General features: G+C 41.1%; 1 protein-coding gene and 1 long non-coding RNA gene across 2 annotated transcripts; one reads left to right on the plus strand and one right to left on the minus strand.

Moving 5' to 3' along the window:
- Nucleotides 1-19,001: 19,001 nt before the first annotated feature.
- Nucleotides 19,002-29,812, plus strand: LOC138741168 (uncharacterized). The gene is made up of 4 exons (XR_011343368.1): nucleotides 19,002-19,202; nucleotides 22,392-22,503; nucleotides 24,169-24,280; nucleotides 29,487-29,812. It is a non-coding gene; the product is annotated as an uncharacterized lncRNA (long non-coding RNA).
- Nucleotides 24,016-53,328, minus strand: LOC138741165 (5-hydroxytryptamine receptor 3A-like). The gene is given in 9 exon segments (XM_069894828.1): nucleotides 24,016-24,266; nucleotides 26,303-26,578; nucleotides 27,665-27,875; nucleotides 29,643-29,809; nucleotides 37,802-37,971; nucleotides 41,780-41,889; nucleotides 44,543-44,587; nucleotides 49,723-49,883; nucleotides 53,184-53,328. Coding segments are annotated over 9 exon segments (1,455 nt in total). The 5' UTR covers nucleotides 53,248-53,328.
- Nucleotides 53,329-64,232: the final 10,904 nt, after the last annotated feature.

Here is a 64,232-nt window from a genome sequence, read left to right on the forward strand (position 1 = left end):
CATGGCTTGTTTCAGCATCATGCTGAAGAAGATTAAAAAGAGGGTTGGTGTGAGAACGCAGCCTTGCTTCACTCCATTGTTAATGGAGAAGGGTTCAGAGAGCTCATTGCTGTATCTGACCCGACCTTGTTGGTTTTTGTGCAGTTGGATAACCATGTTGAGAAACTTTGGGGGGCATCCAAGGTGCTCTAGTATTTGCCAAAGCCCTTTCCTACTCACGGTGTCGAAGGAAAATCAGCTTGCCACTGTCAGCTGCGCCAATACTGTCCCCCTGGCTCAATGGGCACATGAACGGAGTGGCCATTTTGGGGAGAAGGGATCAGCTATGTGGGCCCGTGCACATGCCTTACCCGTCCATCAGGATGATGTTCGCATAGCCTTGCGTACATGCCCAGCATGCCAGCTTGTGAAGTCCCGCACCATTCCTCCTGGTCCGCATGGCTGAATAAGACGGGGAGCTCGCTCGGCTGCATTCTGGCAAATTGATTACATGGACCCATGGCAGACTATATGGGTAAACGTTACGTCCTAGTAATGGTTGACACCTTTTTGGGCCTGGTTTTTGCTTTTCCCACCAAACGGCTGACCAAGCTAGCACTATCCAAGGACTAAACCATTTAATTTCTCGTTATGATGTACCAGAGGAAATTCAGTCTCTGGGAAGGCAATCTGTGATTGGGCAATTGACAACAGTATCCTATGGGTCCACCATATTCCTTATTACCCGCAGGCTGCCGGGTTAGTTGAACGAATGAACAGCTTACTGAAGGAACAAATTCGTTTATTAACACCACTGGGGATCCTGAAGGGGTGGTGGCATGTGCTGCAGCAGGCAGTCAACAATTTGAATCATCGCCCTTTAAAGGGAGGTACACCTTTCCACCGACTTCTTCACGCTTCTGAACTACAGCCTATTCCAGAGGAAAAACAGTCCATTGCCCCCCATTCCTGAGCTAGAGAATGCCGGACAAAAGGTATGGGTGGCACCACCAGGTAGTGGTCCTCCTGTAAAAGTCTGCAGCACACTACTTGTCACAGTCCTCCAATCAGATGGACAATCCTCCGCTACCGCCCTCTAACTCCTTCAGCCAAGCCAATTTTAAATCCAATTGGCTAGCTCACCCTAAATCCAATGTGATCTAGATTAACTAACCACGCTGGACCTTACCAAGGGTTTTGCTGAAGTTCATGTCAATCACCTTGAACAACACAGTTTGGGATGTGAGATTTCCCATGCATAAATCCATGCTGGCTATTCCTAAAAAGTCCTTGACTTTCCAAATGCAAATAGATTCTGTTCCCCTTCTGGTAACTTTCCCACAGATGACCACTTTACAAGGCTGTCCCTGGCTTCTTCTTGTAGCTCATCTCAAATAAGGGGACAGCATGAGCCACCCTCCAATATTCCATGGCCAAAGAGATAAAAGGCTGAGGATCCAGGGATGGGGAGGGTAAAGGAGAGCATATGTCTTTTTCAAGGTACTTTGACCATTTCAAAATTTAGCAGCTATTTTTATTTTTTCCCAATCAGACTGCATTAAACTTGGCCATATTCTGACCCCTAGAGTGCAAGTGGTCACACATAATTAGGCTTTTAACTTGATCTGGCTCATTACTCAATACTAAATCTGAACCTGTTCCCTTCATGGTATTTCTAGTATGTAAACGTGCGATGATCATGTTAGACCAACGTACACAAGAGCAGAGCAGTTGGAAGGAGGTGAATAAGCAAAGTACATACATTTCATCCATTCAACTTGTACCATTGGAATAGGAATCCAACACAATTACAGTTTTAGAATATGTTTCAGCTGAGAACTATCCCGGTCAGTGTGTTATTAAAATCTCTCATTACAAAACAATTGCTTGTTCATGGCACACTCTACCTTGAGGCATGTACACAGTCCCAACTACAATCCTAAATTGTTTTTAAAAGCAAAAATCCAGCAGAAGTAGAGTCAGTTTTCATCTTGGCGACCTCTGTTTCTCAGACTGCAGGTGCCAGGTGGCCTGTTGAATATTTTCAGCACTTTCTGTTTATATTTTGAATTGTTTTCAATTCCTTAAATCTACCCATAAAGTTTCTACTGCTTATTTTAATCATGACTTATCATGGAAATTATTTATTTGATAATCTCCCTCTGGAAGCACCTTCCTCCTCCTGGTCCAAAGAACTGTATTTCTCACAATGTGAAAGGAGGCAACCTGACCTGTTTTCTCTCTGCTAAGGTTCATTCCCATTAACTCTATTTCCCTATGTGTTTCCTTGTTACTATTCTCTTTCACGTGTCTAGTGACTGATTCTCCTGCCACATTACTTACACTAAGAGCAATTTACAACAGCCATTTAACTTGCCAGTTTGCTTTGAGATGTGAAAGGGGTTTGGAGCACCCAGAAGAAATACAAATGGCCATGGGAGGATGTGCGAACCTGATGCAAGAAGCAACCCAGGTCGGGATCAAATCTGGGTTGCTGCTGCAGTGGCACTAACTGCTGCACCATTCTACTGCTCAGTTGTATTTTGGTTCCCAGACCCAACAAACTTGCAGCCATTTGCAGCTGCCTTATTACATTTTGTTCGCAAGTCTAACACCAGATTCCTAAACTGGCACTCTGATCTCAACTGATCAGACCAAGAGTTGCCTGAAACAATGAAAAGCTTCAAAGATGTTCTGTAGTCTTCATATCTTTGCTTGAGTGGGAATGGATTATGATAGGTTAGATTAGTTAGGGGTGAAATAGGGTACATGATTGGCTGAATGGAATGTCACCTTACAACCCTCTCCCCTGCTCCCAAAGGCCACAGCCAATTTAGTAAAAGCCTTGTTTTCTTTTCACCTCACATGTCATAAATATTTTTTGTTGTTTTTTAATGTAGTCAGTAGGAGATAAGTACAGAAAAAGCCAAAACCTGACTACTTCACAGGGAAAGGGGCCCATAAACTTTGAGCGGAGTCCTAGGCGGCCTAGCCGTACAAGGACAGATTACGTGTCTATTGGCTCTACCCTAACCATAACAGTACTCCAAGATAACCAAAAATATCTCTGCACTACTCACACAGCACATTACTTTGGATTAACAGCCAAACGTGAGTTTTTTTTTCACATCCTTTCATATAATGAACAGAAAATTATAAAATACAGTAAAACCTCGTTAGAACATGATTCGTTAATCCGTGGAATTGTTTATAGTGTTGTTTACCCCAAATATTGATTTTAGGATGCCAGGCTAACAGCCACAAACTCAAAAATGGACTCTAATGACTCATTTACAAGATGTGTATGTTAATATGTGGAGCTTAAAGGTCTTATTATAGGGTTTGAGTCACAGTATTCTGTTTTCCTGCTTCTTGAATCATGACATGTATGCATCTATTCTGCAACTCCGCTGTAATGCGGTATGAAATCTTGGACCCCATCTTTCACGTTCTAACGAGGTTTTACTGAATATATCTTATTTGTGTTTGTGTACCTAGGAAGCTTTCATTGGAAATGTACATTACATATGATGATAAATTCTTAATTCATTGGTTACTGAGGGAATGGCATTATACAAAGTTCCCATTCAAGGATTACTTAGTTACTTACTTTCCTGGGTTCTTACCTTACTCTCCATAATCTTTGGGGTAAAGACACTTTTTTTTTCCTTTATTTGCCCCTGTGCTCCACAGTATTAAATTTGTGATTAAACAATTCTTGTGTGATTAAAGAGCACATTCCAGACTTTATGCAAAGTTATTTGCTAAGTTCAAGCCCTTGGAAAACATTAAATGGGGCTATTCTCTTCCTGAACCAGTTAAACAAATTAGGGAAAGATCAAGTCTATTGAGATTATATGTGGTTGTTTGGCAGGAAGTGTCTTGAACGACAAGTGGCTTTTTTTTTCCATTCCCTTACATTTATTTTATTTTTTAAAATTCTGATGCAATGTAGGAAAAACCAACATCTCCTGTTGAAGTAATAAACTAACTGATTTCTCCAGAAAAATAATTAACATAGTGGTGTCTTTAAAAGGAAGTAGTTTTCATTGACACTCACTTATGTGACTTGCATTACACTTACATGACAATAAAGGAACCTTGAGATGCAAGAACCGTACTTAATATGAAGTCCTCTTTGGCAGGAGATACAACTGAACTTTCACCATAAGCTGTTTTATCTGGATGAATTTTAATATAGCACCTAAAATCAGAGCATTTCAATTATATTGCAGAAACAGGCCAATTGGTCAACACTGATGCTCCACACAACTTCTTGGAGCATTGTTTCATCTCATCTGATACATTTCTGATTGAATCGATAACAGAGTTACTGAGAAAAACAAACTAATGGAGGAATACAGCGGGTCAAGCAGCCTCTCTGAGGGATCTGCAGAATTACTGATTTCAGTGAACTGGGATTCACTGGTGTGTTATGCTGATGGCCGGCTCTGCTCCCATCTGCTCATGTATAACCCTGGTTTCCTGCCTAAACGCAGAACCCTTCCGAAGACTGCTGTGAAACCCTACCCATAGTTATAAGCTAATAAAAGCGTTTATTCTTCCTCCAGTCATGAGAGGTTTCAGTTGTGCTACAATTTTATTAGCTTATTCCTTAAATGATGGAATTGCTACTCAAGCCAAGTGTGCTGCTGATAGACCCGCTGTTCCCGTCGCGGCTGAGGAGTTCATGTACTGGCTAGACTGCTTCCAGGCCTACCTGAACATGACCAGAGACGTCTTCCACCCTGATGAACTCAGGAGGTCCGCACTCAGTTTGAGGATAGGAACAAAAAGGTACGCAGACATCAGGGACAGCTCTATGTATGACGCTGTCATCGAGGCATTGAAGGCACGGTACCTGACGAAGCAAAATGAGGTCCTAGCGAGGCATAGACTTGCTCTATGTCACCAATGGCCAAGAGAGACCATCGATGACTACCTGCTGGTCTGTGCACGCTTGCCAAGAAGTGCAGGCATGAAGTGGCTACAGGCCACGTTCACAAGGAAGAACAGATCCGGGACACTCTAGTTGTGGGAGTCCACTTGAAGAACATGAGGCAGCAACTGCTTGAGTTGAGAAAGAAGGACCTTGCTAGCCACGTTGAAATGGCAAAATCATTTGAACAGGCCAAGCTCGAGAACGACTACCCCAAAGCCAGCGAGCTTGCTCACCCAGGTGACCCCTTCCAAGGACCAGTTGCTCCTGCTACTCCAGCCTTAATGGCTGCTGCCTCCCGTGCTGGGGAGTGTTTTTTTCTGTGGCAAGAGTCAGCACCCCTAATCTTGTTGCCTGGCTAAAGACTCAGTGTGTTCCAGGTGTGACAAGAAAGGGCATTGGGTGAGGGAAGCCCAGAGAAGTCCACAGCCTTCACCGCTCCCAGATCTGATTCCATCCCCAAGCCATCTGCCCCGAATTCACCTGAACCCACTTGCTGTGTTACACACCGACAGGGGGTGGCAGGTGGCAGTGAGGAAATACCACAAACAGGCTCAGCAGCCATCTTGCTCTGACCCAAATTCAAACTTGGAGCCATCATTGTCAGAGGAGGAAGGAGGGTGGCCATCTTGCTGCACCACGAGGTCGACACCATCTTAGCCATGCAAGGCAACCCAGGACAGTGGGGCCCACTCAAGTGAGGGGTATAGAGTCTCTGTGGACCTAGCATCGATGGTCCAAGATCAGGACACACCTCAACAGCTCAGCAACTCCATAGTGACGATCATTCCACTAAATGCCTTATCGACACAGGCTCTACTGAAAGCTTCATAGACTCCGAGACTTTGCAAAAATACAACCTAAAGATGTGTCCTTCCAATTATCGCATATTCCTTGCATCTCATTCACATTCCATGCATGTTCAACAACATTGTATAGTACATCTGTTGTTTGAAAGGGGGGAATTCTGTAAACTTTGCCTGTATATCCTTGATGAATTGTGTGCTCCAGTGTTGTTGGGTCTGGACGTCCTGCATCACCTTAAAAATGTGATTTTGGAGTATTCTGGTCCCTTTCCTCCTGTAATGGTTCAGAATGAAGGGCCCTTAAAATCAGAACCGACATCCAGCCTCTCCACACTGAATATCGACCCCTCCACTCCCCACCTCGGTTCCAAAATCTGTCCTCGGACTGCAAACCTATCACTACCAAGAGCAGGAGGTACAGTGTAGCAGACCGAGATTTCATAAAGTCTGAGACCCAACATCTGCTCGATGAAGGTATAATGAAACCAAGCACCAGCCTGTGGAGAGTGCAAGTGGCAGTGGTAAAATGGAAAAACAAGTCTAGGCTAGTAATTGACTATAGCAAAACTATTAATCAGTTCTGGATGCATACCCTCTCCCTCAAATTTCAGACATAGTGATTGATATTGTGCAGAATTGGGTCTATTTGACCATCAACCTGAAAACTGCTTATCACCAGCTACCAATCCATTCCGAGGACCGTCCATATATGGCATTTGAGGCTAACGGTCATCTCTATCAATTCTGGAGGGTCCCTTTCAGTATTACTAATGGGGTTTCTATCTTCCAGAAGCATGTGGACAGAATGGTGGATGAATGTGGGTTGAAGGTTACCTTTCCCTACCTCAATAATGTCACCATCTGTGGCCACACCTTGGAAGAACATGACGCCAACCTCTGGAGTTTTCTCCGTGTGGCGAAAGCCCTGAACCTCACATAACTCTGACAAGTGCAGGTTCAGGAGTAAACATTTGGCTATCCTTGGCTACATGGTAGAGAATGGCATCATTAGCCCGGATCCTGATAGGATGCACCCCCTGTTAGAGTTCCCAGGACCACAAAGCTTTTCAGGAGATACCTGGGGTTTTTCTCGTATTACGCCCAGTGGATCCCTCAATACGCTGATAAAGTTCGACCTCTCTTAAAAGCCACTAATTTCCCCCTTGCGGCTGAAGCCCAAATGGCTTTTAACTACCTCCGGAATCACATTGCGAAAACCACCATGCATGCGGTGGACAAGAATGTACCTTTCCAAGTGGAAAACGACACTTCGGACCTAGCCCTGGCCGCTATCCTCAACCAGGTGAACAGGCCAGTTGCATTTTTTTCTCAGACATAGCAAGACCACGAACTCAGGAACCCTTCGGTAGAAAAGGAGGCTCAAGCCATTGGAGAAGCCATGAGGCAATGGAGACACTACCTGGCTGGTAGGAAATTTACACTCCTCACTGACCAGTGCTCGGTCGCATTCATGTTTAATAATATCAAGAGGGGAAAAATCAAGAATGACAAGATTGCTACGTGGAGGATCGAGCTCTCCACCTACAATTATGACATTGCCTATCAGCCAGGAGCACTTAATGACCCTCCAGATGCCTTATCCAGAGGAAGCTAGACCTCGGCACACACTGGCCAACTACGGTCTCTGCATAATGTGCTCTGCTATCCAGGGGTTACCCGCATAGCTCATTTTGTCGAGGTGTGCAATCTTCCCTACTCTATGGAAGATGTCAGGAAAATGGCTAGGTTTTGCCAGGTTTGCGCAGAGTGCAAGCTGCATTTCTATCACCCCGCAAAGGCGCACCTGATCAAGTCGTCCAGGCCCTTCGAATGACTCAGTGGTGATTTTAAGGGATCTCTCCCCTCCATGAATCGGAACAGTTACTTCCTCTCTATCATTGATGAGTACTCCCACTTCCCTTTCTCCATTCCATGTCCAGACACATCCACTTTGACAGTCATAAATGCCCTAGATTCCATTTTCACCCTGTTTGAATATCCCAGCTATATACATAGTGACCGGGGCTCCTCCTTTGTGAGTGACGAGCCACGTCAGTACCTGCTGGCGAGGGGCATCACATCCAACAGGACTACTAGCTATAACCCCCAGGGAATGGGGAGGTTGAAAAGGAGAACACAAAGGTCTGGAAGGCTGTCAAACTGGCCCTGAAGTCAAAAGGCCTTCCAGACTCACGCTGGCAGGAAATCCTCCCTTTGGCACTCCATTCCATCTGGTTAATTAATGTATTTGGGGGACACAGGCTTATAGGCCAGAAGGACCTGCTACTATACACCGTGACCAACACCACTCCTCATGAGCTCCTATTCAATTTCGAAAGAAGGTCGGCATCAGGAACTACACTCCCAACCTGGCTTACCATTCCTGGTTTGGTCCTTCTCAGGAAGCATGTGAGAAGAAGCAAGACTGACTCCCTGGTGGAAAGGGTGAAACTGGATGGCAGGGAGGACACTGTCTCCATCAGGGACCTGGCACCCGCCGGACATGGAGTCCATTGCCTCAAGTGCCCTGTGAGCCATGGAGCTCATTCTCCCCACTTCAGTCAGGGCTTCAGGGGATCCGGTTCAGGAAGAAAGTGCATCCCCCTTCACCTTTGAGCCAGAGACCCAGCCTGCCTCTCCTCCTTCACAAGGAGACCTGAAGACCCAAGGAGTCCAAGGCCCCCCAATGCTCCACCAGAATCTCCAGACTCCTGGACTGCTTAAATCTGTAAATTTGTAAATAACTGTTTATTTTTCAACTTTTTTCTGTCCTCATTCATGGAGCCTAATTTCTACAGGAAGGGGTAAATGCAATGAACTGGAATTCACTGGTAGGGTATTGTGCTGATGGCTGGCCGCACCTCCCAGCTCCACGCCCCATCTGCTCACATAAAACCCTGGTTTCCCGCCTACCATTCTGAAGATGGCTGTGAAACCCTACCCATAGTTATTAGGTAATAAAAGTGTTTGTTCTCCCTCCAGTCACGAGAGCTTTTATTCACGCTACACTGATATTTTTTTATAGTAGCAGGTCCTTCTGGCCTATAAGCCTGTGTCCCCCGAATACATTAATTAACCAACAAAGCCCATATGTCTTTTTGGAGGGTGGGAGGAAACCACAGCACCTGGAGGATACTCATGGCGACACAGGGAGAACGTACAAACTCCTTACAGCAGTAGGTTCAAATTCGGGTTACGGGTGCTGTAATAGTATGGCGCTAACTGCTACACTAACCATGCTGCCATTTCATACGTGGCAGTTGCTTAGGAACCTCTCCACCCCACAAACCATCCGCCACAGCAATATTACTGTTTCAACTCTTGCTTTCGTTGAACTATTTTTTAACCTGGAATTTTACAGCATAAAAATTGGTCTTTGCTTCCCTCCTTGCCACGTGGCAGTCTTTCAACGTACCAGCTGAGATCAGAGCGAGCCTCATCTTGTAGCTCCCGAGGCAGGCGAATTCTGAGGTGAGATGGGGGGGGGGGGGATTGCGAGGAGGGAGAGAGAGAGACTTGTAAGAACATCCTAGAGCTATCAGGCTCTTGAATCTCCTTGAACTCCAGGGGTTAGTGTTGGGGCTGCTTCTTTTTATGTTATATATTAATTATTTGGATCATAGAATGAATGGCTTTGTGGCCACATTTGCAGATTACATGAAGGTAGGTGGAGGAGCACGAGGTGTTGAGGAAACATGGAGGCTATGCAAGGTCTTACACAGATTAGGAGAATGGGCAGAGAAGTGACAAATGGAATATAATGTTGGAAAGTGTGTGATCATGCATTTTTATAGAAAAATTAAATGGGAAGACTTTTAAATGGGGAGAAAATTGAAAATACCCAGATGCAAAGGGGCCTGGGAGCCCTCGAGCAGGATAGCCTAAAGCAGGGGTTCCCAACCTGGGGTATATGCACCCTCAGTGGTATATTTGCACTTTTTAGGGGGTACATTGGGTCTGAGAGAATAACCACTACTGTACAATACATGGTGTTGTCATCTGCAGTCAGATTGCACAATGTCATGTTTTTTTTATCCTTAATTTTTAGGGGTACATGGGAACTTATAAAACTGCCCAAGGGGTACAGAGGAACAAAAAGGTTGGGACCCCCTGGCCTAAAGGTAAAATTGCATGTGGTAAAAGCAAATGCAATGCTGGCATTCGTTTCAAGAGGAATAGAATACAAGAGTAGGATGTGAGGTTGATGCTTTGCAACACCCTAATGAGACTTCACTTAAAGTGTTGAGAGCAGTTTTAGGCCCCACATTTAAGAAAGGATGTGTTGACATTAGAGAGGGTTCAGAGGAGGTTCACTAGGATGATTCCAGGAATGAAAGGGATATGAAGAGCATTTGACAGCTCTTGGCCTGTACTCGTTGGAAATTTGGAGAATAGGGGGTGGGGGGGGGGGGATCTCATTGAAACACTTTAAATGTGGACAAATTGATGTAGAACAGTTGTTTTCCATGGTGGGAGAGTCTAGGACAAGAGGACACAACTTCAGAATTCAAGGCCTTAGAACAGAGATGCGAAGGAATTTCTTCAGCCAGAGGGTGGTAAATCTATGGAATTTGTTGCCACAGGCCGTTGTGGATACCAGGTCATTGGGTGTATCTAAGTCAGAGATGGATAGTTTCTTGATTAGCCATGGCATCAAAGGTTATGGAGAGAAGAGCATGCAGTAGGGCTGAGTAGAAAAATGCGTCAGCTCATGATTAAATAGTGGGGGAGACTCAGTGGGCTGAATAGTCATGGTCTACCCTAACCATACATTTTGTGAGGACCACCAAAATATCTGTCTGAAATATCACTTTATCCTTGCACTAATTGTAACTGTGAATTCGTATTTACCTATCCTTTTACATTTATTCTCTCTATTTTTCTCTTTTTCTGTGATATCTTTTTCATATACTGTTAGGTCTGCTTTGTTCATGAATGAGTGAGACAAACACCAGACTGAGTCGAAATCAGGGTTCTTTGTTCTTTATTACCGGATTGTAACACTTGCGACTAACAATGTTAGTCGGAGAATGCATTCTGCCGTTATCAGCAAAATGGTGATTTTTTATACCCTTGGATACATGCTTAGAACATCATCATATCATTACTTGTCCAATGACTAAAACTGTTGCTATCCTTTCCCTGCTAGCTTCCTGCCTCTCAATCCATCAATGTCTCTCTTATCTTGTAAGTACAAGGATGCATTCACATCTTGTTACAGCCCTGTACAGGGTAACTCCTTACACATTCCCATCTCATGATGTTTTACCTTACAATACAATACCTGACTTCAGCAAGTAAGAATGTCAGTACATCTGTACATTGTATGTGAAAGTGTAAACTCTCATATGCACACACAAAACAAGATGGGTAAAAAGCAGTTACCGCTTTAATTTTCAATATTTGGGAGAATATTTTTGGTTTGAAAATAAGTCCAATTGTTGTGGCTCCTATCTTAATGCCATTCCCTGAATGGCTTGGACTGGCTAGACTCTTTACAATAGCTGTGCATTCTGACTCAGATGTGAAGGCAATTAAGTTATGCAAATACATAGTGCCATTCTGAATTCTGTAAGACTTGTTTTAATTTGTACATCCATTGCTTGTCCGTCATCATTGGGAATCTTCCTCACTGTTGAGTCGGGTGGAGACTGTTGGTAAATCGAATGAATTATTTTTTTCTTGAATTGTACCGGGGATTTATAAAAGAATGGATCCCAAAGGTCCTGGGAATGCCAGAAATGCAGGAAGGAATGGAAATAGAAAGGGCACACAGAACACTAGCCCCGAAACCACAGTCACAACAAAAAACAAGATCCGTTTTAGTAAAATTCCTGAGATATGACAAGAGAAAATATGAATGAAGATCTACCGGGACCAACACCTGAAGAGGGCGCACACAATCAGCGAACCGGTGCGGACTCGAAAGGCCAACATGGCCTGTTTTCGCTCCGTAAATGATTATATGGTTATATGGAACTACCCAATTTCCTATTGATGGTCTCCTGAGCTATTTTACAGCACAAGGTTATCAGGGGAAGTCCCTAGCAGCAGTTTAACATTTTAGAAGCAGCTGACAATCACATTGCTATGAGCATGGAGTCATGTGTGGGCTCAGCTTTGCATGAACAGCAGGTTCCCTTCCTTACTGAATAGATGGGATTTTACAACAACCCTGCAGTTTTTTGGTCACCATTACTGATAGTAGCTTTTAACTCAAGATAGATTCATGATCTGAATTTCAAAATTTCAGTGAAATTTGAACTCATGTTTCTGCATTGTTAGGGCACTGTCAAGATTTCCATGCAGTAATATACCCTGTTAACCCTCTCCTAATGATTCCAATTCTCGATACACATTTGAAACTGGACATGGAATGAACATCTCACCTAATCGTTACTGTTGAAATCTGGTATGAGAACCATAGAGTCATAGAATAATACAGCACAGAAACAGACCCTTTGGCCCTTCCAGTCCATGCTGAACTATTATTCTCTCATAGACCTGCGCTCCAACCATTACCCTCCATACCCCTCCAATCCATGTACCTGTCCAACCTACCAATGATGTACATTTTTGGAAGGCTGGAGGAAATTGATGGATTTAATCCAGCCACCCTGTCGTTCTGGGTCAGAAGTCACAAAACGAGCCAGATGTAAAACTTACATATGTTATATGTGTAATGTGGTCATGTATTAGAGCTTTTTTCAGTCGGTTCATGTTATTTTGGTGTGCAAGGAGACATCGGACCACCTTCTTGAGTCCCATCTGACACAGTGAAGGGCTAATCGGACCGCTCTTTGTGAGGCTTAAATAGCACTTATACTAAATAACCCAAAGTTTCTTGTTGTTTCCCCCCCCCCCCACTTTAAAATTCCAAACTTCAAAGAAGATTTTGGGCATTCAATGTGAATCAAGTTGCACAGTGGATACGGGTGAGAAGAGCCAGTTGAATGGGACTGCTGTGTAGTTCAATGAACACTCTTTGTGTTGCAGGCAAAGGATTTTGTCTTTACATGATCTCTGACCCAGATATGATCTAATGGATAAAAAGCTTCACAATGCCAGCATGAATTTTGACCCCTTTTCAAATCCCCTCCCCAGCTCCACTCTGAATTTTATCCACTCGACCTCACTCAGGGAAAGATTGCTCCTTCATGATGTGACCCTGGAAATCCAGCAGGCATTTTACAGTATGAAAGAGGTGAGCAGCATGGGGTCACATAACAAACCCTGAGTCTTGGCAGGAGGGTTCATTCACCTTCCTTCTCTTATTGTACACAAAGTACGTCTCATGGAATGGTGGCCATCTTGGTGTGAGAAAGGGAGCAATTAATCAGTTGCACTGCAGTGGTGAATGATTGGCTTGTACGTTTTGCATTTAAGTTCCTGACCCCCATCACCACTCTTTCCCCAAACTCACTCATGCTCTCACTGCTTGCTAAGACTCAGACCTTTTGGTTTCAGGTACAATTCACACCACCTCTTTACTTAGGTTATGTCAGCAATCTGAGCACAGGGATTCAAGTTCCATTTATTGGCAGGAACATAACAGACACAATATTTTTTCCTTTGTTTTCCCTGCAAAGACACAGAGAGAGGTACTGGTAGTCCAACACCACTATCAAGATATAAAGAGAAGCAAGACGGAAGTCCCTTCAGGGACAAATAAACTCCTTGGGCCCCATTGTCTCCTCCTGTGCTCCTGTAGCTGTCCATCCCAGCAGTGAACCCAAGCTTGAGGCATCCAAATCACCTTGCTCTGCCCCTGGTTTCGAACTCCAGAAGTGATCAGGAAGCTGTCAACACCAGAGGCCCTTTGGGACCCCTGCTTGCTATTGGCACCCTTAGGAACCTAGGTCCCGGCACCAGGATCCTGGCTCCTAGAAGACGATTAGCAACAGCTCATGGCCTGGGGTGAAGCCTTTGGCTGCCAAGCCTTGTGCTAGATCCAGGCCTGCTGATGCTGGGGCCTCCTAACCTGTAGGGTCCTCTCCAACACTTCTCCCTCTCAGAGGCAGGGTGTTCTCCCTCACTATGTTCTTTGTGCCAGTCCCAGAGCCCACAACATTGAAGTCTAGGCTGCTGAGAGCTGGCACTGCCATCTTGGTTCTGACTAAGTGGTCTATACAGGCCTCTTCTACCTCAATTTAAAATTGCTCAGGGCTGTCGGGTGGGATGGCCAGACAGTAGGACCCTGCAGAGGAATGTTGAAAGACAGAGTCTACAGAGCCCCACTCTTCCTGGGACTCAACCAGGGGCAGCCGTTGGGTCAGCGCTGTCATTGAAGTGCCAGCGATGTGTAGCAATGAGTGCTTGGCAAGATCCCTGTGGTGGAACACTGTATTTCAGTCATTGTACTGGTTGGATTGCCATGATACTGTAACTCCTCCTCCTCTAAGATTCCTAATAAAGACAGTAATGCCCAATCCCCTCCCTCAGTACTGCCTTGGAATTGGGCCAACAGCATGTAAGATATAACTGTTTATATTGATTAAAGCCTATTAATCTTGACTTCTGGTCTGATGGGTCTAATTAATAGCACTACAATTCCAAAGATCATTCAATTAACTTCAGAATTTGTGTAAACTCATGTAAAGATTTGCTGCTTCCTACATGTAGCTATAACTTCCCTTTTGCCCCTTTTGCCTCTATCACGTTGATTGCTGTGGTTTTGGGAATTGCATTGGATTAGGATTTTGTAGATGTGTACTGTTTCAAGGATGATTCACAAAATCTTGGCTTAACAGGTCTCCCAACTGGGAGGAAGCTCGTCTGATGCAGACCCTGTATTAGAAATTCTACATCTATGCGAGTGTTTAATTTAACCAATGTTCACTAATAACATTACATCAATGATCTTGTGATTTTTGGTAAAATTCCTGGTTACCATACTGCTTGTCGACCTGATGTGGAAGTTGTCGCCATCTTGTGGTCTTAATCTTATATATAAAGGCATGTGCAGGGACTTGAATATCTCTGCATTAAACTGGCCAGTCACTGAATGAGAGTCAACCTCTTGGTGGGGTTCACAGCTTTTGCTAAGTAGATTAATGATGGTTGTAGATTGGACTATAAATAGATACCAAGTCTGGATGTCAATGTGAGATGAGCTGGTGGTCACATGGGTATCAGGTGAGAGATTATCTGTTTGAAGTATCAGGGCCCAATGTCAGCTTTAAGGAGGAAATCAGGTGCTGGTGCTGTTGTCCAGGTTGTGGTACCGATGCCTGCCCCAGGTGTGCTCAAGTGACTGATGACCAGGCTTGTGACAGTTCCTGGTGTCATCCCCATTGCTGATGCCTTCCCTATCACTGCATTAAGCATTGCTGCTAATTACTGCCATTGCCAAAAGCACTAGTTACAGAGAGCTCTTGAATGATATCAGGCAGTTCTATTCTTCATGCAGCAGTTTAGGACAACCATTCTCAACCTTTTATTTAGCTATTGCCTCCCTTGGACTCTGCTCAAAGTTTATTGGCCTCCTTCCCTGTGAAGCGGTTGTTTCTTCTGTACTTCTCTCCTATCAACTACTTTTAAAATATTTGTGTTATGTGAGGTGAAAAGGAAATGAGGCTTTTGCTTAAACATGCTGTACCCCCTGGGGGGGGGGGATGGAGTGTGTAACACTCCCCATCTTCTTTCCCTGTCTTCTTTTCTCTGTCTCTCTCTTCCCTCTGACTCCTTTCAAGAGACAAAATCAATTCCCACTTTTCTGCTTATCATATCTAATTAACATTTTTTGTCTGTTGGACTGGACTCCTTCCCTTTCCATTCTTCCCCCTTTCTCTCCCAGCCTTTTTTCACTCATACCTTGAGGAAGTGCTCAGGCCCGAAATTTATCTTACACTGAGAAACTGGCTGAGTTCCTCCAGCATTTCTGTGTTTTGACTACAAACTTTTATGTTTCATTCTCCACTCCACCCCCCCCCCCCCCAAAAAACATTGAGAATGGCTGGTATATAAATTTTGCTGATCTCTGGCAAAGTCAATTCTGATTTGAACAATTCAGTAAATTGAGATACTGAAGGGATTTTATAGTTGTTGTTCAAAAGTACCAGTTGTTTATGCTGGGAGATGGCTCTGCCATCCACTTATCTGGGGCCAAGTAAGATGTGGTCACCTTCAGGCACTCCCCATGTTACAAAAACTATTCAGATGCATAGGAGAAAGAAGAAAAGGAAATTGATATTAATGGTACCAGACTGAGAAGATGAAACCAACAAGAAACAGGAACAGGTTGTTAAAAAAGAATATCTGCAGATCTGGGAGTGAGTGCATTACACAAGCATGCTGGAGAGGAGAACTTCTTCAGGGTAGGCATATTTGGGTATTGCACATTGAACAGGCCGTCTCTCTGGATATCCCAATAGCAGTCTTTAAATTTTTGAACTGATGCAGGACAGTGGACACAGAAGTGATGTTTCCTTTTTCACAAAAATGTTTAAAAAAAAGTGGACCATTAATGTAAGACAGTCGTAAATCAAGTTTAATATTCCCTTTCACTTAGTTATTGGGAGAATGTAGATTTATTATCTCATACATTTATTATCTCATTTACACATTATCTCAATGTGTAAAGTGTAAGTTGGCGATAGAAGTACTAAGATGGAGCAACTGGGCTGAATGTCTCTCCTTTGCTGGAAATTCTATGTACTGTAAGATTAAGGGTATAAATCAGCCACTTGTGAAAAGCTTCTGTATGACATGGGCACCACCATGCTTCACTGACACTGATCTTCAATTTCATGGATTGCACAATGTTGTGGAATTATTCCAGATTCTTTTCAAGAGTGCAAGCCACAATTGATCTAATTTTCCCAAATTAAATCTAAACTGGTCACTATGAACACTGGAGGAAACTATAACCCCCTTCCCCACCTGCCCCGAATCCTGCCAATATCAAAAAGAGGAGAGGAATGCAATTCTACATTTTGAAACAGATCTTTCCCTTTCTGAGCTGCAGCAAGATCCCCTGCTGTTGTTCATTTAAGAATCTCAAGATTGACAAGAAGTCATCCCTTCCCAGGAAGTATTTTGAATTTTTTTATTTACTTGACATTAAATTTCAAGTCCTTACCATTGGCGGCATCTTAACCAGGTGCGTGGGACTAAGAAACAAAAATACAATTCAACTTTCATTGAAACAAGGGTCTATTCATTAAGGTAAAGAATGACCTAGGTCTCACTGACCCACAGTATTCTATATAATGGTGAGCTGTACGGAGACTGGTACCTAGGATCATTTTACACTGCCTCTTTTCTTACATTTCCTGATGTATACCAAATCCTGTTAGCAATTTGTCCCATTTACCAAGATCAAACATGTCAAGCATTACCCTCACGAAAAACATTCCTTTTCATTCTTCATAATTAATTGTCAATCTGAGCAACAAGGGGAGGCTGTATCTTCACCATATGAATGGAGGATTATCTAAAATCGGCTACCGTGCCTTTATAACAGGTACTATACAATCTATTTCTATTTGTGGGCTAATATGTTTGGACACTGTCTTGATACTGGATTAATAAATAATATAGATAGAATACATTTTCCAATTCAACCAAAGATGTAGTGTCGATTAGAGAATTTGGTCTCTGTGATAATTTATAAGCCTCAATACACCAGCCTTTTTTCTCTAACTATTTGATTTCCCCAGATTTCCATCCCTGACCATCTAGTCTCAACATTCATTGTAAACCTATGATATTTTATTTACACTTTACAACTGGACTTTATTCTGAGATACTCTTCTTACATGTTCTTAAGGTAGTATTAATCGCTTGTGATGATGGATTAGATTGCTAATTTTATTGACACCATCCCACAATCAATGTTCTGATTTACTCTGCTTCTTGATTTATTGCCTACCTGATCTATAAATAAATAATGAATAAATAATTTAGTGACGAGTTTGATGATCAAATGGCAACAATTGACCTGAATCAGAAGAACGATGGAGGGATGGGGATGGGAGTCAGTGACTAGAGGCAACGGAGAAGTTACTAGTTGATTGCTATTTCTGATTCAATGGTAAAAATTAACGGTCTTCACATTTGCACAGGATTAAAGTTAGCTGTGCTGTATCTCCACCTCAGATTGATTTTCCCTTTTATAAAGCCGGCATTTCCTGTACAGTCACACTTATACACCAACTAAATTATTGGGAGGTTGGTTCATTTGTGTTTGATATGGGATTTAATAAGATATTTTATCCTAATTAATGTTCTTCCCCTCAGTATTTTATCTCTCCTTTAATTCCCCAGCACTACTCCTAATCTTCCATAAAAAGAAAATCCTGTCAATATATCCTGCATGAAATACACCAAATTTGAATCTGGAAATTTTGAAGTGGCTTGAAACACTGGCTTAGAGTGGTATACTTACCAGAGAAATAGTGTGGGTGGGTCACGTCTCCAGAATTGAGGACCATCACCTTCCCAAGATCGTGTTATATGGCGAGTGCTCCACTGGCCACCGAGACAGAGGTGCACCAAAGAAGAGGTACAAGGACTGCTTAAAGAAATCTCTTGGTGCCTGCCACATTGACCACCGCCAGTGGGCTGATCTTGCCTCCAACCGTGCATCTTGGCGCCTCACAGTTCGGCGGGCTGCAACCTCCTTTGAAGAAGACCGCAGAGCCCACCTCACTGACAAAAGACAAAGGAGGAAAAACCCAACACCCAACCCCAACCAACCAATTTTCCCTTGCAACCGCTGCAACCATGTCTGCCTGTCCCGCATCGGACTTGTCAGTCACCAACGAACCTGCAGCAGACGTGGACATACCCCTCCATAAATCTTCGTCCGCGAAGCCAAGCCAAAGAAGAAAAGAAGTGTGGTATGCAGTTAGAGGAGTGAAACACCATCATCTGTGCTTCAGATTTTGAACACATTTTTATTTAGAAAAAGGGTACAGGAATTCTCTCTGGTACCAGTGAAATTATCCAACATTACTGAAGGAGAATTCTTGGTCATTACCTCATCACAGTTCATTGGCCTTGACATTGCAAGAGAGATAAAAATTCAAAATTGTACTGTGACAGAGTAGAGGTGGTTTGGGAGGAATTGCTAGAGCAGCTCGCACACACACACATTTTAAAACACAGAATATTTGCAGGACTTTTGCAGAATGCTTTTTGCAGGAGGCAACAAAGTATCGACAGCAGCTTGCCTGGGAGAGCATGTGATCTTTGCAGGGAGAGGAGAAGAGTTTTGCTCTCAGAGAGGGAGGGTGTGAAACAGAGAGAGGAGTCACAGAAGCTATTTCCAGAAGGACAAAGCTGGTAAACTTTGGAAGGCTGTCTGGTCAAAGGAGAAGACTGGCGATCTGAAAGCTGACCTGAAAGAAAGAGGATCCTCTGGAGAACCCTGAAGGGGGCAAGTTTTGTCAACAAGACTGATTGAGAAGGAATCAGTTGTGGATGTCCTGGAAAAGGAATCTTGCTCTGAAAACCAGCAGGAACCCTCCTGAGTGGTAACCATTTGCCTGTTAAGCACCAAAGACTGGTGAACTTTGTTAATGCTAACTTCTGTGCACAGTACAAGAATTGCCTGCAACCAGTGAGATTGGAAAGTGTGTGATACAAAGAACTTTCCTAATTTTAAATTCTGTAAATATTTGAGTATAATGTGAAAATTGTTCCTCCTAAAAAATCGGGGGTGTCATATTATACACGAGAGTAAATTAAAAAAAAAAAATCTGCAACTTGCAGCATGACTCAGGTGGCCGGGCGGGGGAGCGGTAGTCGGCAATGTTACTCAAGTGGCCGGGAGGGTGGGTGAGCAGTAGTCGGCAGTGCGACTCAGACTGGCGAGTGGTAGATGCCAGTGCAACTCGGGCAGGTGAGGGGAGGGGGGCATGAGAGACAGCAGCATAACTCAGGCGGATGAGGGGAGGGGGTTGTCGTATTATATATGGGGTAAATATTTTTCCACTTTTTTCCCTCAAAAATGGGGGAGGGGGGGATTTCATTATACACGGAATGCATTATACACAAATATTTACGGTGTACATTACAGTATGAAATTATACTGCGCTTAGTATTAGAGGATTATTAAGTAAGTAAGTAGGTTAAGTAATAAGTTAAAGTTCAATTCTATTTTCTTGTTCAAATATAGTTAAAAACTACTTTTGTTTAAGTAACCGTGTTGCGGTGAATATCTATTATTGCCTCTGGACTCTGTAACAGTACCATGGTTCAAGTCCTTTCAGATAAATTGAAGTGGGAAAAGTTGTACTTACCAGAACTATAAGAATGCAAATTATTCCTTTGTATCAATCTACAAATGTTGGAAATTAAAAAGCAAAATGCTCAGTGAATTTGTCAGCGAAGATAAAGAGAAAAGGAGGGGCGCTATTTCAGTTCCTTAGTCATTGCTAATAATCTAAAGATAGATGAAAAAGGAAGGAATAAAAAAGAGATTCTAATGAGTTAACTGAAATGCACTTTGCACAAACACAGTTCTGTTGAACCAAATGTAACTATTTTTTAAAATTCCACACAATCAATGTTTTCATGTCTATCTGTATTAATGGAGTTGTTGCTCGATCTTTTGTAGGAGTTATCTTATTTGCTGGTGTTTGAAATGAGTTAGCAAAAGGTATACCGCAGATCCACCATCTCTTATTTTACAGTTTATTGAGCACAAGGTTTAGAATATTGAGAGGGAGAATGACAATCACAAAACACAACAGATCTTGATAGAGAACATGCAATTTTCAAAGGGAGTTAAAATTCTTACAGACATTATCTTGAAAGAAAGCTCATGTTTCATGTTAACAAATGGAATTCTGTTCCAACTGAGAGTTAACATCAATAGCAGCCTCTTGCCAAAACAAATAATTAATTATTTTTCAGGTCTCGAGGGAAGTTTATTTTTTTCACCTACAGTGATCAAAGTATAAATATCAAGCATTTCTGATGAAACTGAGTAATCATATGAGAGGGAAATGAATGGATAGTTGATGAAGTTGGATGCCTTGGTGGTGTGGGAAGAGGTTCATGCACTGGCATAGCCCATTTTGGCTGAACACCCTGTTTCTGTGGGTACAATATAATCTATGGCAGAACATTCAGCAAGGGCGTATTGGGTTAGTTATCAAGGACAATGATAAAAGGAACCAGGTCTCACCAAAACTTACTGCTCCATGGGACACGATCTTTGTTCCAGAGAGTATTTTATTTGCAGGATTAGACAGTTTGACTTGCAGAGTCATACTTCATAGATTGAGTTAACAAAGACAGTTGGAGGGACTCGCCCGGGCAGGTAGCATCCATGGATAGAAACGTTCAATCAGCATTTTGGATGAAGGGTATTGATCTGAGATGTTAACTGACTGACCATCACTATCCACGGGAAAACCATAAACACGCCGGAGGAAGTCAGCAGGTTTTGCAGCATCCATAGGAGATAAAATTACATATCTAACATTTTGGACCTGAGCCCCTTTTCATTACTATCCATGTAGCTGCCTGACCTGCTCTATCCTTCCAGATTCTCTTTGTAATGAGCAATGAGGGATCATTGTCGTATTCATAAGTTCCATGCAAAGATGCATCACAAATCTTACTTGCTGCAGCCAAGTAGATATCTTGGATATCTACAAAAATAAACATTCAATTACACTGTTCACACGAGATTAAAGCTTCTGTAGTTCATTGTTTCTCTTTGTTTCAACTTGTCAACAGGTTTACCATAAAAGCAAAGTAGGCTATGCTGAACATTTTCATTGCACATTTACATTAAGGGATACATTCCCAAGTAGAATTGTTGTGGAATGGAGTGTGTACCACCTTCATTTTCCTAATCTGCAATTTCCTTTAGTTCAACGTGATTGTGAAAATCCATGCAAACACAAATGTAGTTTGCTCACCCAGGTCGACAACACTTTGATCAGGCTACAAGGACCCTAATGTGTATTTCTCTCTGATCCTGTAACCTCCTTCGCCCCAACAACATTCCCAGATTCCATTGACCCAGAACATTCCCAGATTCTTTTAGCCCAACTCATAACGAACTCTGAAGTTCCCTCACTACAACTCCTGTTAAAGCAATTCTTAAAATGTACCTTTTGGCCACCATTCCTAATAATTCTTTTGGTGAAGTATGCTAAGGCAAGCTTTCATCGTCAGACCACACTACATTTTGTGAAATTGCTCAAATTATGCCCACACCAATATGATCAAAATCCTTTATGAGTTGGTATCTGAATCTGTAGTCTTACATTGAAAAAAAATCTTATGAATGTTAGTTCTGGATTCAAAATGTCTGACTACATGAAAAGTCAATCCTACTCCTAATAACTTGGTCATACACAGTTGAACTTTTTGATTTGGAATATCAAGATACATTTTCTGTTTTGTTCTCCTGGTGTACCCTGGAAATATAAATAAGGAACTTCAATTCCATGCCTCCCTTTCCATCCATGTATTTTTGATGGAAAATCCTACAAAATATTGCCCAGGGATTAAAACTATTCGTCTACACAATTCTTACACAAGACATTTATTGCAGGAAGCTTGTGAAAAAGTGTTTTAATACAATTTATTATTTTATGTATGATTAATTCAAAATGAATATAATGACTATAATTGTTTGCTTGTAAATTGATTATTTATGCAGGCAGCTATTAACTAATTCCACAATTGTATTTCTACACCAGGCCAATACTCTGGGAGAATATAGTTCCAGAGATTCCAGGACTGAAACCCATTGGACATGATGATGAGAACCAAAGTTCATAATTCCAATTTGACATCCTGAGCTGCGATTGGGTAAGAGCATGCAAACTTGAAATATGCAGTAATACTTCCCAAATACTAATTTTATGGTTGTGATAACTAGTGATATAAGAAAATACTTGAATAGTGAATGCAACCAACATTTTGACATGCATTATGTTTACATGTTTCACATTTCTACACATCTATGTTCAGAGAAGGATAGCTTGTAATAAGATAGGTGAGATCATAACTAAATATTTTTTCTTTACCAATATTTGTTGAACAATTCAACACTCAGATCACCAGAGAAAGTGCCCCTGTATTTATTATCAGCCTATGCATGTGGAAATCTTTGACTCAAGTGCATTGAATCTGACGAGATTTCACGAAAAAATTGGCAAAAGTCCTCTTAACAAATCACTGCTACTAACAAGAGTCTTTTCTTTTTAATTGAGAATCTTTTGATTCAAGACCCAAAGTGCAAAACATCAAAAAGTTTGGAGAATAATTCAACAAACTTTATCCTTTGGTGTCTTAGCACAAGGAGAGACACAAATGTTTTGAAGTGTTGATTTACATGGTCTTCAATGTCTTTTGGTTTCAACATAGCAAGGGAGAAGAGAATGTCATATGGGATGGAATACTGAGATGTCAAGGAGGATAAAGAAAGAAAAAGTCAAATGAACAATGTCCAGGTTTTGATGACGATGAAACTTGCTCCATGTGTTTTGACAAGAACAAAATCAGAGCAGGGGAGACTCTTGGTTGTATTTCCAGCGCATCCAACAGCTGGACTTTAAGCTCACCCACCCATCATGAATCTCATCGATGACAGTTTCATACCCATTGTTTACCATTGGTACTTAAAAGGAAGTAAAGTCAGCTAAGGTAGAGCACCAATATTGCAGCCAATCTGATTAATTTCCCAGTGGGCTGGTACAATAATCAGAAAAACTGATCACTCTTGAGTAAAATAACTATTTAAACTTCACCCTAAATCTGTGGATGGTCATTTCACTATCACATTGGGTGAGAAATTGGCTCCACAGTTTCAGCTACTGTTGTGAACTTCCATCAACTTTATTGGTGTTGGTTTAATTTCTTCGCTTTCTTATCGAGTAGGGACTTCATCACCAAAACCATTAAGTAATCCATCTCAGTCACTCGTGAAATATACAGCATAGCAATGTTATGAGCCCCATTTCCATCTTCAAGGATTGTTTTCATTGCAGTGAATGGCACCGAATTTTAGAATCTGATTACATTGTTACTGCCACTAATATATTGCATCTTCAGTGTAAGTAACTGAGGACATGAAAATACTTGAATGTTTAAAACAATCAGCAATGTGTTGAATGGAAAGTTAGATTAGCACATGCGAGAGAAAGGAAAAGATTTTGTGAAGTTTGAAAAATGCAGGGGGAGGAGACCACTAAAGCATAGATCAATATGCCCTGTTTCCAATGGCAATAATCTAACTTGATGTAAGATAAGGTAGAAAGCATACTCTTCAGTGAGTACCTTGTCAGGTGGATGGAAGCTCATGGCTTGCGACCCTTTGATTCAAGAGTATTGCCATATAGACCACAGGGTGCCCAGGCTGATGCCATAGGCCAGGACAGCCACGAGGTACACACGGAAGAGGAGCACATCCAAAACATAGCCCACCTGGAGCCACTCCTTTGCGATATCTCTGTATTCTTCCCGCTTCTCCAGGAACTGGCGGATGGCTGAAATCTCATGTAGGATGCTGTCCACTACGAGCGGAGAGTCTGGCTGAGGTGGCCCAATGTCCAATGGTTTGTCGCATTGTGCTCCATTTTCACAGGTAAAATGATTCAGTTGCATTACTGAGGCAAAGTTGAAAAAAAAAGCATGAGTTTAAAACTTTTACTTTACCATAGCTACATCTTTTTAATCTTCTCCAGTTCTTGTTAAGAACTCTATTTCAGGTCTTTTCCATATTTATGATTTTAAAAGCCCAAACCCCCCTAAAACTCCCTTGAGCCACATTCCCCCTTGAAAATGTTCGTAAAGCCTACCTCCTTAAACAACTTTTGGATTATTTGTCCTAATGCTTCATGTAGCAATGACTGAAGTCAACTTAATGTATTGTCTAGGGTACAATCTAACAGTCAATGCAATCAATGTATGACCATGTAGCATAGAGCTAATGATCAGATAATCTATTTGAATGACGTTGGTTGAAAATAAGCACGGGGCAGTTCACTGGGGACAGTTCCCTGCTAATTTTTGAAGTAGTTAACATTACATCCATCTGACAGTGCTGGAGAAACTTGGTTTAAATCTCTCTGAAAAGGTGGCACCATTGAAAGGGCGGTATTTCTTAGTGCTTCACGGGAACATCCGCTTTAATTAGGTGAAGTTAAATAGGACGGAGCTCCCTCACATCTTGTGGGATTGAAGAAACAGAATAGAGAATGGATTATTCTGTTCAATTCATTATCACTTCCAAATCTGCCCTCTGAAAGTTTATTTCCGAAGTTAGAAGTGAGTTCAACAGCTCAGTAAATACTAATTTAAACAGCTCTCCCAGTTTTTCTTACTCCGAAGTGTTGAGTAACTTAGAGTAATTTTCCTCTAGCAATGTCCTCCAGCAGATATATTGACCATCAGATCGTCTCAAATACAATGATTCATTTTCCCAACGTGATATTTTATAAATTCATGCAAAGCACACATAAGTCACACATTCCAACACTGCACTTGTAGAGACAGAGAGAAACTGCGCAAAAACGAGCCCTTCAGTTCAATAACCCATGCTAACCATCAAGCAACCATTTACGGTACTCATTTTTTTCTCCCCATATTCCCATTAATCCTTCCAGATTCTACCCCACACACACACACACACACACACACAAAACAAACACACACACACACACACACACACACACACACACACACACAAAACAAACACACACACACACAAAACAAACACACACACACACACAAAACAAACACACACACACACAAAACAAACACACACACACAAAACAAACACACACACACAAAACAAACACACACACACACACACACACAAAACACACACACACACACACACACACACACACACACACACACACACACAGACATATTATGGGTGAGGGAGGGTCACACGAATATGGGGGACATTTGAAATTCACCCAGGCAGCGCTGAAAGTTAAACAAGGTCATTGGGTTTGTGAGGTAGCGGCCCACTTTCTGTGTAATTGTGTGCAGATATGTGTATAAATATACTTACACATAAAACACACACAATTTTAGTAGAAATTATTTGTTTATATCCCCCCTTACCTACTTACAAGATCTGTGGTTAATTGTTGCTCCTCTGCCTGCCATTTGAACTAAGATCTTATTTCTTCTCATAGACTTTTAAAAAACTTTAATACTGTAAGAAAGTTATTGTAAAAACAGGCTTTTCTTTAATCTGTTGGGAGAGATGTTTTCCTAAATCCCTCGCCTATGCCACCATGCTACATTCCCCCACCCCCATTTGAAGTAAGGTCACAACTATTCTGTTCCATTGAACTTAGTACCATTGTAGCAAGCAGTTTAGTCTGTCAGAGAATCACCACTATTTAACAGATGAAGTAACATAACAGTAGGGTTTTTAAAGTAGGAAACCAATCCTCAAATTTATTGACCTTAATATGTCACCTTGCTCTTTATTTCATGGCTGTCTCAGAAAATTGGGGAGGAAAAAGAAGGTTGGGTGCTTAAGAAGATGGTGGTAGGTGTATAGGAGGAGTGTTGTTGGTGCTGAAACTGTTCAAGTGCATTGGCAGGTCTTGAACCCACAGCACTTCAGTTCATCAATCTCAAATGCAATGTCAAATTCCTGTGAAATCATTTGCCTTATTACTTGCTCTGGAATGCATTCACCTACCAGAGCTGACTTTCCTAACCCCGCTGCACCGAGGCATGGTACTGAACTGTTTTCTGTTGCGGATGCAGAGCAAGGCCGTGGCTTTGTCCAGTACCAAGTGCTTCACCCATTGGGGCACGTGAGGCTGGAGGTCTTGTTTGTGCACCAGTCGCACAATAAGAATGGTCTCGGTCAAGCTGATCACGAGCAAGGCCATGCAAACCACAAAATACACACCTGAAGTAGAAATGGGCCAAGACAGAGAAAGTGTCAAATAGGATTCAATTACTGACGGCTTCCCCTGAACAACTTTCCCCAGAATACACATTGGCACCTTTATGCCAGCCATCAGTTAGAGATTAATAGAAACTTTAATAAGAATTTATACTCAATCTGTGCACTCAGCAAATGGGACGTACCTGAACATCTATACACAGTGAATAATTTGCATCTATACACAGTGAATAAAAATATTTATCAGAAAATTGACTCCAACAACCACTGTACATGAAGGATGATTTCACCAGTGGAAAAAGCAGACTGGAAAATTTCATATCAACAGCAATCTGATTTTCAAGTATTAATGAAATGATGGTTGTGCCCACTTTAGTTGAGAGGAAATGAAAGCAGGAAATGACCATGCCAGTGTTTGAGAAGGGGTAATCATAAGGCAAGTCACTAACTCCAGGAATGGTGGGATAGCTCACTTTGATGGTTATCTGATGCTTTCCCTCACTCATCTGAGAGAAAAAGTAAAGATAAGTTTTTTGCAAATTGCATAAAGAGAGGCAAGCTTGGTTAGGGAGGGAGCAATGACTCCTGAAATGAGAGGGAAGGAAGAGTGATTGATGGTGATGGAATTGGGAAGGGAATTAAACTGAGAAATGAAATTCAAGTAACCCCTTAGCAGAGTCATTTAACCTCTAGTTTCGGACCATCTCTTTTGGTTTTAACCATCTCATTTAGCCTGGTAAGTCTGCATGAAGACTTTTGCCAGTCTTGGGACTATTGTTGCACTTTTCAGTAGCTTGGAATTACTGGAGAACCTTTTTAAACATTGGCCCCATCTACCCCTTCTAGACTTTGCGCCCAATCTTCGAGGCCTCTACAAAACACAAAAAAAAATCACTAATGATAATTTTATCTTTAACGGATACAATATCCAAGTGGACTTTGAATATTTGTATATATGGTTATTGACATCGTTCATGGTGAAGTATTAAATAAAAAATTATAATAATAAAAGGATAGAATTCATATTGTGGATTTAAACACTTCTACTCCCAACACCATGGAGAAAAAAGTGGGAAATTTTCCACTTACCTATTAGTGGAGTTCCAATGGCTGTGGCTGGTAGAGTGTCAGAGACAATGATCAGAAAAACAGAATATCCCAGGAGAAGGGTAATTTTGAACGATACTCTCTCCCCACTGTCCGGAGGCAAATAAAATCCAATGATGTCCATGACCATCAGGAAGATGCTAGGAAGCAGCAAACTAACGGCATAGAACAAAGGGCGCCTTCTGATGACAAGCTAAAATAAAGCAAGGGAGAAATACTCTTGAAGTGAAACACTGAAGTCTACAGCCACTGTGATTGTAGTAAAAATGCACAAAAATGCTGGAGGAACTTCGCTGGTCTTTAGTATCCACAGGCGGTAAAGATATCTTACTGATGTTTGGGCCTGAGGTATAAGCAAAAAACAGGAAGGAGTCTGGATAAAGACTGGAGAGAGAAAGGGGGAAGAATGGGAGGGGGAGGAGTCCAGACCAACAAAAGGTGTTAATTGGATATGATGAGAGGAAAGGCAAGAATTGATTGTGCCTCTGTGAAAGGAGACAGAAGGAAGAGAGAGAAACAGAGAAAAAGCTGGGGGAAAGGGAACAGGGGAAAGAAGAAAGGGGGGGGGGTGAAATGCTCTTGTGACAACTTCAACAATTAAAGCCAATGTCTCATCAAAATAAAAATGGAATACAGGCAAATATAAGACTAAAGTTCACAGCACAAGGTGATTATCATGGCCAGCTAGGGCTCAATAGGTTCCACCTTCAGCTCTAACTTGAAAGGTTTAAGCCCCAATCCTGAGAATTCAATGACACCAGTAATACAAGGGTACATATGCCAGGAAGTGATGAATGGATATCTCTGAAAAAAGGTGAGTGGTGACCAAATAGGTGTTTGAAATTATGAAAAACTTAATTCCATTCAATTAAAAATGGTTGTCATGGATTAGCGCTGAGTGAATTAAAGTAAAAAAAAATAATTCTTCACTTAATGACAAGTGAGAATGTGGAATTTGCTACTTTGCAGAGTGGTTGAACTGAATTGCAGGGATATTTTTAAAGGAAGTCTGGACGAACATTTGCGGTGAGGGAATAGATGATTAAGCCTGATAGATTTTACTGAGGAAAGATGGGAGGAGTATGCGTGAAGTGTAAACTCATGTGGATTAATTCGGTGAATCATCCACTTTTCATAGACAAGGAATGATGTAGCTGGGAGTGAGACCCTGCAGCCCATCAAAAGCACACCAGCCAATAAGCACCGATTTATATTAATCCGACACCAATTTTTAAAAATTCTCCCCACTTTCTCATTGACCCATCTAGATTCAACCATTCATCTACACGTTAGAATCAATTTACAATGGCCAAGTAAGTTACCAATCTTGGTTGTGCCGTCGCTCAGATTCACGTTGCACTGTAATAGGGGTATTAGAATTGCCACTATTTTGGAGATGTAAGGAGTGATTCCTAATGTCCGGATCAATATTTTTCCCTCATCTAATATCAGTATAAAAATCTAAATATCTGGTCATAATCACATTATGCAGATTGTTATTTGCTTAATGATCTGCAATATTTCCCCATTTACAATAGAGGGCCTTATTTATTGGCTGTAGTATGGTTTAAGGCATTAAAAATCCCACAGAAGAACAAAATACAATTTATGGTACAGTAAGCTGCAGATGCTGAATATCTGAAATAAAACAGATAATCCTGGAAACACTTTGTTGATCGGGAGGCATCTATCGAAAGTCTTTCAAGTTAGAGAATAGAAACCCTTATATTTTATTTGCTATGTTATTCCTTTTATCCGATTCAATAGGATTTCAGGCTTTAAACTCTTGATTCTCTTTCCATAGATGCTGCCTGACCTGCTGAGTATTTCTGAATGCCTCTAAGTTAGAATCCAGCCAAAAGGTGAATGTGCTTTTACATCGACAGTTTGTGCAGTTGAACTACCTTATGGTCTTCGGTAGATCAAGGGCTATTTGTAAAGTTTAAGAAGGATAACTTACAAAGAAGCGCATTTCTGCATAGCCATTTGACACTCCTCCTTCCAAGTTGAATTCACTGAAATGTGTATCGACGTAAAGTAGCTCCCACTCTCCCTGGTTCATGAATACATTCTTGTCATATTTCACAAGTTCAGGTGACCGCCACAGAGAGATATTGATATCCCCAACTAGAAGCATGAAAGTAAAGCAATAATTGCAGAACAACATTACAGCCACCACCTAGCAACTAATATATTTATTAGAGGTTATAAACAAAAATCCAGACACAAGAGTAGTTCGCAGACACTAATGTGAAAATTTGAATTACTTCCACAACCAGGAATTAATACTCGCTAAGTTGTAAATATTAAATCTGACGCTGATACATTTTTGATTGACATATTGTAGTGTGTGTTGAAAGAACCAAAGACTTGTTGATCCATAACAAGGCTTTTATTAGCTAAAGACTGGAGCATATCACAAGTAGGTCGACCAGTCCAGAATGACCTGGTCTGGCTAGGAGCAATCCTTTAAGACCTGCCAGTTGGTGTGGCTACACTCTCAGCCAATCACAGTCATCCTACACTACCATCTGTACATATGTACATATACACATTGGTGATGGAATCGGTACTATCACACATATATAGGGGAAAGAAACAGGTATATCGATTTAACTCACAGATGTTATTTCTCTGTTCCTGAAGGAGGACTGCAATATCAAAGCTATCATTATTCAGTTAAAAGTTCTTCAATGTTAACAGTAAATCCATCAGCAAAGATATTGTCTCTTACATTTTTTTACAAAAGAAAATTGCTCATATGTGAGAGGGTTGTTAACCTTCTGTTCCATTGTCCTGGTGAGTTCCATATCAGCGTAAGGAAAAAAATAAAGTACCAAAATCTTAACCTTTCCTCCTGTGTAATCATCACTACTGGGTAGTTCCACTCACCCATCTGAAGTTAAATTAGAATTTGGTTTGTCTGGATACAAATTTTTGTAATTGAAATATTTTGGAATGTCAGCTCTCACACATAATGTCTGCAATCTTTTTAAATTTAATTTTTTTAAAATCTCATGTTAATTTATGTATTTAATCCCTCTCTCATTGTTCTTTACTCATTCATTTCAGTTGATCTTCCTTGAGATTGGCTATTTCCTTTGAAAAGATTGAAGTGTGAACATTGGCTTGTCTCCTTCTATTGTTATGAGTGTACCAACCGTTAGATGGTGTGTAACAGTTCTGTGAGTTAGCTCTCTAACCTTATTCATGACGTTCTTGACCACAGGAAGTAGTTCCCTTCCATTTTTAGTGGCAGTGTTGGCTATAGTTTGAGACATCTCATTTCTGATTAGAATGGAATGAAACACGGAAGTCTTTGGGTGCAGTGATTGTAGTAAAAACACATGGTAAATGCTGGAGGAACTCCGCTGGTCTTGCAGTATCAATAGGAGGTAAAGATACATTACTGATGTTTTGGGCTTGAGGCTTTCTTCAAGGTATAAGCAAACAGCAGACAGGCATCTGAATAAAGACTGGAAGAAAAAGGGGGAAGAATGGGAGGGGAAGGAGTCTAGACCAACAAGCAAAAAGTATTAATTTGATGTGATAAGAGGAAAAGTGATTTTGGCTTTGTGAAAGGAGACAAAGGAAGACAGAGAGAGAAAGATAGAATTAGAGGAAAGGAGACAGGGGGATGGGGAGGGGGTTAATGGAAACCATCTGGTTGGAGGGTACCCAGATGGAATATGAGGTGTTCTCCAATTTGTAGGTGGTCACAAATATGCAATGCATGAGACCATGGACAGATATGTTAGTTAGGGAATGGGATGGGAAATCTTAGAATGGAGATGATTTGTGAAGTTGCCTGTCAATCATGCTTTCCGTAAATGACCTTGATCAAACTTTTACATACAATTGGCATGATTAACATTCCACTAGTCTATTTTAATTGGGAAACCGTTTCAGTCAGGACTTCGGTTTGCTGCAGCATTTAGAGGTTCTTTATTAATTAGAGCCTGTTGATTGCTTCAGTATCTAGCATAAACAATAGTAAGGAAATGGACTACATTTAAATCAGCTATTTGTTGTGACTCCAGCCATAGTTCCAGCTCATTGGCTTACACCTTTGTGACAGACTTTTATAGGCTTTCAAGCTCCTGAAATACATGTTCCAGCAGGGGTGCCAATGCTCAGGACAAGTAAAATCTTTAGATGGTTGTTAACTCAGCCTGTGACATCACGGGCACCAGACTTCACTCCATCAAGGACATCTACAAGAGGTGGTGTCTTAAGAAAGCAGCCTCTATCTTCAGGGATCCCCACCACCTTGGCCATGCCTCTTCACTCTGCTACCGTCAGGAAAAACGACGAGCACTCAGTGACACAAGGACTATGGTAAACCACTGTTTGTATATTTAAGTGTCTGGACGCACCCACTGTACCTGTGTCTCCTCCCACAGCCCCCTCCCCAGTTCAGGACAGTCGACTAGCATAGATGTGGCTCCATTCTATTGTGAATAAAAGCCTATCTGTTTTACATAATTTAGATGGGGCATCAATTTTATTAGCAATAAATTTTGACAATGGTGCAGATCCTGAAGTCGGAGAAGTTTGAAATCGACCCTCAATCCCCTGAAGACTCCACCAACTTTGAACTCTTGCTGTATTACTTTGAAGCATTCCTGCAGGTATCATCTGCCATTGTCCAATCAGAGAACGACAAGCTGCAGGTACTACACTCCCGGGTCAGGCCCCTGGTGTATTCAATGATCAGGGACATCACGTCGTACTTGGAGGTGATGGTCATTCTGAAAGGCCAATACCTGAAGAAGGTGAATGAAGTCTACACGAGACACCTCCTGGCTACTTGAAAACAGTGACCCAGGGAAATCAAGTGTCAAGTACCTCTGGGCCTTACGAACTCTTGGATGGGCTTGTATCTGCAAGGCCATTAAGGCAGTGGAGAACATGGAGGGCATGATTAGAGATGCATATGTCTCAGGCATCAGGTCCCACTTCATCTGTTAGAGACTGTTAGAGCAAAGTGAGCTCAATTTACGGGGGCGGTTGAACTGGAGGGAATGCTAGAGGTGGCCATTCAGAATATGGAAGCCTATTTGGCCGACAATGAGGCCACCTCGATCTTACCCCGACATTGCCATCTTGGGTTGCGCCATCACTGCCATGCACTGCCAGTGACCTGATCACGGCTGTTGTACTCCATGAGCACCAAGCACTGCTAACGCCACATCCCGCCAATGACCTGACCACAGTCATGGTACTCCGTGAGCACCCAAAATGCTATTTCTGTGGTCTGGACAAGCACCCAAGGAAACACTGGCCATCAAGAGACTTGGCCTACTCCAACTGTGGGAAGAAAGGGCACTATTTGAAAGTATGCAAGTCCAAGCCACCTCAACCCAGCAGTGTCATGTGCGAGCTGTGGGGGCTGCCATCTTGGATGCCACCATCTTGGATGCCGCTATTTTGCAACCAAATGCACGAACTCTTCACCAAGTGGGAAGACCCATTGCCTTCTTTTCCCACACCCTCCAGGGCCCAAAAATTCAAAAATTACTCTGTTGGGAAAGAAGCCCAAGCCATTGTCGAAGCAGTACATCAATGAAGACATCACCTAGCCTGCAAACTATTTACCATGCTAACTGACCAATGGGTGGTGTCTTTCATATTTAACAACCAGCAGTGAGGTAAAATCAAAAATGACAAGATATTGAGGTGGAGAATTGAACTTTCCACCAACAAATATAATCTTGTACTGGCCCGACAAACTCTCAGATGCTCTATCCCATGGAGTGTGTGCCAGTGCACAAATAGACCAATTTCAAACCCTCCTCAATGACCTCAGCCACCCCGGAGTCACCAGGTTCTTCCACTTTATCAAAGCCAGCAATCTGTCTTACTCCATCGAGGAGATTAGGTCTATGACCAGGAACTGCCAGGTCTGCACAAAGTGTAAAATGCAGTTCTATCGACCAGACAAGTCACAGCTGATAAAGACTATCCGCCCCTTTGAATGTCTAAGCATCAATTGCAAAGGACCCCTCCCCTCCTCTGATCACGTGCACTTCCTCAACATCATCGATGAGTACTCACATTTTCCGTTCGCCATCCCCTGCCTGTACATGATGGCTGCCACAGTCATCAAGGCACTATGCAGCCTTTTTACTCTGTTTGGTTCCCCTGCTATATCCATAGTGACCAGGGGCCATCATTTATGAGTGATGAGCTATACCAGTACCTGCTGGCTAGAGGCATCACCATGAGCAGAACCATCAACTACAACCCTGGAGGGAATGGGCAGGTGGAAAGGGAGAATGCCACCATCTGGAAGGCCATCCTCCTAGCCCTGAGGTCCAGAGGCCTTCCAGTCTCCCGCTGGCAAGATGTCCTCTCTGAAGTGCTCCACTCCATCAGATGTACCACCACCAATTCCTCTCCACCTGAAAGAATCTTTTCCTTAGGAAGTCTGCAACAGGGACCACGCTGCTGGCTTGGCTGACATCCCCAGGGCTGGTCCTACTTTGGATGCACGCGAGGAGCCATAAGTCAGACACACTGGTTGAAGGTGTCCACCTCCTCTTCGCCAACCCCCTTGATGGGCACGAGGACACAGTCTGTGTTAAGGACCTGGTATCTTCAGGGGTTCCAGAGACCATTATCAATCACCCCACACCCCCTCACCTCTCGTAAACCATGATGCACCAGAACTGTCGGAGCTTACCCCAGTTCCAACAAACGGCATGCCAGACTCATCACCACTCATCCACCCAACCAAAGTTGATGACTGCATACAGGTGCCCCAGACTGTTCAGGACCCCACTCCTGCGTTGTAGTCATAGCTGGCACAATAATGATTGCAGTGGCAAATCAGACCACCTAAAAGACTTAATTTGTGATAACATCGGATGCACTTCATCCTGCTGAACTTTTTTTAAAAATAGGGGGTGAATGTGGTAAACCACTGTTTGTATATTTAACTGTCTGGGCAGGCTTATTGGCTGACTGCACCTGCAGCTCCCCCCACAAACTCCTGAATAAAGGTGACTGGCCCATAGTTCAGGACAGTCAACCAGCATGGACGTCCTCCATTCTATTGCTAAAAAAAAAGCCTATCAGTTTTACCTAACTTTCAGTCTTTTGGAGTTATTGATGGTGCATCAAGAACAGCTTCTTCCCTGCTGTCATCAGATTCCTGAATGATCAGTGAACCAAAGACATTGTCTTATTTTGACTTTTCATGCACTATTTTTTTAAATTTATTTTGTAAGGTGGTTTATATGAGTGTTTGCACTGTGAGGCTGTTGCAAAACATGAATTTCCTGACTTGTTCATGACAAGACCCTTTTGGCCACCCCACTTCCTCAATGAGAACTCTCTCCCTATTACAATTTTAAGCTAAAGAAAAGGGTTCATGTTATTGATGGCATCTATCGTGTTCTCCCATTTTCAGTCTGGTACATTATGAAAGACTTGTGACAAAATGAGTAATAAATGGTTTTGTTTATGTTTTATTATATGGTCTCATATTTATTCAGCATACTAATGACACCTTAGGAATAGTGTTCTCCTGCACCAATTTCCCTATTTTTTAGTGACTAAAATGTTTGACTTATCAATCTATTTTTATACAGAATATAAAATGGTTGAATATTTTTATTAGTGCTAGAACGTCCAAGTTGAAGGAAAAATTGTCTGTGGAAAGAATAAAGAAAATCAAGCTTTATTTTTATACAGAATATAAAATGGTTGAATAGTTTTATTAGTGCTAGAACGTCCAAGTTGAAGGAAAAATTGTCTGTGGAAAGAATAAAGAAAATCAAGCTTTATTTTTATACAGAATATAAAATGGTTGAATATTTTTATTAGTGCTAGAACGTCCAAGTTGAAGGAAAAATTGTCTGTGGAAAGAATAAAGAAAATCAAGCTTTATTTTTATACAGAATATAAAATGGTTGAATATTTTTATTAGTGCTAGAATGTCCAAGTTGAAGGAAAAATTGTCTGTGGAAAGAATAAAGAAAATCAAGCTTTATTTTTATACAGAATATAAAATGGTTGAATATTTTTATTAGTGCTAGAATGTCCAAGTTGAAGGAAAAATTGTCTGTGGAAAGAATAAAGAAAATCAAGCATTGTTTTTATACAGAATATAAAATGGTTGAATATTTTTATTAGTGCTAGAACGTCCAAGTTGAAGGAAAAATTGTCTGTGGAAAGAATAAAGAAAATCAAGCTTTATTTTTATACAGAATATAAAATGGTTGAATATTTTTATTAGTGCTAGAATGTCCAAGTTGAAGGAAAAATTGTCTGTGGAAAGAATAAAGAAAATCAAGCTTTATTTTTATACAGAATATAAAATGGTTGAATATTTTTATTAGTGCTAGAATGTCCAAGTTGAAGGAAAAATTGTCTGTGGAAAGAATAAAGAAAATCAAGCTTTATTTTTATACAGAATATAAAATGGTTGAATATTTTTATTAGTGCTAGAATGTCCAAGTTGAAGGAAAAATTGTCTGTGGAAAGAATAAAGAAAATCAAGCTTTATTTTTATACAGAATATAAAATGGTTGAATATTTTTATTAGTGCTAGAATGTCCAAGTTGAAGGAAAAATTGTCTGTGGAAAGAATAAAGAAAATCAAGCTTTATTTTTATACAGAATATAAAATGGTTGAATATTTTTATTAGTGCTAGAATGTCCAAGTTGAAGGAAAAATTGTCTGTGGAAAGAATAAAAAAAATCAAGCTTCTCTGTCAACATAAAAAAAAAATTGAAAAGGACTGGGTCAAGGAACATAGTCTTAACTGGATGAGATATAATGAAAAAATGAATCTACTTAGAGGAAAGTCTGATCAATGAGAACAGAGACAATTAATTTAAGAGAACAGAGTATAAATCTGAAATCAATGTTAGAAAAAGCATTTCCTTACAGAGTGTGATGAATGTTTGCAGCAACCTGTCAAGGTGGTTACCAGAACCATGAATTGAAGGTGAAAATATCAGGAGCCAATGGCCTGAAAAACCTTTTACTGTCTTTGGCTTTGATTCCTGACCTCAATAATTTGAAAAGCTCTCAGCTGTGTGAAAGGCTTTTAAGGAGCACCTTAGTTCTTCAAAATTTATCCCGGCGTCTCTCCGCCATTGGCCACAGACAGAGCATTCAGTTGAGTTAGAGTTTTACATGCAAAATGTCCAACCCATCTACTGCATTTGGTGTGGCCTCCTCCACTCTGGTGAGACCATACACAGATTGGCTGATCATTTTGCCGAACACATGCTCTGTCTTTGGATGTAATATTGAAATTTCTTCAGCCAACCATTTCAACTCTTCCAACCTTTCTTCCAGAGATATGTCTGTTCTTGGCCTCGTCCATTGTCAGGGTGAGGCCAAATGTAAATGAGGAATGACAGCCTCCTGGACAGCCTTAAACCTAATGGCATGGATGCTGAATTTTCTACATTAAGGTAACCCCCACCCCATTTGTTTCCACTGTTCCCAGCTCTTCTTTACCTATTCCTGTACTTACTTTTTTCTCTCTAACTTTTCTTCCCCCTCTAATCCTCATGGTCTCTCCCTCGATCTGTCACACTTTCTGTCCTGTACCATATCACCTCTGGGCTTCTCCCTCAGCTTCTTTCCCTCTTATATACACAATATCAACTTTTTATTAAGGGTCCCGATCTGAAACATTGACTGACCATTGCTACCCACAGATGCTGCCTGAGGGTCCTCCCGCAGCTCATTGTTTGCTCAAGATTCCAGCATGGGCAGCCTTTGTGTTTCTTAGTTCTTCTATCTCTTCATTTTTTGTTAATTTCTTCCTTTCCCTTTGCTCATCCATTCTTCCTCTTTCCTTTAATCCATTTTTCTCCTCCCTCCCTCCCCCAATTCTCTTCCTTTTCTACAATCCAGTTGTATTGAAGTCTTAGATTCGGGGAACCAATAAACCACCTGGGACTTTCAAATTTTGCATGGCATTCCAGATTAATTGAGCAGGGTTCAAGGCTTTTTGATAATGAATTTGTAAAACAAATGTTACAACTCTTGCTTTTTAAAAAAAAAATTAATTGAAGTTACAATTGTTTTTCTTTCTTTCAAAATTCCCAACATGCAAATCAACAAGAAGTACAACCAGTCTCTGAGCTACTTACTGTTGTGCAGCCAGCTTGTAAATGTCAACGTGCAATTTTGGACATCAAATGGGAAGTTGTAGATATCCAAACTACAGGCAGTGACCACCTGGATGGGCTTGTAGTTCTTCACTTGACCCTCATAGTTAACATAAATGTATGGAATATCTGGTGATTTACCTACATCAACACTGAGAGAAAAAACATATACGTGAATACATTGAACAGAAAGAACAGTTAAAACAAACAGTATGGATGGATTGAAGCCAGATAAGATATAAAAGTTGAAGTGAGGATGGTCTCTGTGGACTATAGGTGTAGAATTTGACTCATGGGATAGATCTTCAAACCAGCAGAAGTTTGAGCCAATTAATCAAGATGTTGCTGGTGAAGCCAAGATTTATTTTTCATCCATACTTGTTCCCTGCTTGGCCACTTCAGTCAACCACTTCAGTGGGTTAGGAATTTGGTGGCCAGATCAGTCATGTTATGTTATATTTCATAATAATTCAAAAGAAGGCCACTTAGCCTATCTAATTACTGCTGGTTTACAGAACCATCTCACCCATCAGCCATCCCCCTCCTACACCCCACCCCCCCCAATTCTACAACCATTCAGCCACATAATTTACAGTCAGCAGCTAATCTAGCAGCATAATTTGGGGTGAGAGGGAAAACCGGTGCTCCCAAGAGAACCCCACTTAGTCACGGGGACAATGTGCAAACTCTGCACAGGCAACACCAACCCTAGGGCCAGTTTGCAACCTGATCTTCTTTTCCAATGAACGTCCATGAACCAGATGGGACAACAAACCTGTCGTTTGATGATCTCCATGGTGGAAACTTTTATTCCAAATGAATTTTGCATTTGAAATAAAATTTTGCAAGTGGGATCAAACCCAATGATCTTAAACTGAATCTGCATTAGTCCAGGAACTTAACCACTGTGCTACTGTATCTTATTTTGGCTAGTCAAAGGGAATTCTCAATTTGCATGTGATTCACTTATCTAAGCAATGGCAAATGATTTATCAATGATGCAATTAAGGATCTGGCAATCAATGAGTAGGAAGATGGAGGCTGTAATCACAGTCCAGCTGCTGAATGCAAAGTTATTATTAATATATAAAATCTAGCATTATTTTATATCATTTGACATGAAATTATTGAGAATGTTAATACTATAACAAAAGTACACCTCGTGGTATCTTGAATTTTAAATTTAAATAAGTTTAAATTTAGGCATAGAGTGCAGTAACAGGCCCTTTCGGCCCATGAGCTTGTGCTGCCCAATTAACATACAGCCCTGGAATATTTTGAGTGGTGGAAGGAAACTGGAGCTCCCGGGGAAAACCCATGCAGACATGGGGAGAATGTACAAACTCCTTACAGACAGTGTGGGATTTGAACCCTAGTCCCAATCGTTGATGCTTTAAAGGCGTTGCACTAACTACTATGTCAACCATGCCACCCCAAAGAAGATCAAAGGAGGTTGTAAGTAAACACATTCTCTTCACAGAATAAATTCTGAAACCCAATATTTTGCATTTTGTTCAATTGTATTTGAATGAAAAGTCTGAAATCCCATGAACCGATTAAAAATCCTGGCATATATGCGATTCTAGATCCAAAGCAATGTGACTGCCCTGTGTCCTAGACTACATTCTGGGTCCACACACCAGGTAGTTAAGGAAATGGGCCTCAATCTTACCTCACTGACAGGGCTTTCACAGTTAACATGGGCAACTGCATCAGCCACCTTCTCCTCCGGGGTTCCACAAGGATCCATCTTTGGCCCCATTCTTTTCTCACTGTACATGTTCCCCTTTGGTCATATTATGCAGAACATGGCATCTCCTTCCACTGTTAAGCCAATGACACCCAGCTCAACCTCCCCCTAAAACCAGATGACCAGTCAAAAATCACCAACCTCACCAACTGTCTGGAAGACATAAAATGCTGGATGGCCACAACTTCCTCCATCTTATTGAGACAAAATCTGAGATCATCCTATATGGCCTCCCTAATTTCACCAAGGTAATCTATCCACTCTTACTAAACCCCATGTGAAATCCCTTGGGGTGCTTTTTGACCCTGCCTTCAAATTTGACAAACAGCTCAACACCGTAATGAAGGCCTGCTTTTTCCAGCTCCGCATCATTGTTAAAATAAAACCGTACCTCTCATTCAAGGACCCCTGAAGGGTTATTCACACCCATATCTTCTCATGTCTGGACTACGCTAACTCTCTATACACTGGGATTAGCCAGAGCTCCCTAACGCGCCTCCAATCGGTCCTGACATATGTCAAGAAGAGGGACCATATCATCCCAATTCTGGCCTCCCTCCAGTGGCTGCCAGTGTGGCTCAGAATCGATTTCAAGCTGCTGCTATTTACATACAAGTCCCTCAATGACCTTGCTGTCCCCCCCGGCCCTATCTCTGAACTTATTGCACCCTACTCTGCTCCCAAGCAGCTCAAGTCAGCTATCGCAGGATGCCTGGTTGTTTCACCCATTAAATGCACACAAAGGGGAGACTGGGCCTTCACGGTTGTAGTCCCTATACTGTGGAACAGCATTCCCCTGACCATTAAACTAGCCCCTCCCCAACTGCTTTAAATCCAGGTTAAAACACACCTTCTTTAGTTAGCATTTAATCTCTGAAACCTTTTGTACGTTCCTAACTTCCGACAGTTTTGCACTATTCACAGCAATTGTGAAATAGTTGTACTAGTTTTGATCAATTGCCTTGGTTTGTACCGCTATTCGGTAAATGCAAGTTGAAAAAAATGTGCTATGTAAATAAAGAACTTGAACTTGAACAATTCCTGAGAGATGAACAGTAAATAGGGAAGGCAATAAATGCTGACCCTGTGCTGGCCTTTCTGTTGTTCAATAAATCTCTACCATCATGCACATTGGAATTTAGGAAAATGAGGAGGGACCTCATTGAAACATTTTGAATGTTGAAAGGCATGGACAAAGTTGATGTAGAAAGGTTGTTTTCCATGGTGGGAGAGTCTAGAATAAGAAGGATTGAAGGGCATCAATTACAACAGAGATGTGGAGGAATTTCTTCAGCCAGAAAGTGGTAAAATCTGTGGAAAGTGTTGCCACAGGTAGTTGTGGAGGCCAGATGATTGGATGTATTTAAGGCAGAGATTGATAAATTCTTGATTATCCAGGGGATCAAAGATTACAGGGAGAAGGATGGGCAGTGGGGCTGAGTGAGGAAATGGATCAGATCATAATTATATGGCAGGGCAGACTTAATGAGCTGAATACACTATTTCTGCTCTGCTGTCTTACAGTGTTATGGTTTAGCTGGTCTGAATCGCTATGTGACTGCTGTCCAAAATTAATCTGATATATTTTTCACTGGCAGAGTTCAGGGCCAAATTAATCAGAGCGGCACTGCCACTAAAGTGCCTACGTCAATGTAGGCAGTTTGTGTACATCCTGGAGTATTAAAGCTGCAGGAAGCTACAGAAGTGCATCTGAATTTCAGATTTTTAATATCCTGCCAAAATTATGAATCATCTATATTTAAAAAATATTATTCCAATACTTCATTTTAAGATTTTTATTCCTTACTATTTGTATAGCAAGGACATATAGTAGGCTTTACTATATGCTGCATGACCTGCTCAGTTTCTCCAGCATGTTAATGTACTGTACCACCAAGCCATGGCTGGTGGGTAAGTTGGGAGAAGTGGGGGGGGGTTGGGGTCATGAGGGATGGTGAGTGAGGAGGTGGTGACATATAGCTGGGGCATAAAATATTTATATGATTTATTATTTACATTTTGTTAATGTATTAATTGATCTTAAGATAGAACAACAAGGCATTGAAAGAGTGTCCAACCTCTCGCTAACAAAAATTTAGAAATATTGTACCAAGAGCATATATTTAAACAATGACTTGTCTGGACCAAAAATAGTCTGGAATGGGATGCTTAACTCAGTGTTACTATTTACAACAAAATATAGCACATACAATTCATTTATTAAAATGTCCGGCACCCATATATTTGCAGTGGGAATCGATAATTGTTGGATGTCATCAAAGTCTTGTGGATTCCACTTCAAGAATTCATCTGTCCAAAACTGAAATATATTGGTTAAGAGACACCATTAGCCAAAGTTTGTGCAGTGTTGTGAAAATATTCTACTCACAAAACAAGGGGTCCATTTGAATATTTTGCCAGAAGTAGATCCCAAAAGTCAAATAATTTCCAACATATTTTTGGACAAAATTGATAAATTATGCTGTCATTAAATTAGACTAATTAGGTAGGCTAATTTAGTGTGTAATGTTATACAGATAGTCCTCGACTTCTGACCTACATGAATTACGTTCATCCACACACACACCGAAATATTTTTTAAAATATTTATTAAAACTACTGTACAAGTACATATTTTGCATTAAAAGTACTGTATACAGAGGTGCTCACTCCAGTGGCAGCCCAAGGTCCCTGCTCCCCGCAGTAGCCCAAGATTCCCCTAGTTATGACAAATCAAAGTTACGACCAACCTGGCGGTCCCAATCACGGTCGTAAGTCAGGGACTACCTGTAGCTGGAATATTCTATGTTTGATTCCAGCAAATAAGAATTGTGGTGTAGGTGTACTTTATTGTACTTATGTATATGTCAATAACCTTAATTTCATAATTAAATTATCAATATAATTTTTATCCCTGTCAACTCCATGCCAATCAAGGCTGGTCGAGCAGGCTGATAAAGCTGGTGTGTTTCTGAACTGGTGTAGAGATCACAGATTAGATATTAGTTTATTGATAAAAGATGATTTTGGTGACCTCCCCGAATAATTTGGATCACCTGAAGGGGTGGAATGGAATTCTTCAGTTTAATTTTTTCATCTTACTAGTCCTGGGCTTTATGGTTCTCTTTGTTTTATTCTTCCTTTTTTCTGTCTCATGCAAGAGATAACAGGGCTGAAGTTGAAGGTAGAGCAGCTGAGATGGGGGAGGACCATGGGTGGGAGGTGTCTAGTCATTGTGCTGCAATGTAGGTGGCCTGGCAATTTATGATGATTATAAATCAATCTGCACTGGTTCAAGATGTTTTGGGCTTGGTATGTATCTTGGACTTAGTTGATCACTGAATATTTTAAGGTAAGTTAGTAAACACACAGAACTGCTGTAAGAATTCAGCATGTCTCACAGCATTCATAAGAAGTAAAAATATATTACGAACATTTTGGGGCCTGGCCCCTCCTCAAGGTATGAGTAAAAAGCAAGCAGGTGCCTATATTAAAAGGCTGCTGAAAAGGGAAGAATGAGAGGGGGAAGAGTACAGACCAACATGTAAAAGGTGTTAATTGGATACAATAAGACAATAGGAAAGAAGAAAGGTAAAAATTGATGGGGACGGGGGTTGTTTTTGTTTGTGTGAAAGGAGACAGGGAAAAAGGAAAAGAGAGAGATAAAGGGAAGAAGCAGGGTTGGTGCAGAATGAATGTTAGAGGGGGTATTAGTGTGTTAGATCGGGGCACGGTGGAAAGCTCATAAACTTTCTCAGCGGAGGTTGGGGTGCTACTGGATGCTGGGACCTACCAGTTGATGGGAAGGTGGTGAGCTGTTGGATGCTTCCTGTCAATGGGGTGCGTGGTACTTGGAACCTACCTGCTGACAAACGTTAACACCATCCGCCCTCTGACATTGGAGACGAGGGCGCTGCATTTATTGTGTCAAACGTCACTAGACACTACTGACACTTGACGCATACTAGTGACTTGACCAGGGGTGAGTGGAGAGTCACAAGCATCATAGGAGGCGATGGCTGTGACCGTATGGGGCCACAGCAACTTGCTTTTGGTGGGGGGGGGGCAATGCTGTGGATGTTCCTCCCTGGTGCCGACCCTGGAAGGAGACATAGGCAAAGATTTGGGTGGGAGTGGTTAGTTGGGGGGGGGGGTTCTTAACGGAAACAGGAGACGTTGATGTTAATTTCATCCAGTTGGAGGCTGCGCATATGGAATATGAGTTAGTGAACAGCTGCAAATGGAAAATGGTTTAAAATGGCCAAAAAGGTTGTTTTGATCTGAACCCGTCTTATCATATGAAAAATTTAAACTCTGCACAGATTCTAGAAATCTGAAATAAAAACAGAAAATACTGCAAATGCTGAGCAGTTCAGGCATCATCGGCAGAGAGATAAACAGTTCAAGTTTCAGGCAAATTTATTTTTCATCAGAATTGATCATCATTTGAACAAATTTTGGAACCGTACATGGAACACAAAAGAGAGGGCCTACCACGGACCTCCACCCCCTAAAATGATAGAATGAGAAGAAGACGAAATGAACTGACCCAGTGTGTAAAAGTAGATGACACAATTTTCTTGTTTATTTTCATTGTGTGATGACATTGTTTAATGGGTTTATTGTATTGTATACGTTGAACGTTTGAGGGGTTTGGAGGGATGTGGGAGGGAGGGAAGGGAGGGGGGAAAAAGGGGAGAAAATGACACTGTGTATATTCAAGAAGGAAATGTTTGTGTGTATTTTGATTAATATGGTTCATAGTGTGAAAAATAAAACATTTTTAAATAAAAGAATTGATCATAATTGATCTGAAACGTTAATCCTGTTTCTCACTCCACAAATTCTACCTCCTGAGCATTGCCAGCGTTTTCAATTTTACAGAGAACTCCGAAATCTGAACAAATCATTGTTGACCAACTTTTCGTTCCTTATATTAAATCATACTCAATCCTCTGTAATCAATTTCTTACCTGTCGGTACCAGATATAGGTAGTTAGAACTTGATTTTTCTCATCCTGAAATCAGATTAAATAAAAATACCATTGACTGAAGATTCATTCGTAGTTATTAAAGAGGAATTCGTTATTAAAGAGAAAAGGGTTGTGTGTGTGTGTGTGTGTGTGTGTGTGTGTGTGTGTGTGTGTGTGTGTGTGTGTGTGTGTGTGTGTGTGTGTGTGTGTGTGTGTGTGTGTGTGTGTGTGTGTGCGCGCGCATGCACGCACATCTCAGGCGGATACACCCTTGAGCTCCATTCTTTGAATGAATAAAACAGTCTATCTACCCTTGTAAGTTAACCCTTTAAGCTCGAGTGTTATTCAATGCTTCCTGTGATATTTATGCCACATTCTAGATAAGAGGCGGAGGTGCTGTATGACTAAAATTTAGGGGAGACAAACCCACGTTCATCGATTTTTCACAGTCCTATCACATTTCCAAATGATTTGCAGAAAACAAATAAATCTAGAAAGTGTAATGACTGTTGTAGGAAACAAGTTTGCACAAGGAGATTTCTGCGATAAAGCAATAAACACTATATGATCTTTTTTACAGTTTTGTTGAACAAATAACAAGTATTGTTATTATAGGTATACCCCGTTTTACAAAGGTAGTTACTTCATAAACTGAAAATTCGTCAAGCGAAGACCCATTGACTACTATTGCAGACTATTTTAATTTTAATCTATTTTAATCTATTTTAATTTCTTTGTAAAATCGAACACGGGATTCTTCGTGTAAGTGAATTTTTGTAAAGTGAGTATTAAAGTGGGGTTTACTTGTACTTCAAAATAATCCCAGAGCAACCCTACATTTGTCAGAGCAGGGTATGGCTCAGTACTGGGGATTGGAAAACTGTCAGTGAGATACAATTATTCATAAAGGAAGAGAAATAAACAGTGGGTGAATAAAGACTGATTAGAACAGCAGCTCTTATTGGAAAACTGTTCACATCAATTATTAAGGAAGTAGTAGGAGCACAAATATAATCCTAAACAAGTAGTCATCATAGCTTTATTCAAGGGAAATTAGGTGTGACAAATATGCCTGAGTTTTTGGAACCAGTGTGGAGGGGGGAGCAGCAGGAAACCCAGTAGATGTGTTGTAATTGAACTTCTGACCATTTAGCCTGAAGCTTTATCTGCAGCCCTTGACAGTTGATTTGCTAGGACACTTGTCCCAGTCTGAATCAAGAGAACTCTGTCTCAATGGAAATGGTCCTGCTTTACACCTGAATGGCACCTGAATTGAAAGCCATTTCTCCCACACTAATCTTTGAGCAAATTATTTGGCTCTCTGATCTAATTGGCTCTTTAATCCAGAGCTTTGCTGCTCATGTCATCAGAGCCCTTAAAGGGATATAATGGCCTTCGAGAATAAAGTGTCCAGATAACTATTCCTTTTCCTGAACGGTTGTGGTGTCTAAGTGTCAGACTCCGGTGCATCAATTCGGAATTGAGTTCCTTAAACTGCAAACATGGCAGCAGATTGGTTCCCATCAGCTCTCTCGTATTACAGATGTAAAACATTGTCTCCTCTCCCAATTCAGTCTGTAATCATCCAGAGAGGCATCAAGAATCCCAGTGGGAAGACCCTGTGCCAGCAAGAGTGGAACCATGGAATAAAAGGCACAGTGAAGGATCAATACCTGGTCAGCATCAATGAGAGAATGTAGAGCTGTGTGGGCACAGTTCTAGAGTTGGTCTTAAGCAATGAACAAGCAGATAAAGATCTTCTGGAAACTAACATCTTGTCAAAGGGACAATCTAAAGAATTGCAAAAAACACAAATATGTTTTTTTAATTGAAGAACCAAATAATTGAGATAATTGTGAGATGCCATCAGAAAGATTTTGAAGAAGTTACAGAAGCACATAGGAACGTGAATTAATTAAGCAATGTCTGGAAGGTATGCAAAGAAATCTGTCAAAAGGTGCCTTTTGATATAACTTCTTGCGGTGAACTCAGAGACCTAGCACTGAAGGAATTAATGTTCCATCAGGTAATCAGAGAAGAACACTAGGATGGGTCATATCTAAATTCACCCAATGAGTTTCAGAAGATATGAAAATAAATTAAAGAGTTGTGCAACTGTGGTTAACCATTGTTATACTGTGATTGGCTACTGCCAGCTGGACATATCTCATGAGACCAATCCTACCCATAACCTCTTTTCATGGTCCCCATTCACCCTTCCATGATCAGTTGATGAGGTTGGTTGCTCCAGTCTATAGTCAATAAAAGCCCATTAGTTTTACAACCTCAGTGTTTTGTGATAATTGATGGTACATCAATTTTATTGACTATAATATTTCAAGAAAATGGAGCAATATCTGAAACCCAAGAGACTCAACAAAGACCTTCGATCATCTGACGCCCTGAGCATGTTCGAAATCTACCTACGCTGCTTTGAAGACTTCTTCATAGAGACCACAAACGTTGTTAACATGATGAGAACAGACTGAAGCTCCTCTTATCATGCGTCTGACTCCTGGTCTTCCCAATGATCAACGAAGCCACATCGTATGCAGAGTCCATGGGTACTCTGAAGGTTCAATATTGCAGATGGGTGAATGAGGTCTATGCAAGGCACCTCCTGGCCATGAGGAAGCATGGGTCGAGCGGCATGTACCTATGGGCCCTGTGGGCCCTCTACAGGGTGTACAACTGCAAGGCTATGTCATCCAGGACACCTATGTAGCTGACATCCAGTCTGGATACATAACACAGTGACTCCTGGAATTAACAGAGATGCTGGAGGTCGTCCTCCAAAACTTGGACAACTACTCAGCCACCTCTTGGCCACAACAGGCAGTGCTATCTTGGGATGGGGGAATCGTCTCGCGCCATGAGCAACTGGTTGCAGGCATCAACTTCTAGTGATCTGACCTTGGCCACCTTGGCTGTTTATCACCCCAAATGCTACTTCTGCAGGCACAGCAAGCACCTGAGGAAACAGTTCCCTGCCAAGGAGGCGGTATGCGCTAGATGCAGGAAAAGAGGACATTACACAAAAGTCTGCCACTCTAAACTGCCCATGAAACCTAGCAGTCTCATGTATGGATAGCTGTCTCCCTGGACAATGCAATTGGCACTATCTCCTCTGTGGACCAGCGATGCCACGTGAAGGCATTACCTCGCTGGTAAATGATTCTCCCTCCTCACGGACAAGAGGGCAGCCACCTTCATGTTCTATAATGAACAGTGGGGCAAAATCAAGAATGATAAAATCCTCAGGTGGAGAATCGAACTGACCACCTATAATTACAATATCCTATGTTGGTCTGGCAAACTTAACAAGCCCTCAGATGCCCTATCCCATGGGACATGCCAGTATCCAAATGGGCAAATTGCAGACCCTCCACAATAACCTCTATCACTTGGGAGTGACTAGGTTCTTCCATTTCATTAAAGCCCAGATCCTACGACACTCCATTGAGGAAGTCAGAACAATGATTAAAAACTGCCAGATCTGTGCCAAGCACAAACCACATTTCTACCGTCCTGACAAGGTGCATCTGATCACAGCTACTTGCCCCTTTGAGCGCCTGAGCATTGACTTCAAGGGGCCTCTCCCTTCCTCAAATCAGAACTTCTATTTCCTTATCATCGTCAATGAATACTCTCACTTCCCTTTTGCCATCCTCTGTCTGGACATGGCCACAGCTACAGTCATCAAGGCCCCCTGCAATGTCTTCAAGCTCTTTGGGTACTCCTACTTCATCCATAGCGACCGGGGGACCTCATTCATAAGCGACGAGCTGCAGCAGTACTTGCAGGGCAGGGGCATCACCACAAGCAGGACCACCAGCTACAATCCCAGAGAGAATGGCAGGTGGAAAGGGAGAATGTCACGGTCTGGAAAACTATCCTCCTGGCACTAAGGTCACAGGCCTCCCTGTTTCCCACTGGAAAGAGTTCTTCCCAGATGAGCTCCACTCCATACAGTCGCTCTTATGTACGGCCACTAACAATACGCCTCATGAACATATATTTTCCTTTCCTAGGAAGTCTACATCAGGGACTACACTGGCCGCCTGTCTGACCTCCCCAGGACTGGTTCTGCTTTGGAAGCATGCCTGGCAATCTAAGATTGACCCACTGGTCAAGGGGGTCCACCTCCTCCACGCAAAGACCCAGTATGCCTACGTAGCCTTCCCCGATGGGAATGAGGACATGGTTTCCATCCTGGATTTGGCACCATCAGGCACCCCTCTGACTACTATCGACCACTAATAGACACCTCCCCCCACACCACTGCCATCTTGGGGGTCCCTGAACCTGCTGCTGACCACACTCCATACCCAGCAAACATTGCTATACATGATGCACCAGTACCACACTCCCTCCTCCCTTCGCCTGTCCCATCCCCCCCCTCCCCAGAGAACTGTAACCGGTGATGACCGACCGACTCCAGAGGTGGCTCTGGGCCCATGGCTGAGCCCTAACAGACATGTCATTCGCTGAGGCAGAGAAGACCCCCCGACAGACTTGACCTGTAAAATATGTATATGTTTATTTGTTACTTTGTTTTCTCTTTTTTTCACCTTACAGGACTCTTCTTAAAAAGGAGGGGTGAATGTGGTAAACCACTGTTTTTCTGTGATTGGCTACTGCTGGCTGGACACATCTCCCGAGACCAATCCTACCCATAACCTCTTTGCATGCTTTCCATTCACCCAGCCATGATCAGTCAATGAGGTTGGTTGCTGCTCCAGTCCATAGTCAATAAAACCCGATCAGTTTCACAACCTCAGTGTTTTGTGATAATTGATGGTGCATCAGTAACCAAAAGCATTGTAAAATTAAAGCATTAAATAATTAAGCACTATGGTGAATTGTTTGAACTACTTATTAAATTATAATTATGTAATGAAGCCTTAGTGTTATGTTTTATTGTATGAGATAACAAAAAAAGCAGCTATTTAATCAATTTATAGAATTATTTCTGTTTATTTTTCATTGAATGTTGTCCTTCCAACATCAAAGTTCATCATTCACTGAAGATTACCCTTCATTGACACTGCACTCTGTGGGCACTGCACACAGTATTCAAACAGGGCGAGGGGACACGTTTTGAAAATCAATCATACAAATTGCCATCATTGTGTCATTTTGGTTTGACTATAGAGTCCAGACAGATTGCAATTACATACCACATTTAGGATAGCGTACACCATAAGATCAATGGCTACCGTTGTTGTTTTCCTCCAGTCACGAACTGGTCGAACTCCCTTGGTATAATTGGTCATTAGATAATCAGAAAGCTGAAGCAAACCCGGTTTTGGATTTGTTGTTTGATTTCTCCATGTTTGTCCTGAAAACAATGATCAATAAGTATTAGGAGTTGATCCCCATCACATCAACGTTCATTTCACCTTTTGCAAAGGGTGAGCTGTATAATAAACTTGCAGTCCAACACTGTTTATTTTCTTCTTCTTGCAAAGTGCCTCTGGGATGAGGGTGCCCTATTTCTACATTACCTCTATGGGCTCTGAGTATCCATAAATGGGGGTAGGTGGAGGGGGGGGTGTTGTTGAGAATCTGTGGGCTCTACCTTGTGGAGCAGCTGAACAGGTTACTTGGAAATTTGTGCACTTTTCTCTACTTGCATTCTTTGTGTTCTTGTTGCAGAGACTCTAGGTGGTCAATGCTTACCCTCTATTTTGAGTGGTTACAGAATAAAGATTTTATAAGTAAATGGGGATGTTATTTTCTTAAAGAAAAGTGGAAAAGACATTAGAAGTGTTTTCTCTGTTGTCTGGAGATGTTTGGATGCTACAGAGTTTGGAGCAGAGTGGTTTATATTGGGACTCTATGAAAGATATGGTCAGTTTGAATGTGAGCAGAGCTCCAATACTGAAGTTTGTTGGCTTTGGGAGAGACTGTTGGTTGGTCTGTCCTCCTAATAGAACTGGGGAACATGCAGAGATGACATTGATTTTATTGGTGTTTGTCAAGGACTGACCATGTCTGAAGCCTACAGGAGGAAAGGGTTGACCTTGAGCTTGATGTGAGATTTGGTGTTTTCCTCATTCATCTAAAGGCAATTTCATTGCTTATGGCCCACTTTGCTGAGAGATAGCCAATTTTATACTCTTAGTAGAAAATAGTTGAATTTATTCCTTTAGTGATAGTAAAGATCTTAAACAGGCCTTTGGAAGATTAAAAAATGAATAACAACATCCCATCTGAAATTTATTTCAAGCTAGAGATGTTGAGCAAGAAACAAAATAGCTATCAATTGTTTTGCACTGTTAGAGGTGAACAACTGCAGGATGTCTTGGAAGTCTCTTCGGGTTGTAACACAGAGTGCTCTCTCACCACGCTGGAGTCCAATTCCCAAAGCCCTGGTACCTTTTTCTGAGCATTACAACCTATCTTTTCATTGTGGAGTAAGCTCCATCAATACCCTAACATAGTGGTTTTCAAACTTTTTCTTTCCACTCACATATCACCTTAAGTATTCCCTATGCCATAAGGTTCTCTGTGATTAGTAAAGGATTACTTAAGGTGATATGTGAGTGGAAAGAAAAAGTTTGAAAACTACTGCCCTAACAAGCCCTACCATCCGCTGAAGGATAATGATCAATAACAATGAGTGATAGCATGCTGTTTCAATAAATCACAAAATGGTTACAGGACAGATGGAAACTATTCAGCTAGTTGAAATCAAACAATCTCTCTAACCCATTTTCCACGTCTTTCCCTGAAACCCTGCAAGTTCTTTACTTTCAGATAATTTATACAGCAAAGAGAAGGAAAGAAAGTTTAGGGGAGACATCAGGGGCAATTGGTGATGGTGGTGGCTGAAATATTAGGGGCATTTAAGAGACTCTGAGACAGGCACATGGATGAAAGAAAAATAGAGGGTAATGAGCTAGGAAGGATTTAGTATTTTATTTTGGTGGGAATATATAGGACAGCATAGCTTCATGAGCTGTAATGTTGTATGATCTATCCCTTCAAATGCAACAATTGAATCTGGCTCCTCCACGATACCCAAGCAGTCCATCTATATCGTACCTATTCTTGATGAAAAACACCTTTTCTCATGACCCCTTTGCTTCTTTTGCAAATTATCTTGATTATACTGTTAGTCAAATCATTCTTGATCCTTCCACCAATGGGAATGGTTTTTATTTGTCATGAAATTTTCCATCTATTCACAAAGCTAAAGTCTCAAATCTGTAGAATCATTCCATTTAATATTTCTCCACAGTCTCTAAAGCCTTTACACCTTTCCTGAAGTATGGCATCCAGAACACAACATGGTGCTTCACAAATTTCATCAAGACTTCCTTGCTCTCACATTCTGATAGAGCACAGGGATCATTACTAACAAGTTTCTCAAACGGTCCAGCCATTTTTGACAAGCTATGAACATACAGCCCTTGTTTTTGTCTTCTTTTACCCCTTTTATAGTTATGTCCTCATTCTTTCTCTGAAAATGTACACTTTGCATTTCTCAGCATTAAATTTCAATAAGCCAGCCACTTATCCACTCACTCTACCAGCCTTCCAGGATTCTCTTTGATTCTCTTCCTCACATAAAACCTTAATCTTAACACACATGGTGCTGTGAACTAGGATTATTATTATATTTAATTTCACCATGTGCAAATTTTGCAACCACAACCAGATCATTAAGATATGATAAGAAAGCTATCAAATTCCAAAGAAGAGGACTTCAGTTTTAGATCAGGCATTTTCACTGCCAATGCAGAATTGAACAATTTCAGATTATCACCTCTGCTCCCATTTTTTTCAGGTAGCTTCTGTCGGTAATAATTTATCTATTAATATTTATACTCTCACTACTCTTTATTTGTTGTGCAATTAGCTCCCTTTCGTTTCCATGTAGCATTTTTGTTCTTCTCCCTCCTGTCATCTCTATATTTCATTACGAGAATTAGAGTGTTCCTTCTGCATGAGCAAAAACTGTGTCGACTATACCCAAATGGAGAGAAAGTGATGGAAATTGTTCAAATTACCTCACACCTTTCTGTGCCAAGACAACACATCCTGGTTGTTAGGGTACAGAAGAGCATGGACCTCCCTGTCATTACTCTTTTTCTGTGTACAGAGCAGTCCACCAACACTAAGTTTGTCCTTTTTTTTAAATTTTGGACTCAACTGAATGATAATGATCTTCATGAGAAATCATCAACAATTAATATTTATATGTTTCATTTTTGCTGCCATCAGTAAAAATATCAAAGAATGTAAATGACGGAACTTCTGGGAGGAAGCTTCCAAAATATAGATCAAAGTATTAGTCTTGTCAAGATTGGCGATCTATCATTTGTTGAAAAACTACTTTCACCCTGACAGAAGCCAACAACAAACTTGTACAGTTATGTTTTATATCACGTTGCTCTAATAATGATCAATCAGTCAAGCAAAGTCTCTTTAGAATTTAGATTGTACATTGGAGTTTCATGCCAGTTGCTAATTTGGGTTCATGTTGAGCAATATACTGAATTGAGTTGAGTTTAGCAATAATTTATATTTACAAGACGTATCTCAAGACATATGCTGGACATCAAAGAAGAGGGAGATTGGATAGTTAAAGGGACCTATTTACAAGTTTAAAAGTATAATAAAGATCACTTACCTTTGGAAGAAAGCAAACCAGTGAGAATCAGGGCAAGAGTTGCCCAGGTTATGTAAAAGCTCATGATGATAATTCCTGCATGCGAGTCAGTGATTTCGAAGACTAAAGCAAGATGGTTCTGTTGATTGATTTGGAGGTCCACTTACACCTGTCTGAGACAAAAGCAGCCTTCCATCTTGTCTCTCCATTAAAAGTGAATTTAACCCAACCCATGGGTGACTTTTTTTGTTCAGCTCCCTTGTGTTTTGGCAACCAATTAATTGCTTGCGTAATCAGATGTGAAGGACGGATCTGCATCGGGTTTCATCCAATGTTACTGGCTGACATCATCCTGTTGTCTGTTTACACCGTACAGCTTCAGGCAAGCTGATGATCGTAGGAAGCACCACATTCACACCACAAACCATTCCAAACAAAAATTCTCCAAAACTTAAAATTTGGCCAATAAAAGAGCAGATGTTATTAGGCACACTTTGATTCAAAGTGACAATTTATAGAGAGGATTTTTAATGCTACAAAATGGGACCTGTATTCAGCATTTAGAAGGAAAAAAATTAAAATTGGATGATTTGATCATAAAATAGAAGAGTTTGCAAATCATGATAAATTACATGGTTGGAATTTTATCATTGCAGACGATCACAGGACATGACACTAGATGCTTATGTAACTATCATCCTTTCCCTCCCCTGTTAATCACCACAGGTAAGATACCTGTAAATCACTTTTGTTGCCTTATCAATGTATAACAAATATTTTTTGCAACAGTGGAAAGGTTTATGATTCTTCTTAACTCTTCATGTTTTTGTTGGACTGAGGAGCAGTTTATTAGAGAGTTGGGGAGAGGGGTAGAAGGTTAAAGAGAAACTTAATTCAATTTTCCACCAGCTTGCTAATGGTACTAATACATTGGGCTGTGTTTTTGCCAGAGTTTGCTCCACTCACTAATGTAATATAAAGGAGCCATTTAGCATTGAGTTTCATCCAGAGAGGAAAATTGCATTGAGAATGTTTATCCAGCAATATACTGCACTAGGTATTTTCCCTGAGGAATTTTTCCCCTCAAGAGGAGAAGCAATCAAATTAACCAGCAGGTCAGGTAGAATGACGAACAAAACATTTATCTCAATGCTCACCCGTAAGTGAATCTTATTAAAGTAACCGGAAATAAGATTCGGATCCTGATGAACCAGTGTGAGCAGTGATATTTAAAGACTAACAAAATAACAAGTTGAGAAAAACAATATTAATTCAATTTATTTCATAGTGACTGTGAAATATTTCATTATCAATAAGACGGGGAGCCTATGATATTAATGGAAGATTTATTATCATTGAAGTGGGGCATTAAAATATTCTCTTTCATTTTGAGCTCAGAGCTTAACCACTTAGTTCCTGATCTGTGATAGGCCTGCTGGCAGCTTAGCACTAAAGTATTAGCTTCTTTATCTCTTTGTAAAATTTAGAAACCTACTATCCCACCAACTCCATCTGTAAACTGGAAGAATAACACTTGATTTTCCATTTGGGCATTCTTCAACTGAATGGCATTAACATTGACTTCTCTGTTCTCCCTCCCTTCCCTTTCCCTTTAGGCCCATTCATAAAGCAAAAAAATCCAAATGTAAAGGCAGAGATTCTCTGCCCTCATGTCAGAAAAATTACCTTCATGAATGCTCCCCGACCGGCTCCAAGGCGCCAACTCCAATCCCTCTCCGAGGTAGTGTCAGCGGGGAGTGGAGTGCTCCGTCACACATCATGAATGTACTGCCACTGCAAACGGCTGGCTAGGGGTGGGCTGATGACATCGCGGTGAGGTCATCAGTCCATGACCCATCTCACTTTCATCTGTCCCACTCACCCACCCCTCTCCCTCCATGTCCCCTCAGGGCAGGGGTGGCTGAGTGGAGCCGCCAGGGCAGGAGCAGCTGGGAGAGGGGCATTAAGGCAGGGGTGGCCAGCAGGGGCTGTCAAGCAGTGGGGACCAGGCTGTCAGGGGGTGGCTGGGAAGGCTGCTCCAGCCTCCAACACTTCACTGGGCCACTTTGGACTTCGGGGCTGCTCGACAGTTCCAGTGGCTCAATATACAGCAGAGCAATGGCCGTCTACCCTACCCATAATCCCCTATGCAGCTGGTACCACTCTGAGAAATGCAGAGCAATTCCAGCTGCATGGGGGATTATGGGTAACAATGTCGGCCACTACTCGGCACATATGAATGGTGTCATGGCACCAGTAGCCTCGCCTTCTGGATGCCATATCAACACCCCAGCTGCCTCCAGGCTGAAAGGGGACATCGGAGCAGGCTATTATGGGCCTGCATGAAAAGGTAAGAAATACCTTTTCATTCAGCATGGAGGTTGACTATTAAAAGGCCTTCTGTCTTCTTTCCTCCAGCTCTCCACCCCCTTCCCTCTCAATTCACAGAGGCATCCCTCCTTTCCCTGCTTGTTGCTGTGCCCTCCCTCCCTTATCCATCTTTCACCTCTTGCCTTTGAGACTATGCATTTCCCCCTGTCCCTCCCACCCCACTATTTTGTTTGGGCACCTGCTGACGTTTGTTCATACCTTGATGAAGGGCTCAAGCCCAAAACATTGGTTGTTTGCTATATAAAGTACAATGTTTGACCAGTTGAGTTTCTCCAGAATTGTGATTTTACTTAAATCTCAGTGTCTGCAGGCTTTCATGTTAAACTTCAAGTCAAGTTTATTGTCATCTGATTGCAGAAGTACAATCCAATTCTTTGTGCAAAACATACAGACATACAAGCAGATATAACACACGTACAGACAAACAATACATATGCAGGACAAGTATTCATGTATACAAATAAATATATAAGTATTGTTTCATAAAATGAGAGTCTTGGAAGCAAAGTTTGAGTATTTCCTTTGGTTGTACAGTATCCTCACTGCCCGTGGGAAGAAGCTGTTCCTCAGCCTGGTGGTACAGGCTCTGACACTCCTGTATCACTTTCCTGATGGGACTAGTTGAAAGATACTGAGGGTGGGGGGGGGGGGGGTGTGGTGGTGTGGAAAGGGTCGTCAATGATTCTGCGCATTCAGTCACACATTAGGCCTTTGCATCTGCTGGCAGTGGGAATCAGCTGGACTGCAATTGCATTGGGGAGCTGTTTAAAGAAGTGGGCTGGAAAGAGGGAGCTCACTTGAAGAGTGGCTCGACTCAACATCAAAAGTTGGTGGATGTTTGGATGAGAGGACAGTGGGTGGCCTGATTGGAGGTCAGAGGTTGGTCATTCAGCAAGACAATTGATGGTTGGGGATTTGGATCACGGATTTAGGGGACCAAAGGTCAGGGATTGAGCAGTGGTCAACTAGACTTGACTGAGTTTTGGGTTTGAGGGCAAAATTCATTGGCATGAGAAAGACAGGTAGGCCGGTAGTAGGGAGCTATTTGTGGAATGGAATTGATAAGAGTAAACAAAGAGAAAACTGCAAAGAAAATCCTCTTTGGAAGTTGAAGGGTGCCTTGGACAGTTAACGTCAGGTTTCCCCAGTTTAAATCTGAAACAAAACTCCATTTGACAGCCTGGCAGCCTCTCAGTTAAGCTCTAGGAGGAACGTGAATCCAGTTTCAGAGATGAAATTCCTTTATCTAAGTCATTGTAGCCAAATTTTGGATAACGATTACACAACTGTTAATATATTGTGTATTAAGCACCAGTGAACGAGAATGAATTTTTATCCTAATCTTACCATACATTGCTGGTTGAGGAATCAGATGTGTATGAGGTTTGGGTCTTGACCTAAAACATCAACAGTTCCTTTCCCCCACAAGTGCTGCTCAAGCTGTTCAGTGCCTCCGGCAATTTGGATTTTGCTTTGTACAAATAGGGGGTGTGTGTACTTAGTATTTATTAAAAAGCAATTCAATATGCTTTTGAGAATTTTGATAATGAATCATCACTCCAGAAATTAAAAGTTTTCCTTCATAGCATAACATTTTGGATGGATGTTGTGAATGGTAAGCTGGATATAATAATCTTATTTACAAAGGTTGAAAATTGATCTAAAATATTTACTCTGTTTCTCTCTCCACAGATGCAACCTCACTTGTTGAGTATTTTCAGTATTATTTTTTGTTGAAATTTCACACTTTTAAATGTTTAATTGGCTATGTTTTTCCTGCAGTTTGTGTTTAGCTTCAGATTCCAGCATTTGCAGGCTCCTGTGAGCTTTCCTTTAACCATTGTAGGTTCTTGTAACAACGATATAGGTTAATGCCATTTGACTGTTGTTTTTCATTTACCAGAACCTATTGTTAATCATCTTTTATCTTTACTGTAAAAGCAATTCAGTTGAATAAAATGAAAATCCAAATGGATTCAACTTACTGGTTCTTTAGATTTAATTTATTTAGCTTTGATAAGATCAGTTCCCTACTTACCTTGTCATATCACCTGACTGTGTTGAAGGAACAAATTATTTTACACTGTTTATGAGTCCTTAATAATTGGTTTATGTTGAATATTATTTTGTTTGAAAATAGTTGAAGTCTTCTTCAAGGTTAAGAGCCTATTAGCTCTCCTCATAAAATGACGTATGCATGAAATATAAGTCAATTCCTCCAGTGCTCCTATAATTGGTAGAGAGAGGTAACAGTTGTCCATCTCCGTGTCTATGAATTTTAGAGTAAGGGACATTTACATAGAACCTCTAACACAGTTGTTCTTGGACAAATATGACCACCAGGTTTAGGAACAGTTGTTACCCCTCCACCATTAGACTCCTCAACAACAAACCCAATCAGAGACTCACTTAAGGACTTTTACTTTGCTTGTTATTTATTGTCAAATATTAATTTTCTGTATTGCACAGTCAGTTTGCTTGCACTTCTTTCCTTGTTTACATTTCTTTCTTTTGTATATGTTTTTTTTTCTTTAGTACAGTTTTTTGCTCTACTGATAAGTAAAAATTCTGTCTGGCCTGCAGGGAAAAGAATCTCAGGGTTGTATGTGACAACAAAATGTCTGACAATAAATTTGAACTTTGAATGTTGTGCAATGGGATATGACCAATAAATATTTGCTTAGTGTATGAGCAGTGGACCAAAATAGTTAATTTTGGGTGTTTTAAAGACAAGAGCCAAGTTTTATCCAAGTCTGAGTGGCCCTGGTAGTTAACAGCTGTTAGTGGTTGAATGAGGAAAACTAAGAATTCATATGAGATCAAAGTTGAAGGAGGGCCTCAGGAGAGTAGTTCCACAAGAGGTAAAAAGCTCTGGAGAGCTTGAGAGGAAAGATACACATTTTAAACCAAAGTTGGACATGATCCAAGAGCATATTGGCTCAAGGTGAATGAGACATGGTTTGTGTTAGAACACTCTCAATAGAAAGTTGTTCATGGACAGAGTTAATTATCCAGTTGTATTGTCCAGTTTTATAATCTGTTCATTGGATTAAAACCAATTCCCAGTTGAAACAAATATGTGAAAATTAGCTTTTAATGACTTACTGATGAACAGCATGACCCAACAGCACTAATGGCTGCGCTAATTCTGAGAGAGTTTTCGCATTCTCACATGAATTAGCTTCAAATCACCTCCCCTTCTCTCCCTCACCTCTCTTCGACTTTAAATGTACCAATCTCCAACAATCCTTTTATGAGGCAAAATAAATCCCTTTAGAGAAAACTGTTAAGCTGGCTTTGGACTTATGAATGAAAAAAAAACAGAAAGAGGAGAAAGCCATTTTTCCCCTTGTTCCTGTTTCACCAACAATAAAGTTAAGGTTAGTCTTTCGCATAATCTGAAGGCTTCTACATTTGCAAGCATTTCTGAATAATGACACACTACTGAAATAAAACAAATGGTTTATTTATCGCATTTGAAATTTCCTGTTCTTCTATGATGCTATATTTTAAAAGCTGTCCCCTAATTAAGGTGTGATGAATACACTAAAATCTGCTATGAATATTTGGCTTTGATTCGAGGAGTAAGGTGAAGATTAGGTCCAACATAGGTGAAATAGCAATAATGTTAAAAATATCTCTCACTCAAGGTGGTACATATGAAAAGGTCAAGAAATCATCAGAATTTCCTTGACTGAACAGTTTAATTAACTTGTGAGTTATCCAATATCATTAAACTCTTTCTGAAATCTAATGATGCTAATTTAGTTCATCCAGTTGAATATTCTTTCATCTTCCTCGCTATGTGTAGTGGAAGTTCACAAAAATAAGTCTGGATAGATCTCAGGCATAATTAGTGTTTAATTATGGAGTCAAACTCAGTTCTTTTTTTTCTAAATGTACCAACATTTCAATGGAATGTTTTCTCATTCATAAAAAAATTACATTTATACGAAGCCAGTTCCAATTGTATACTTTGATGACCTTTGCTGTCAATCAAAAAGTTATGCTTGACATTATCTTGCACGTTTTGTTATTTAAGATATTTGGTATGGCCTTGTTTATAAAGTGGCAAAATTCTTTACCAAAGGCACAACTTTTTTTTTTTAAATTTTTTATTTTTCACACCATAAATCACATTAGCCATGATGTACTCTTTTTCTTTTTCACACATATACAGTGACTTTTTCTCCCCCCCCTCCCTCCTCCCAAGCCACCCCCCCACCCACCCCCCCCTCTCATCCATTTTAGGTATACAATCTAGGTTGCATTAAACCTGTCAGACAATGTTGTCATTCAACAAAAATACACCAGAAATTCTACTGAGTCCATTCTTTTCTTTCCTTCTCCTTCCATCAACTTAGGTAATGTTTGTCCCCGGTAGGTTTTCGCTATTGTATTTAATGTAAGGCTCCCATACTTGTTCGAATATTTCAATATTATTTCTTAAACTATATGTTATTTTTTCTAATGGAATACATTTATTCATTTCTATATACCATTGTTGTATTTTCAAATTATCTTCCAATTTCCAGGTTGACATAATACATTTTTTTGCTACGGCTAGGGCTATCTTAACAAATCTTTTTTGTGCATCCTCCAAATCAATTCCAAATTCTTTGTTTTTTATGTTACTTAGGAGAAAGATCTCTGGATTCTTTGGTATATTGTTTTCTGTTATTTTATTTAATATCTGATTGAGATCATCCCAAAATTTTTCTACTCTCTCACATGTCCAGATTGCATGAATTGTTGTTCCCATTTCTTTTTTACATCGAAAACATCTATCAGATACTGTTGGGTCCCATTCACTAATAGACCATAATAGGAGCAAAATCTCTGTTCAAAGTGTACGCCTTCAATTCTGAAGTTATGCCCTCTTGCCCCAGACTCTCCCACCATGGGAAATAATCTTTCTGAATCTCCTAAGAGTTCAACCAACCAGTGGCTGGATTTGTTTTCTGTCTAAAGAGTCTGATGCTGTTGACAGAGGTGCCTATTAAGATGCCCCTCAAAATGTTACCCACTTTGGAAATTAACAAATCATTGAATTTGCCAATCTTGAATGTGCCAAGAAAAAGAATGAACTGATGGGAAATTTCTAAGATGTCAATTAGACATGAAAATTTTGTTCAAGTTGTTCTCTTTATTTACTTTCTATTCAACCACAGATAATTGTTCATTTGAAAGCCTTACTAAACTGTCTTTGGGCCAAGATGCTATGTTTTCTTGATCATAATATCTTCCTGTGGCCTCCATTCTTTTCTTTTTCTCTCCTTTTTCTCTTTTTGATTCCCTCCAAGGTGAAAACAGATAAATTCTTCAGTAATTTCTGGCTCCTTTGCCAGGAGTAGTTCTCTATATAACCCTTCAGAATGGAGTGATTGTGGTGGTACACCACCGCCCTACTGCAGGGGGCAACCTCTGTACCTGCAGGAGTGTAAGGGGACAGGACAACACCTGGTCGGCTGTTAATCAGTCGGCCTGAAGGAATCAACCCCACCCGGTTGGGTGTCAATCACTGGATATAAGCCTGCGCTGGCCTCCTGAGGCCTCACTCAGAGTTGCTGCAGCCACAGCCAGCCTAGCTCTGTGGAAGTCTTTGTGGATTAAAGCCTGTTGTACAGTCTTTACCTTGTGTGTGTCTGATTCTGACTAACAGTGCACCACAGTGATACACAAAAGTTTGAAGATGCTGAGATTATCGTCAAAACACAGAAATGCTGGAGAAACTCAGACGGCCTTGAAGTGTCCATACGAGGTAAAAATATGTAACAGAAGTTTCGGGCCTGAGCCCTTCCTCAAGGTGTGAGTGAAGAAAGACAGGCATCTGAATTAAAGGCTGGGGAAAGAAAGGGAGAGGGGGGGGGGGGATTAGTACAGACAAAAGGTGGTAATTAGATATGATAAGAAGAAAGGTTCAAATTGATTTTGGCTCTGCAAAAGGAGACAGAGGGAAAAGGAAAGAGAGAGAGAGAGAGAAAGAGAGAGCAAAAAGAAGAAAGAGACAAAACTAGAAGAAAGACAGGGAAGAAGAAGTTGATGTTAATGCCATCAGGTTAGAGGGTGCTCAGACAGAAGATGTTCATCTAATTTCCATGTGGTCTCGGTCTGGCAGTGCATGCAACCATGGGGTGAGGAATTTAAATGGGTGGCCACTGGGACATCCATGCTATTACAACAGACAGACAGACAGAGCCAAGGTGCTCAATGAAGCAATCTCCCAGTCTGTATCCAGTCTCTCCAATGCATAGGAGGTCACAACAGGAGCACTGGATGCAGTAGATGGACTCCTGCAGATTCACAAGTGTTGCTTCACATGGAAGGACTGTTTGGGGTCCTGAGGTGTGGGTGCAAGTGGAGCATCCTGCATTCACAGGAGTAGATGCCAAGGGGGTGATTGATGAGGAGGGAGGAGTAGACAAGGGAGTAATGAGGGAGTGATCCCTGAAAAAAGTGAGGGACCACTCCCTCTGCCTTTCACAAGAATGGTGGAAGAGGATAGGGCAGATGTGTGGATAATGGAGGATATGTGGGTGAGGGCCAAGTTGATGGATGTAGAGGGGAAGCCATGTTGTTTGAAGAAAGAGGATGCCCTTAATGATCTGCCATGCAAGACCTTGTCTTGGGAGTAGATGCTATAGAGATGGAGGAATTGAGAGAAAAGAATGAGGTGAAGCCGAGGTAGTTGTGGGAGTTGGTGGAATTGTAGAAGATGTCTGTTGACAGTTTGTCTCCCAAGTTGGAGACAGAGAAGAGATGGACCAAGTGAATTTGAGATCAAGGTGGAAGTTGTCAATACAGTGGATAAAGTAAACGAGCTTATCATGGGTGCATGAAGCAGGACCGAAGTAATTGTCGATGTAGTGGAGGAAGAGTTGAGGTGCCTTGACTGTGTAAGCTTGTAGCATGAATTGCTCCATGTAGCCAACAAAAAGGCAAGCATAGATAGTGCTCATGAGGTTACTCATGGATGCTCCTTTGACTTGCAGAAAGTGGGATGAGTCAAAGGATAAGTTATTGAGGGTGAGAACAAGTACTGCCAAATGGATGAGGGTGCAGGGGGACTTTCCCCAGCCTTTAATTCAGACGCCTGTCTTTTTTCACACATATCTTGAAGAAGGGCTCAGACCTAAAATGTTGGTAATGTATCTTCACCTCCAATGGATGCTGTGAGACCGGCTGAATTCCTCCAGCATTTCTGTGTTTTGACTAACCCTCCAGAATATTGTTAAGGGTTTGTGACATGGTCAGAGAAATTTGAATGAACAATTAACATAGGACTCCACCTCCCTCTTAGAAAGGTGTAAAAATCCTTTAGGGATATTTTTAAAGAAGAGCAGGAAAGATCCTCCATAGTTCATATCAGTAAAATTGATTACATGCTCATGAATAAATGTTTTTACAGCACATGTATTGTTGAATTTCCCATCCCACCTGTCGAATGTTCATCATTGTCTGAAATCTCCGTCAGAATGGAAGTAAATGATTTGGGGAAGAGCTCCATATGAATGTTGTCTTTTCTTCTTTCTTTCCTCTTGCTTTGCTGAGAATTTAATCATCTCCCTGATTTTCTTAATATTCTCAAATATTTCAAAACAAGAGAGCTGTATGCCTTCCTTGGACTCTTCCGAAAGCTTCCATCTTTTAAACCAGAAGTCCTTATCACTGGGGGGTGGGGACTGCACCAGATGACACCAGCAGAGGGGGTGACACCAAAATGACTATAAGAGTTTTGTGCAGTGTTTCAGAAGAAACTTATTATTTTTATAAAAATATCCCTGTAGTTAGTTATACCCTGTAACAACAAAAACATTTTTCCTAAGCCCAGCTTACGTGTATCAATATACCTACAAGGTTAAAACTCTATGCTAATTTACTTTTTGAACCTTCTAATACGCCCTGGTCAGAGCTGTCATTATTATCCAATTACAATGATACTTCAAGCATGCACTGTTGTTTTTGTTGCTGCTGGTATTTTTATAGTTGCTGCTTTTGTCAAATTTCCCAGTGTTTTAACTACAATATTGTGGTAACTAGTATTTGTGATTTATGAATAACATTAGTACGAAAAAAAACATTACTAAGGATTCTGTATGGTCTGGTACAGGAGGAGATCCATGAGGGAGAGAGGTGGTGACACCATGAGTTACTGCACCAGGTGACACCAACCCTAGTGATGCCATTGGCCCTTGTTATCTGATGTATCTGCAAGCTCTGGTGGCTCAGAAAAACAGAACTTCTGTCTCTCAAATAAAGGTTGAAAAACAGTTCAATTTATTTCAGAATAGTAAGTTTATTATTTTACTTATTCCTGTATATAGTTTACTCAAATTTTAGTTTTCATGGGGGTGAGAGAGTACATACAGACTTGGCATTCACAGACCAGACACAAAGGAAATACTCACCTTGTTCCTGTGAACACAAGATAACAATTCAAGGCATTATTTATCACCTTATCAACAACAAGGCTCCCAAGAGGTAAGTTGCCTACGTGAGGTGTCTGGAGTCACTTGTTCAGAGAAGTTCAGGGTGCTGAGTCAGAACAATACTGTCATAAATAACTTGCCAAATCTGATCGAAACCATTTTACTTTTGTACTTTCTAAACTTCAGCCTGCGCCTCATTCTCCATCATATTGGGGGTTTTCGTGCAGCTACTAGTAAATGTCTCTGTAAT

This window comes from Narcine bancroftii, chromosome 8 (assembly GCF_036971445.1).
Source record: "Narcine bancroftii isolate sNarBan1 chromosome 8, sNarBan1.hap1, whole genome shotgun sequence".
Taxonomy (NCBI): domain Eukaryota; kingdom Metazoa; phylum Chordata; class Chondrichthyes; order Torpediniformes; family Narcinidae; genus Narcine; species Narcine bancroftii.